This window comes from Poecile atricapillus, chromosome W (assembly GCF_030490865.1).
Source record: "Poecile atricapillus isolate bPoeAtr1 chromosome W, bPoeAtr1.hap1, whole genome shotgun sequence".
NCBI lineage: Eukaryota > Metazoa > Chordata > Aves > Passeriformes > Paridae > Poecile > Poecile atricapillus.
The window spans coordinates 19595655-19656602 of record NC_081288.1 but is presented as its reverse complement, the minus strand read 5'-3'; the positions used below and the strand labels follow the sequence as shown (position 1 = coordinate 19656602).

General features: G+C 40.8%; 1 long non-coding RNA gene across 2 annotated transcripts; it reads left to right on the top strand.

Moving 5' to 3' along the window:
• Nucleotides 1-17603: 17603 nt before the first annotated feature.
• LOC131592034 (uncharacterized) lies at nt 17604-48427 on the top strand. 2 transcript variants are annotated; one of them, XR_009280507.1, is made up of 3 exons: nt 17604-17701; nt 18020-18130; nt 48057-48427. It is a non-coding gene; the product is annotated as an uncharacterized LOC131592034 (long non-coding RNA). The 2 variants fall into 2 exon arrangements; XR_009280506.1 differs by lacking the exon at nt 48057-48427 and adding an exon at nt 18439-19136.
• Nucleotides 48428-60948: the final 12521 nt, after the last annotated feature.

Here is a 60948-nt window from a genome sequence, read left to right as displayed (position 1 = left end):
AAAGGGTATAAAGAAAAAAATATTAGCAGAACTAAAAGAATAATAAGAATCGGAATAAAACTTTCAGAACTCCTCCCCCCTCCCCACAACTTCTTTCCTTTCCAACTGGCAATGTAAAGAGACAAAACTTGGGACTTTCAGTCAGTTTACCACCTCTAGAATAGTCTTCAGTCCACTTAGGGAGAGGAGTCTCTCTTGCCATGCCATGGAGACTTCTCTACAAGGAACAGTTCTCTGGTGGCTTCAATGTCACAGTGAATCAGCCTCCTCAGAGATAGAAACCTGTTTGCCGTGTGAAAGTCCCTTCCCTCGACTGACAGCTTTCCCCACAACTGTTTTTGAGGGCTCTGTCTTTGGCTAATGGGGTACACTTTTAAGGCTGAGCTGCTCACAAGCAAAAGTTCTCTTAATTTATCTCTAAGATCACCTTCATATCTGGGAACAGAAGTTTTTGAGTCTTCTTTCCCTGGGGGCAAAGGGTCTTCATTACTCTTATTCATTACTGTGTTCAAGCTTCTCAATTGGATTCAACATCTGCTTTGCTTCAGCATGGATGCCTCTGCTCATGTCCTACAGCTCGAACACTCCACCCCCCCATGTTTTCCATGAATTCAGAGATATTCGGGTGTATCACAGTCCATCACTGTGGCCTTACCAAAAGAATTTCAGCCCAAGACTAAGGCATCTCCTCAATCTCCTCCCATCTGGGATTTAACTCTTTCTTCACTGACTTTGATATTTTCATGTTGTTATTCTACATGTCTTCACTCTGTCCTTTTCTCTCACTTGAGAGATGATTAATGTTTGTTTGTAAGAGAATTTAAGCTCTGAAAGAGTTAATCTTGCCTGGGCCTTGCATCAGGAATTTACCTCTGCTGTTGTTCCACTGACCTGTGCCAAGCAGTGCTTGGAGCTGTTTATGGTGGAGGATTTTTTGGAGGCCATGCAGGGGGCCAGGCTGCCCTGTTACCTGTTCCCAGGCTGGAAGAAAGAGAGAGGTTCCTGGGCTTGTTCTGTTCCTGTCTTTAAAATGTGTTTCACTTTTTAGAGTGGTTTAACTGGGTATCAATCTTCAAAATGAGTCACTGATTGTTTTTGTCAGGCATGGAGGAAACTCTTAACAGATCCTCTCAGAAAAATCACTTCTGTGGTTGTCTCCTTCCCTCCTCTCCAAAAATCAGTTAATTCAAAGCCAGCACAATGGGGCAGAGCTTTATGTTTGGTGTTTGATAGGCAGAAAGGAGACAGGACAGTCAAATGGTGAGGCAGAGACTGTGTCTCTCCGTGGGAATCACCTGCACCACCCATAGCAGCTGCAAATTAGGGAGGATTTACATTCTGTCCTGCAGCTGTCCTTACCTTTCTTTGCCTCCATGTCCCCCAGTCTCCTCTAGCAGTGACCCAGTGTCTTGCTTCCTCCTGGTATCCAGCTCTGGGGCTGAAGGAACAGCAGGAGCACAGGTGGGCTGGGAGCCAAGCACTGGGTGCCAAGTTTGCGGCTTTGCAGTTTACCTGCGGTGGTTTACTCTGCCTCCCTCTTTACCCAAACACTCTTCTTAAGTTTATTTCTAATTACAACAAATGCCATCTCTCTGTGGTTCCCTGTGGCTTGCTAATTAGTCTGCCGAGGCATTGCTGAATTCCTGGAGAGCAGAGAAGATGTATGTGCCAAAACCTTCCTTCCCCCTGTTGTCTCTCTTTCCCATGGGGACACACACCACCAGAGGAGAAGCAGCTGACCACAAAAGTTAAGTTTGCACAAAAGTTAAACTACAACCCTCAAGACCCCACCCAAGCCTACTGAAGTAATTAGAAAGACGCCCAAAGGACTATTAGTCAGGCTCATAAAGAGCACATACTTTTAAAATGACTTGTCACCACTGTGGCAGGGAAAGGAAAAATGAGTTTTATATAGATTGTGGCTGTGTCAGTCAGAGTCTTCTCAGCACAGTTAAAGCAGGATCCTATGTGGAGCAGCCTCTGACCTGGATTAGCAGATTTCCATGCCTGGATGCTGTTCCCTGGGTTCTGCTTGGGATTCTTCTGGCACCCTCTCTCCTCGCTCTGCGGGGACAGACCAACCCATATGAGTGCAGAAGGACATCTGCAGGCCCTTTCCCAACAGCTCCTGTTCCACTCCCAGCCCCACAAAGGGCAGAATAATTTCCCTGAATTCCCCTGGGAAAGCTCTGCAGCCCATGCCCTGTAAGAGAGATGGAGGTGGGACCATGGGCAGTGCTGGGGAGTGCTGACACCTGGAGCAGACTAACATGGAATCTCACACCCTGGAGCCAAACCAAGCTGATCAGTGCCTGCCGTGTCCTGGCACTCCATGGCCCATCCCAGCTGGTGCCACTGGGATATTCAAGGGTGGGAGGAGAGGAGGAACCCTGCAGTGGCAGAAACAGGCTGTGCAGGAGGAGCAGAAGCTCTCTGTGCACGGGTGCAGCCTCACTAACACCTGGAGAGGAAACACATGGAACGTGCTTCCACCGTCGCCATGGCAGGTCACCTGGGAGACCACAGGAAGAAGTTACACTCTGGTTTGGAGGGCCCTTTTTTAAAATGAGGAAAGTTGTGTTTAGTCATGGAAAAAAGCCCACTACTTCCACCCACACAGAGATTAATTTTCCAGGTTCTCAAACATGGCACAAAAGTTATGAATCTTATTTAAATGAACTGTTTGTCCTTTACAAGGAAGCATTACATAGGTTTTTATTTTTGTTTTTTAATAAGCTGTTTGTGGTGAGAAAATTACACCATTTGGTGTGTGTGCTAGCTAGGAAGGTAGGTTGTTTGTTGCATACTTGTTTCTTTTGGTTTAAATTGTCATGAGAAAATCAATGTCATATTCCTTAAAGCTTAATGACCACTTGCCTGGCCCTGGAGCTATTTTTGTGTTTAAGATGTCTTGTCACACAACTTAATGAAATTTCTTTTTTCCTGAAAGGGAAATTTCAATGTATTACTGATTGCAAGACTAAAATTCTGTCTACAAGTTCAAAGCCCTTCTAACAGGATCTGTAACTATGTGAGGGCTACGTACAGTCAAAAGAGAGAAAATATCTGTTGAGTACAGATCAGTATTTGCAGAACCACTGAAAAAGGTTGAGAAATAAGACATTAATGTATAGGGTGAAAATTTTGTACAACAAACCTCGAATTGTGAGGTGGAAAGGAAATGCTGTAACTCAAGTGAACAAGCACTGTGCTGGGATTGTATCTGTTGTATGCCTCACTATGATGGGTGGCTGCTGCCAAGAGTGGGTGAAGGAATGACACAGGGTGTGAGACTGGGCCCAAATCCTGATGAAATTGAAGAGTTCAATAAGTTGGACATCAAATTTAGAGGTTCAAATTATGAAAGCTGCATTTCTCACTTTCTGATAGCTCCATACTTTCAGACTTCCTTAAATTTTGTTTCAGTTTTTTTACCAAGATTTTTCTAACTTCTTGGAATAGGAGACACAAGTTGTGTTTCTCCTGTTTCAAAGTTTAGGTAAGATTAAAGGCATGAGTTTAAATCCATGAAGGAAAAAAAAATAAAAATGTTATTTTAATTAGTCTTTTGAACATCATCATAAACATTTTTCAAAATGTGATAAAGCTTTTTAAAAAGTATTTCTAAAAAATAACATAATTAAAATGTGAAATTACTCGGTAGCAAGTATTTTCTCTATCATGAAACATGATCCATATGCTGGATACTTTAACCACAAGAAATCTGTTCTGCTTAATTTGCATATTCATGTGATTTATTTTATAAACATTTAAAGGAGACAAGAAATTACTTACATTCCTTGTGGCTGAATAAAAACAGAAAGAAAAATGTAGATTTGGATATAGATGCAATTTGTTAAGGCTTTTGAAGCCTAAATCCATTCTGAAATAAAAGGAAATAATAATCATCAAAAAAATAGCTAAAAAGTAGTTACAAAGATTGAACTCTAAATAACACTAAAGTGCTTCCATTCTTAATTGACTAATATTGCATTTCCAACTGGCTCATGGTGCTTTGCAGTTGGATCACACATACTTATTGCTGGAACATTCCGTGTTTTAGGATGCCCTCCACACATGCCAGGTATGAGATGTACAAAGTATGAGTGTGTGAGCACTGCTGAGCCAGCCCCACAACATCCCTGCTGTGCTCCCCACTGCTCCTGGGACCTCTGCACACATCCTGGCAATCTACTGGATGGCAGGAGAAGGCATTTTTGGCTCAGGCCATCTTCATGCTTGGAATTTAACCATCCTATCAAACATCAAAAGGAACTGTGAAAGTTGTACAAAGTGATCTATGGCAAAGCATCAGTCAGAAGATTGGATCCAACCAATTCCATGTTTGTTCCAATGAGTATCTAATGATGTGGTTGACTTACACATTTGGGAAGCTGTCCCATCTTGGTAAATGATGCAAGTTTATGGTAAATTTGACAAATCTTTTCTAAATTTGCTCCAAAATTCATGGTCCTCATTGTTACAGCTGCTCTACACATCCTCCAGATACCCTGAAGTTCTTGACAAAATGAAGCAGCATTAAAGCATTTGTTCATTGTGAGAGTGGTGAGAGAGTGGAACAGGTTGCCCAGAGAAGCCGTGGATGCCCCATCCCTGAAATTGCTGAAGGCCAGAATGGATTTTGAGAAACCTGGTCTCGTGGCAGGTGTCCATTCCCATGGAGGGAATTGGATAATATTTAAGGTCCCTTCCAAATCAAACCATTCCATGATTCTATGATTCTGAAGATAACAGGAACATATATCTACCTCAAAATCTCTGACTGTACTTAAACTCATACATGCCAAATAGATGTCAGCACGAAAAGGCTTCCAAACTTTCTGGAAAAGAGGAAAATCACAGCATAAAAGGAACTTTCATAGCCCTATGGGTGTTTGAAATGAAAAGGTAAAGAGATCTCCAAGACTCAGAGCACATTTACGTGAGCAAATGGGCACAGGTAAGGTGTCCTTCACAGTAGAACTGTCAAAGAATGTACTCAGTACCACAAAACCTGCTGAGTTCAAAGGAATTCATACTCTGCCTTTGGCTCTTCCACTACATTTGAATAATACCTCACACCAGCTTTGTTTTTATGTCTGTGCAAAGCACACCAGGCTTTAACCACAGTGGCTGCACTTTCAGAAGGTGCAGCTGTGATTAATGTATCTCATAAAACAGTGTCTCATTACCAAGACATCAGTATTTTAATCTGAAGCTACAGGAAAGAACAAAATGATTGAACATTGCACCTTTTTTTTTACAAAAAAAGAGCATTCTCACTTTTTGCTCATTATCTTTAACCCAAGGTTGCCAAGGGTTTCTAGTTAAAAGATGTCTAAATGAAGACTCCTAGGACTGTTCCAGGAAGAAACTGTTATGGGTTTGTCTTAAAGACAAGCTTCTGTAGGCGAGCAAAGGGCTGAATTTGTGTTGATTTATTAGATAATTTAGCTCTCAGGTGTTTTAATGTTTGCTTTGATTGCTGACTCAAATACAGGCAAATTAAACTTAGAAATGGTTCAGCAGAGAAATGGCAGCAAGAATTGCACTTGGTGGCTTTCTGCCTTCCATGTTCATTTGTAAATGTCTTATGTTTAATCTCTCAGGTTCATTAACTCACTTTATGATTGGGCAGTATACTCACAAAGAGCCTGCATTTTCTTTTTACTTACAGCTTTGAAATTGCTAACACCATTGAAGCAGACAGATAATTGAACATATATTTCTGGCAAAGTAAGACTGGTAACTTAATTTTTTGTGCCTCAAGATTGTGCTTCATATCTAGATAAGAATCATGGTGAGGCTGTGTTATTACTGCCTTCAAGGCTCCAAAAACCTTTGTAAGGAGCAGTAAACCCACTTGTGTATGGTTCAATTCTGAGCTAAGAAAAAGGGACATTATATTGATGAGAAAAGCTTTTGTCATGCTGGGCTGAAGACCCAGCCTCAGGTAACTCCATTGTTAGCTCATTTTTCTGGGTGAGTACTGGCAGTCTGACACACTTCCCAGTATAGGGAACATCACTTATGGGCCAAAGAATGGGTGAAGTGACATTTTGAGATCTAGGGACTCTTTGGTTTAACAGCAAGGGAGTTTGTGTCATTATCTAGAGGCTCTTGGAACACTTGGAACACATGGAACACTTGTCTGACATCCCAGTGGAGAATCCTGGTTTGAATCAAGTGGCACACCCAGTGTCTGAGTGGATCCTTTCAAACCACCAGATAACTTCACTTTCTTCCCAAGATGCTTCTTGGTTTTCCTTTTTATGAGACCTACAACAGCAGATGTTTCTTGGTTCCAGCTCCAGTAGTTACACCTGAGATATTTAATGCTTCCTGCATTCCTTGGACTTAACTTTGAAAGTATCCCTGTTTTGAGGAAGAGAATAGAGCAGATGATCTCCCAGACTCCCTTCTGACTGAATATTTCTATGATTCTGTGACCTCATAGAATGGTGTGAAGACACCCAACTTAGAGTGTCTAAACTGTCAGGTTACATGTCCTTTTGTTTTGTTTTTTTTACTTTTTAGTTGTTGATGTAGTTGGCAGAACTTTTGATTGTACAAATACACTGTAATATTACAGAGGAATTGCATGAGCACAAAGCAGAACAAATACATTTCCCAGATAAGTACTCCCTGCATCGGAAATGGCCTTTTATCATTATACACCTCAAACAGCTAGTGAATCACAGCTATCCTTCTGAAATATGGGAAGCATGGATTCTGGAAATATCCCTAACACAGGAAATATCATGAGCTATTTAAAGGCACTCTTCTCATGATGTGCATGATATCATTCATAAACCCAATAGCAAACACAAGAGATTTTAATCATTTTCAACAGGGTAAATCAGTTGCTTTTGATTGCAGTCATTCCTAGGCTAACTGCACTGCATGGAATTATTCTATGGCAGCAAGTCTGCACTATCCTTACCAATCACCCAACAGATGTGCTATTTTATAGCACAAAATGGCCTTGGGTGCTTCATGTCAGGGATGGCTGCTTTTTTAGCAATACCAATAATTGCTGAACACAGGGGTGAAAAGCACTTTCAGAGCTCTCAGACTGTAATAGAACCAGGTCATGATAATGCATTAAGTGTGGACCTTCTTAAGGGGTGTCTCAGATGCTGAAGAACTGGATGGAAATCTGGGATGTTTTTTTCCCTATAATCCTTCTGTGTTCCAAGATTATTTTTGTTGCCTGCCACATACTCTCATGTTGATAGTTGAACATCTCTTTATAGCAATGTAAAAGAAACATCATAAATGCAGAAACAAGGAGAGAATGTTCCCATCACTGCCACAGCTGATAACCTGAGAGTGATTTATTTCCTTTTAAATCAGAGGACTTGCTTGTTTTCATATGAACCTTGAATCACAGAAGGCTTAAGTATTTCCTGCATTGTAACCCCGAGCATAAATTACACAGGAGAAAAAGCTATTTGTCTTTCACTAGTGCAGTGTCTTCTCTAGTTCTCCCTCCTCTCTGTCATATAGTGGAAACCATATTTGATGGGGTAGAATGAAAAAAATAAAAATTAAAAAAAAAAAAAATCTCCCTTTTTTATTTGGCTGCTTTGTTTTGTAAAATACTTCTAAGACTCATCTGTATTCTGGGTCTGTTTCTGCTCCCAGATGGTACATTTCACAGGCATGGTTACTGATCATTTTAAAAAGCCTTTTATTAAGTCAAAATAATAACAGGGGGAAAAAAAAGATTAAGCTATAAAGAGAATAAATAAAAGATTTGTTTTTCCTTAAACAGATGCCATTGAAAGAAAGAATGATGGTGAATATGGTATTAAATGTTTTCGGGAAGAAAGGTCAGTGACAACAATACTAAATTCTCATAAAACTTGCTTCAGTAAATGCAGCAATGAAATGAAAGAAGATATTAATATCTGCTCTGTGCTTTTAAGCATCTGTAAGACCCATTGCAATAATAATATTGGGCACCTCTTGTGATCTTGAAGTGCTTTTGAAAATGTTTATTGTTGTACTTGTCCTCTTCAAACAGCACTGAAAATGAAGGGGGTGTAAAGTTGGAAATAAACCTGTTCTTTATAGGTCCTTAATTTCAAGTTAATTATCCAAACATACCCACAATGCTACTCTCCGATTACCTTTGGACTTTTATACTGGGAAGTTGAATGTGAATCTTTTATGTGAAACCAAATATAACATCTCTATTCTGTGCATGGAAGAGCTGAAGTACTTAGTAATTTATTTTATACGTATAGAAATAATTCACTGAATTAATTGTTACATAAAGTGCTATATTGCTGTATCAGAATCCTTAATGGTTGAGGTTGAAGAGACATCTAGAGATCATCTAGCCCAGCCCTCTTGTTGAAGCAGTTTCCTAGAACATTAAGCACTGCTGATATACAGGCTGGTAATTAAGTTACAAAACCTCATCAAGCAGTGAACCTAAGCACTGTTTAATTGAAGCGCTGTTATTTTGTTTGCTGCATATTCCTGGGTGATCACCCCAACTCAAGCTAAATAATTTCCCGGGCAGGTAACTACAGATCACTGACTCCACCTGTTACAGAGCAAACAAACCCTAAAAGCCCAGTGTCTGAGTAAAAAATGCTGGAACAGAAAAATATTTTTCTTCTTCTCACATCCGGAAAATAATACTTTTAAGCTTCATATGGAAATGGTATTTGATGTTTTATATACTAATAGTTTCTGGGATACCATGAGTGACAGAAATTCTTACTTAAGCACAGCCACCCTCTAAACAGGATAATAGTAGTAGTCAACAGAGTGATGTGTTTTATTTATGAAGGGAAATATATCTACTTTTATGATGATAAACATGGAATAACCTGAGTATGACAATTTTTAATACTGTACATCACTTTTGGCTGATAAGGTTATAAAAGACTGAAAAAGAGAATGTGCCTTAATGGGAGAAGAGAAAGGAATAAGCTGGAAAAATATGGTGCTATAGAAAAGTTCCCTGGAAGCAACTTGGCTGCATAAGTGTGTGTGGATAATTAATTGCAGGATGATAGTCTATTTTCAGGTACCAAACTCCAGCTAGACATCTGCTCTGCAAGTACTCAAATCAGTCCTCAAAAAAAGCCCTGAAGCTGGGGAATCTTCTCGAGAGGGTGTGGAGGGCACAGATGATGCAGTGATCTCTTGTAACCCAAAGGCAGCCTGAAGCAGCTGTGCTCTCCAAAAAGCAGCAAATTGCAAGGCCTGGAGTATCAGCAAAGGATAGGGTCTGGGGAGCCATTTTCCTTCTGAAAAATCTCAGTGCTGTTGGAGGGAAGAGAAATACACTGCTCAGTGTGGACCTCCTTGAGCTGATAGTACAAGGACTGCAATGCACAGACCTCTCAGCAAAAACCAGCTGTGGTCCCTCCCCTGCACACAAGGTCACTTAAGTGAGGTGATGGCTGGGAAGGGTGACCAGGCAGGCCAGAGTCAGCCTGCCCAGTGTCCAGGTTGCAAGGCACTAATCTCTTTAAATCCTGAAACAATAGGCTTGTATTTAAATTGCAAGCTCCTTAGCAGAGGATTATTCTTTGTCACATTTTCCCTTCCTACCGCTGGGACTTCACATGATCACAAAAGCATCCTTCCCACTTGCAGCACAAAAGTGCTGGTCTAAACTGCAGCACCAGCAGAGAAGACCCGAGCTCACTCTGCTCCTCACGAAGCAGCGTTAACAGGATTTGATGTGCCACCTCCAAGGATTGCTGTCCCAAGAGCTCCTCGTTCTGAAGGTGCCACACTTGGTGCCAGCTACCATTGCAGGACAGCAGCTCCACCCTGCCAGGGCAGCACGTAGGGTGACTGTCCCCCCTTCTCCCAGGAACAGCAGCAACAGTAAGGTTTCATTGAGCAGGGCAATAAAGCAGGCAAGGAGCCTGAAACCCCTCTGCCAGGCACGGATTAGGCTGGAAATTAATAGTTGAACTTTACATCTGCTTCCTCTTAAAAACAAAGAACCAAAAAATCCTCAACCCACACGCGTTTCTCAGCAGCTTGCCTTGTGAATGCTCAGTGATAACAAGCTCTTGCTCCTTCCTTACCAAAAACCACCCCAGCTTCCCCTTACTGCTACTAGAGCTCATTGCCAAGTCTGTGTTAGCCTGCAAATAATATGAAATGTCTGGGTTCTCTGAGGCAGGTGTTTCTCGCTCTCCCTGCCTTCTGAGATCAGGACACCAGAGAATGGATGTTAAATGTGAATTACTAACCTGGCCGCAGTTCAAAAAGCAACAACGAAAAGCAGCCCTTAGCAGTAAGTAGGTATTGGCTTATTAACTACTCCAAATAGTATTGTTATAAATAAAGGCAGAAAGATATGAAAATACTTTTAATAAGATTTCCAACAATAGCAGTTGCTCAGTGACACTAAGTCATAAAATAAATAAAAAAACTTCAGCCCCTCAGAAGCTAAATAGAAAACCAATGTATAATTAATTGTAAACCCAATAAAGATACTCTTCATTGTGTCATAAATAAACCCTCAAAATGAGGACTTGAATATTTTTTGAATGCATGTCAAAAAGAAACACTTCTGGGAAGAGTCATGTTTATTGCATATGAGCATTTACTGAGGGACTGGGTTTAAAATCCCATCATGTCCCAGGCAGTGCAGTGACACAGGCAGAGTCATGGCATGTGCCCTTCCTCTCAGGCAGGCACAAAAACCTCGTTCTGGCTCACTCAGACAAATACCAAAGGATGGGAAGAATGATTTGAACCTGCTAAAAAGACCCAGTCCTGGAGCTGGGAACTGAAGACATGTCTCTTCTAAGTGAAGGCTTATATTTTCACACAGGTCCTAAGGCAAATTTGATGAGATATTATTCTTTTATAAAGTAACCTGAAAGATTCAGTCAGGAAATCCTTTTTTTTTTCACTTTACCCCTTTAACTCAGTGGGGGAATAATGTTTCCCACCTTTCTCTAATCCTGGGATAGTTCAGTGAGTCCAAGCCAAATCACACCTACATCAGAAAACCAACCAAACCTCCAGGTGCAGGATGTACCTTAACAACTTTGTGCTGGGAAACTGCTGGAATTTCTTCAAACCAGCAGCAGATTATCAGGCTGTAAGACCTGAAGAAATGTAGGTACTTATCTAAATTTCACTTTACATTTCTATGTCCTTTAACAGTCTTGGACCTTTAAAATCCTGTGTTCTTGTTCCTAAACAAGGGAAGGCTTTTCAAAAATTATTTTTGGTCTTCCCATGGATGTTTACATATCTAAATAAAAGTTCAGCCTGAAGCAGCATAAACAGTTTCAACACTCTTATTGTCATATATTGCACAACTTGTGACTGTCTCAGTCTTTGATCACCCAGTGCATTGGCATTGCAACTGAAATTGGGAGATTGCACACGTGAAAAGGAACATTTATAAGTTCAGGAGACTTGCTTTAGGGTCAAAAGATATAATGTCATCTCTGCATAAACAAAATAATTTTTATTATGGCTTGTGAGGGGAACAAGGGCCATGGAAAGATAAAAGTGAAACTTGAGGGCATCTATTTTCACTGAATGCTGAGACAAAGAGGGAGAGTATTCTACCATCAGCTTTAATCACCCTAGGGGCTTACAGGGGAACAATTACAGCACTGCTGTGCATCCATTTTTGGCTCAAAGAACAACCGTGTGGAAGAAATGGATCCAAATTTTTAAAAGGTCTCATTGGCAGACGAGAAAATTAGTATGGAGTATATCTATTGATGGGAGAACATAAAGGAAACACTATTATCTATAGAGTTTGCAGATGTCTGGGGAACAGCACAGCACAAAGGTTTAAATGTGCATATGTGGAATCATGGAAGTGTTCATATGACACATAAATCCAGCACAGATTTTTTCAGCACAAATCCTACATAACATTCAGTCTTTGGAAATACACCAGCCTGATCTTGCTTGCTTTGCAGAGGGAAATAAATGAAAAGTTTCACTAATCAGGATAACAATATCTGGCAAGACTAAATTCTCAAGACAGTCTGGGAAACGCCAGCCAAGAAAAATTCTGTGGTTTACTTCTTAAAAATGATGTGGTTTAAAGGACACAGACTGAAAAGTGCCTGTGCAATTCATCACTAACACAACCTAGCACCAACTGGATCCAGCTTCAGAAAGCAGATACCATCACCAGTGCAGAATAGGGAGAAGATCTCTTACACAATGTGCTGGGCTTCTTAACTTCTACGAGCTGAAATAAGGTCACCTACTTTTCCTTTCTGGAAGAGAGTAAAAATTATGAAAAATTGCCAGTCAGAGTTTTGGAGTTTGGATTTAAAACCTCAATGGTCTTGGTTCAAACCATATGATAACTTCTTTATCTGCTGGTGGTTACTGGAGAGGGAGATCAGTAAAATACCTTCAGCCACTTTCTGGGACCTTCATTGGCTCTCCCATGCTGTGACCATGGGCTATGAGGCTGTACCCTCACCTCCTCTACCTCAGTGCAGGGCTGTGCAAGGGGGAAAAGAGCCCATCCCATGTGAAATTGCTGCAGTTGGGGTTTTTCTTGTTTGATTTCTTTCGTTTGGTTGGGTTTTTTAAACAACTTGGTTTCTGGTATTGTGGTGTATATATATATATATATCTCTCTTGGTATTCAAGCAGAACTTGTCACTAGGAAGAGTAGAGTTCCTAGAGAGATGGGGCAGGGAGAAGAGATGGTCTGCCTTAGGAGTGAGCCTGTTAAAAATCATATGGCTGGAGATTTTCAAAACTCAGGAGGAAATGAGGCAATAAATTCAGCTGAAAGTCAGAAGAGGTAAGTATCAGTGGACTTATAGGCCAATTCTTTATGGGGTAGACTGAAAAACTAAAGAAAAACAATTGAAATAAAGTAATATGTGGATTTGACAGCAACAATTTGTTTATTCTGAATATTTGAAAGGAGTGATTTTGTTACAAGAAGAAACCCTATAACAAGATGTGAGAGTAAAACCCTACCCCAGGCTTTGGGAGATTAAAATTGGATCAAATTTGGTGGTTTGGCAGTGTCTCAGGTTGAATAGCTTAGACTGGGAAAGGGGCCAGTAGAATGACTATTGCCAGGAGAAACAAAGAGTGAGAGGTACATGATGTAGCCAGTGAACATCAGCTAGTGGCCTATGACAGCTTATGCTAAGGGATGAATTGTGGGTTCTCAACCTGTAAATATTCTTTTTCCTCCAAAGACCTTTCTGTCTGTTCCCCAGCACTTGTCATGGGCTCCCTAAGCTCGGTGAGTGATCACAATGTCCTGTTTTAGTCAGAGACTATAGGAATTAAAAATGTTCCTTAGTCAAAACCCACATGTAGTTATACTTTCAGAAAATTCAAAAAAAGCAGGGAGGAATTTAAAGCAAATATGGAGGAATGTTATTGCAATTTTTTTTAAATCACACTAGTTAGGCTGTACATAAAAAGGAAGCCAAGCAACCAGGATACAATCAAACATCTGTGCTGAATTGACAAAGAGGCCATTCAGCAGTGGGAATATGTAGTTGCTACTGGCCTGATTAGGTCTTTATTCAAATACATTCCGATTTCCTTCAGCAGAGTTGATGCTGTCATCAGAGGAAGCCCCAATTAATGAAGTTAAAAGCCTGAGCCTTCCTAAGTGAAACTCACCAATGCATGATATGTTGAGGACAGGTTTATATAATCCATCTTCACATGCAAAAGAGCCTGCTGCAGCATGGTGATGAAGCTGACTCCTTGCTAATTCTCTCTCTGTCTCGCTCTCTTTCGTCTCAGTATCAGGATCAGATCCCAACTTTGTGGCTCATTTTCTGTTCTGTCTGCTTTAAAAAATCCCTGCTGCACTTTGCTGCAAAGGACTTGGTGCTGGTACAGGCTGACATCCTCCTGCACCAGCAAAACCAGCAGCCTTCATGTTTGCCCTGAGTGTTAAGGCTGCAGGTGCCAAGAGCCTTGTTGCCAAGGCTGGCTCTGCTTTTTCTGCATGCCAGTGGCTAATCCTGCGTGCCACAAGGCAGGGTGCTGGACAACAGCTTTGATCAAATTGAGAGGACAGTGTGATTGATTTTTGTCATCCTCTGCCCTTCCTAGCAACCCCAGGCAAAGGAGAGGCTCTAGAAAAACTCCCAAAACCTTCAGAGCTATGTCTGTCAGAGTCAGCCTGGGGACAGCCAATATTATAGTGGCTACTTAGCACTCTGTCCAGGCTCCCTTCATGGAGTGCTGCCCCAACAAACACATGAGCAGCAGTGTGACACAACCAGGATGGATCAATAGGGGGAAGGATACATTGCTGAGGGCACAAACATACCACTTGCACTTTTACTTTGGACCAGACATCATGCCGCCGTTTCAGCCCAGTCAGCAACTAAGTATCACACAGCTGCTCGTTCCCCTGGGTGGGCTCGGGGAGGGAATTGAAAGAGTAGAGGTGAACGTCCCTGCTCTTCCTTCTGCTTCCCCGTAGCTGATATGCTCAGCATGACAGCATTTGGCCTGAGGCATCCCTTTGGCCAATAGGGATGTGCTGTCCTGGCTGTGTCCCCTCCCAGTTCCTTGTGCACCCCCAGCCCAGTTGCTGATGGGGTGATGAGAGTGGCAGAAAGGCCTTGACTCTGTGCAAGATCTGCTCAGCAATAATCCAAACATCCCTGAGTTATCAGCACTGTTTCCAGCACAAATCCAAACCACAGCCCCATACCAGCTACTGTGAAGAGCATTAACTCTTACCCCAACCCAAACCAGCACAGGTAAGTCTGGTGTCCTGCACACCAAACATCCCCAATGGCAATATGGCCACAGCAAAGTCCTGAATCAATCTGCCAAACTTCAAACATTGACAGGAAATCCTTTACTTTTCTCTCTGGAGCCCTTCCCTCTATACTGACGTCCAGGGAACAGAATGCACTGTATCTCCACCTTAGTTTAAAGTTCAGTGCCTTGAGTCTTGCCCTACTCCATGGACTCTCACTTAAAATAGGTTCTGTCAACATTTTAGACATGTCATGTAAACTTTCTTTTTGTTTTGATGCTTGACCTTACTTTGTGCTGGCCTTATTAGTAATCCAAAAATAACAAACCACACTTAAAATTTTCTCCCTGCCATTGAACCCTCCCTTATATCTCAAGGAACTGTTAATACAAAGGGAGGATTTCCAAGCAGCAAAAAGAGTAAGTTTTCAGACTTCCTTTTTTTGTTGCTTATTAAGACTTCTGACATACTTTTATTTTCATTTTTTTAATATCCTTTTTCCTTCCACTGTCTAGAATCTCTCAGTTGTTTTTATATTTAAAGCATGTGTGTCCCAAATATGATTTGATGGCAACGCATCTTGTCCTGACCTGGGTTCTTGTTTGTTTTCTCCTTCTGCATTCAAGAATTTTCTTCCATACTTTTCCTTATTTAAATGGCTGTGGGAAAGCAGTGCAGCTAATAAGACACATCTGATGCTTTTTCCTGTAAAAGGGTAAGCCCAGCTGTGAAGCTTGAGCAGCTTGGGCTGTTCAGATCTCATTAACCTTTTAGAAGCAGTGTGCTACAATTATTGAGCCAGCTGTGGGTAGAGGAGCTAAGGGGTGGCTTTGAGCTCCCTCCACAACGCCAGGGCCAGGCTCCAACAGTGGGAAAGCACTCCAGAGATTGGAGAAAGAAGGATACAGGACAACCCTCCTCTGCCACAGATTTGTACTGCCTATTCTTTTCTAAGAAAGTGGGCTGCTTTCCCCACCTTCTTTTCTCTGCCTCTATGCCCTGGCCCCACAGATTCAAGTCCCTTTCCTCTTATCTTTTCTGTCTCGTGATGCCTCTAGCAGCAGGATTCCTGAGCAACAGCAGCCCAGTAATATTCATGTCCAAATGAATATTTGAAAAGCATCACTGTTCCAAACTATATAAATAATCCAAGGATTTGCTGTGGAGCGTTTGAACTCTGGCCAAGACATTTGTTGCTATTATCTAGGTTTTATTTTTTACTGCTAATATAACAGGATCCTCTTGGATATGAAGTCTTGGGGGATTGCTCTTTGCCAAGAATCACACAGACTGATGCTCTGATGATACAACTTTTCTTCTGCCTATTCTGACAGTCTTCTTTTCCCTTAATTTTCATGTATGTCTCTTCTGATCAACCTGCATATTCTTTTCTTAAAATGTGCCAAATTAGGATGGTATGAGTTAGCTGGCCTATGCTGGTTTATTTTGGGTAAGAATTAGCCCACTGTGGAAGTTCACAACTGGCTGGGAAAAAATCTGCCAGACTGGCAGTTTTCAGTAATAAATCACTTGGTTGTGTTTGTCTTCCAAGTCTTAGAACAACAAAGCCCACACAAATGTTTAGGTCAGAAAGCTGAATTTGTATTTTGAAGGTTTTGGTACTTCAGTGCTCAGGCTAGGGACTTCCCTTTGCTTGGTGACCTACATATCCTGGGTGATCCTGAATATTCCCTCAAAAATCTGATGATGGAAGCACCTGCCTTTCATTTTGCGTAATGTATATGAAGGTGTCATTTGATATTTTCTACATTTTCCCACAAGATGGCACAATTTTCTCATGAACAGTGCATGCAAAAACATGGAATGCTTTCTGCTCTGACAGTAATACAAGGAATTGACATGCTCTGCAGAAGACAAGTGCTTTATTTTGCTCGGAATTAGTTGATTTACCTCGACTAGTTGCCTTGGAGAATTTTGCTTTCTCCCTCATCTTCTTGTTCTCCTCTCATTGCTTCTTCTTCAAGTCCTAAGAGGACCTATGTCCCTGCCATGACAAGGCAGGCTTTCCACAACATTGTGTAAGTGGCATGAAAATGTCTAAAAGAAATCTCAGACACTGTTATTCCATTTGGAATAGGAGAAAAATAGAATTTTAGAATAGAATAGGATACTGGGTCTTTGACCCTGTTTCGGACAAAGTTGTTAACCAAAGCCACACACACTGGGTAGCCCTGTCGCAGAAAATAAAGAACCCTGCAGTAGCATCAGTACTCAAGAGAGTGAGCTATTACATCTCCCTGCCCCTCTACTCACATTAACAGTTTATTCCACTTTTCCCCTCCTTTAGTCTCAATAAAGAATGATTTTCTCTGTAAAAATAGTAATTTACATCAAGTGAGAGGGAATTATTTTAGGAAGGAGAGAGAAAGAGGGAGTTAATATTTCAGTACCCTACCCAGTGCCTAAGTGTGTTGAGTCAATTTTTTCAGGAGCTGGAGGAGAAGGGCCTGGGAGAAGCAGGCAGCTAATCAGCTGCTCTCCTGTTGTCTGCAAGTTGTTTCTTTTCCCCTCAGACCTAATAACAGGCACTGAAAAGCAGGCTCAGGATTGATGCTTTTGTTTTTTTCTTGTACACCATGAACTTGTCTTCACTTCCTTAAAGTTTGCTGTGGATTGTTTTTGGAACAAAACACATGCTGACCTGCTGCCTCAAGTTTCAGTGTTAGAGGCTCAGCACTGCTCCTCCCGGGGTGGGAATGTCCCGTTCCTGTGCCTCTGTCATGCCAGGACATCCCTTCTCTCAGAGAGAATGGCTGCAGGACATAATCATCTATTCAGAAATATGTTCTACTTGAACCCTTCAAATCCTATTATGTCAGAATTCACATGACTTATTTCTCATGCTCCATTACAGGCCAGATTCCTTTATCCCACCCTGAACTTCCCCTAGGTCACTGCAGCTTCAGCCCAAAGCAAGTGGCAAGCCAGGAGCCTGCAGCACCACTGGCAGAGGTATGCTCATCTTCAATTGACTTCAAATAAAACTCCAACTGAGTTCAGCAAGACAAACATTCTAATTTGGGAACATAAATATTGTTCATTTTAGTAAAAAATGTTAAAACAAAATATGTAAGCTTTCCAGCACTTTATTTGAGAAAATGATAAAATCCCAGCAGCTCCTCTGGAATGGAAATTGTGATTCACAGTCTTGCCTGTCCATAGGCAAAGAGAACCAGTGAGTGAATGAGGTAGAAAAAAGGACCTTTTGAACCAAACCAAGGAAAGGAATTAAAAGAGCTTTGTAAAAGTAAAAGAGCTTTTCTTTTCCAGGCCTTCACGACTGAAGGACAAATCTGGAAGACAGCATCCAAGGAACCAACTCATTGTGCACAATGCCACATGACAAGATGATGGGGACAGTTCAGGTTTTCATAGTCTCTGGTACTTATATGCCACCACTAAACAACTCCCTAAATATTTGTTTGAAGTGAATGATAATGATTGAGCAGCCTGAGAGGGATGCAACATCCCTTGCTCACCCTCCCAAGTCTGCCAATGGAACGGGAAAGTTTTGTCCTTCATTGATTGCTCCACAGAACACTCTAACCCTTGCCCTTGCTAAAATGTCATCTTCTATCTCACTACTTGTATTTTCTCAGGGGTTTATAGACTTTTCCTGTTGGTATTTTAGTCTTAATATTTGGATAACTAAAACTACCTGAGTAACTCCATGTTTCTCTTTGTTCCAGTCCTCTGTTGCAAGGCTTTAGTTACCTTTCTGCTACTACGTGATCTTTCCCAGCAAGCTCTGCAGAAGAGCAGTGGCTGTGGAGAGGATAAGATGCCATCTCTAAGACAGACTTTATGAATTGTTGTTGGGGCTTGATAATTTTTCAGTCACCTTAAACAGTCTTTTTCCTTCCTGCTCTTCTTCATTCTAATCACTCGGGATTTCAATGGATTCAAGTCATGGAGAGATAAAAGAATGAATGTGAATAGCAAGATTTTGTCTCCTGTGTCTCAAGCAGAAGCAAGCTTCCTCCTGAGCAAGGCTGTTCTTTTCAGGGTGGGGAAGGGTAAGATTTTTGTTTTTGTTTTGTTTCACTCAGTATCCAAATGCCAAATAATGAACTTCATGTGATATCAGCTCAGGGATCCCAAGCATAGAGTTATAGGGTTCCATCCCACAGTGCAGTTTCTTGCAGCCATCCCTTAGACGTGTGACACTGGACGCGCTAATTTCCCTGCAGCTGGTGGGAGCCAACCTCCAGATCTCTGTGCTGCTTTTAATAACAGAGTGAGGAAATCTCTTTGTAGATAGAACTTTAGAGACAAAATGCTTAAACACAGAGAGTGATCAGCTTCTTGACCTCAGGCCAGTTTGCAGGGTGGAGAATTAGGTCCATGCTGAGATCTGAAAGTCACTTAATGAAGCAACTAGAAAGGCACTTAGTGAAACAACTAGACTTTGCCAAGCTGGAAAAATAAAGCGGTCCCAAGTGAAGCTGGTGGAGCATGAATGATGCATTGACATTGTGAACTTGGTAGACCATCCAGCATACTAAATTAAATATATTTTAGACAGAAAATGGTAAGAAAATTGATTTCAGAGAGTGCAAAACATCATTTAATGTGGTGGCTAAATTAATGACTTCATTTTACAACTGGGAAGACCCCACTGGATAACCTCATTTTATCTGATTTTTCAAGAGCAGGCACCATTCGCTCAGACAAATTATGTGTAGGCTCACTTGGGCAATGCTGTGGCAAAAGATGAGTGGATGTAGTGGATGGCTGGCCACGTGACAGCACAGAAACCCTGGGAAGAGCTCTGGTTCCACACTGTCACCTCAGAGGCAACCCCAAAGTCACTGCAGCACTGAAATATTGATCCAGGTTTAGAGCACTGTGTTCTATCACTGATAGTTGCTAGTTATTATTAAAATCATGTTTATCTGGAAGGAAAATGTGTTGATATGAAGCTTCAATAGCCTTTTGCAAAAGCCAGTTGGGCTCAACTGAGCTGCCTTAAAGTTGATACCATGTGAAGTTTATTATTTGGCATTTGGATACTGAGTAAAACAAACCACCCAGGTGCCATCTCAATTCTTCCAGTGTGACTCCAACTTTGAGAGGAGGAAGACTAAAGCTGTGTGTAATAATAACAGCGCCATCCTTTTTTGAGATTGTTGTGAATATTAATAACTAAACAACATTATATTGGGCATACAGAACAACACTTTCCAACCCGCAGAGAGAATAGATTGCCTAAAGATTGCAATTCAGTAAGACAAATTTGGATCTCAACTAAAGGGCACCTCAGTAATGTAAATGGTAATGCTTCTCTCTGTGGATTTTACCTTTAAAGAGTACACATTTCCGATTTCTCTGTCCCTCTATAGACTGAGGAATATGCATTAACATACAGATTCTCATTGTTCCCATCATATGCTCACTCTCAGAGCTGCTCTAACTATGATTGTGGTGGACCTAGATTTACATATTTGAGAATATACTCCAGCTGTTGGTTTTTTGTTTGGTCAAGTTTTTTCAAGTTAACTTTCTAGAACCAAGTCATTAAAAAAAAAAAAAAGAATATAAAAATGGGGTTGGTGTAGCAGCAAATCCTTTGCATTGAAACATCCCTAATGTAATAATTTAGACCTCAGCCTCAGTGATAATCCAGGTATGTACTGTCCCAGTGGGGAAACTTTAGCAATATTACAGAAACTTTGGTGAAAATCTTATGAAAGGGAGAATATCTCATGTGCTGAAAAAGGCAAAGTTGCTCTGGGCTTTGAAATTATTGCTCTTTCTGCTTTTTAATATTAGAAATATCCAACACAATGCAGCAATTTATCTCTCTCTGCTGCTGTAAGGTGGGATAGGAAAATCTATCAATGTCCTGTGTGCAGATTTCTCATTTGTGAAACTCACGTCAGTTCTGTGTCCAATAATACCTTTTAAATTTCATTGCTAACAAAGATGAAAAAATACATATTTCTCTGTCATGGTAATTTTGAGCATAAAAACTGCATATAAAAATAAATATGTTCTTGTATTTCCTGTGAAATAAAGGAAATGCCATTTCAATTCCAGAGAAATAAAAATTTTTTTTGTTTGTTTGTTTTGAAATGGAATTAAAGTCAGGTATTGTGCTCCCTTGCAGAGCACTCGAAAGAGCAAAGAGACCAGCTACTGCAGTTTGCCTTTGACATCCTTCTTGAATAGTCAAGGTTTAACCTCCAGGACTTTATTTTTTGTCTCCTGGTCCTTTGATGAGGGCTTTTATCATTTACTTTCCTGTGCCAATACGGTTAAAGATTATTCATGGTGATGTTAACAACAGATAATATGCAGTGCTTGAGTTTAGCTGGGGTTTTCTTGTCTTGGTAAGGATTTTTGCTTCTGAAAATTGTTTTAAATTTGATAATTGTGCATTTCCTAATCCACTTGAAAGCATAAGAGAAGAGCCTGAAATGTTTTTATTTTCTTTTAATTTACATGAACGTGTAGCCCTAGACAAGCCTTTAAAATCAATAAGCTGAAAGAAGGGCAAGTAAGGTAGAAAAGGAAATAATTAAATAATCCAGAGAGATGGATGGCAAGGCATAGTGAAGGCCTTATGTTATAAAGTTACATTTATTTTGGGCAGTTATGACTAACCCTGTCCTGAGTAATAGGATAGGAGGGAAAACAGGATTTCTCCTGGCTCTGTACTGTTGACAGGCAGCACTTGCACGTTCTTGGAGATGTATAACCTGGAACTGAAAGTCTGAATTTTCAAGGATATTCTTAGAACTGAGCACTCAGTCCCAAGGGAAATTCCTGACTCCTCATTGCTTATTATATGCTTGTTCAGCTCCCACCTTTCTTTGTGCCAAGTCAGAGATTTTAATCTCTATTCTAAATGCAATATATCCTTGATTTAATCAGCAAAGATATGGATTATACAAGGACAATAACAATCTTGAAGACACTCAGGATCTGTCAAAAGCATTAAGTGGAGTCTTATCTTCAGCATGGACACAGTTTCCAGGAAACAAGCCTGTTGTTTCTGCACACAAGACATTTGCTCCTTTGGAGTCAGCAGCAGCCTCCAGGGAAGGAAATCTGAAGGAAGAGAGCAGGAAGCAAGCACAGTTCCTGGGAGCACCATATAAAACAGCAGCCACTGTGGGTTCAGTAATTTGGGAGCCCATCTGCCACTAGCCAGTGACCTGATTGCTCTCTAGCATGTACAGCTTGCTGTATGATTTTGGAAGGCATGGGTTATTTTGGCAGTTTCTGACCTGCTTCCCAGAAAGCTTTTTGCAAATCCAGACACTGAGAACAGGCGGGTGCTCTCGATGCTCTCGGGTGCTGGAGGCAGCCTCTGTTGAGACTAGAAACACTCCTACAGGAAAATTTGCTAGGTGGTCTACTTTTGGAAAACCAAAAAAAAAAGTCTGTCATGGATTGAAGTTATTTTTCATCCTTTCAATGACTTGAAATTGCTCAAGAGTGCTGTGAAATGATTCCTCAGAGCAGACCATCTTGGCCTGACAGTAAGGTGCGGCTCTGTGCTGATGGAACCTGCCAAGGGAATACCAGTAGAGGAGCAAGCTGGGCTGAGGGCCTGCAGCAAAGTAACAGTGGGAAGATCAAATGTGAGTTACCTGACATGCTGCTGTTCACAGAGACAAGGATTTCTGACTCTGAGAGTGATGCCTTTCTACAAAGCCACAAGTGAGAATGAATAGCTTCACTGAGGTCTCAGTTGCTGTAGATGAAGAGCATCCCATGTCATAGAGCTGAGATTTTTTGGGTGTCTACTTAGGTTATTAAACTTCTGGAAAGAGAGAAGAAATCACACAAAAGGACTAAAAAGCAAAGGAAGACATTTTCTGTGTGTTTCTGGAGTATTCTGTTGTATAACCTTTATGCTTCTGCTTCCAAAAGGAGATAGGATACAGCCTGGCTCTGTCAGTGAGCTTTAAAAATAATTTGATTTTAATCTCTGCTACTGTCCTGCCTAAAAAATAGACTGACTGACAGAAAAGAAAGAGTCCGCAGGACTTTGAACCGCAGCAATCATTACTGTATCAATATAACAAAAGATGAAACTAGCAGTACTGAGAAACACAGAGAAAATTGTGAATAGGCTGATGTAGGTATGAATTGTGCCACAGATTCCAGTAAGGCTCCTAAAAAAGGCACAACAGATGAGCCACAGACCAAGGCACAGTTACTTAAAGGCAGTAGAATTGAGAACAATTAGCAGATGCAGCCCAGCATATCCAAGGCATTATGGTAATTTCAGAAATTTGCCTTAAGTTAGAAGGGAAAGATACACAAACACGACCCTTTCTTTCTTTTTCTCTTGCTTTTGGGAGGTGAAAGAGCACTGCCTTATTGCAATTGCCATTTCCAAGCCTGGTTAAGTAAGCTCCCTCTAGTACAGAGGGTGAAGACCATGAAGTGATATTTCACTGCTAGCTGCAATACCTGCTCCTTGCAGTCAAGTAGTCAGGAGATGCTAATTCATATCTCAGTCACACATTTCAGTCCAGCAATTTGTCCATCCTGCTCTGCAGTACACAAACCCAGAGTCTGCTGCAGAAAAATCCAGACAACTGTGTGCATGCAGTGAGGCTCTGTGCTAGGCTGTGCTGGAATGCTCTGGATGGTTCTCCTGGGATGAAGCCTCTGGATTTCTGCAGAATTTATCCTGTGAGTTAGATACACAGTGGGAGGCCTCTGCATGTCAAACAGTTTTAAAAGGAGTTCAAAGCTCTGTTATTGTAAAGCTTCTTTCATTTATATTTTTAATTATCACCTCAAGTTTGTAGTGGGGCTCAGGGTCCAACCAAATGCACGTCAGAGCAGTGGGACATGAGGAAAGGAAAGGGAAAAAGAAAGGCAGGGAAAACCTTTCATATGGACATTGGTGGAGGGAAATCTGGAGGGAGAGTCTGGGGAGTAACTTGAAAGTCTTTGGCTCAAAGTCCATAGATTTAAACAGACAAAAAAAAATCCAGGTGACCAGCACTCACTCCAGGAGTTAGGCATGCTGATGACATCCTGCCCTCTTCTCAGCTCTTGCAGAGGCTGAAGGTAAGACTACATCAATTTAGCAGTGAACCACTTGCTGATATGCTGAGATTTCTTCATAACAAAACTTCACCATCCCTCTATAGCTCATTACTCTGCTGTTGGTGACCTTTCAGACCACGTCTGCCCTCTGTCTTCTAGGTGGAACAAAACCAGGGAGACCCTAAGAAACAAGGATCAGAAACTTCTTTCCTATGTGTTCCTAGAGCAGGGCAGAGTGAACTCATAAGCACCTTTAAATTGCTACAAGATGAGCACAGTGGCAGCTTGTTCTCTCCAAAGTTAGCTGTGCTGAGTTGCTCTTTTTTTTCTCTAACAGGAAAAAAAGTGTTGCTCATTGTCAGTGTTGCTCATTGTTACTGGTACAAAAGCTCATCTCAGAGCTCTGGCGGCTTTTGCAACGTTATCACAATTTTTCATGTAACTGGTATTTGGTTGCATAAGGTAGAACTGCAGTAGGAGCAGTGGAGCTTTTAAAGCACAGAGTTCTCTGGTATATGGGCTCTTTCAACCTCCTTTACACAGTGTAGTCTTACCTAATGGAGTTCTTCTGGCTGCTCAAATATGACCATTTTATATTTAAAAAAATAAAGGAAGAACATTTCATTTAGAACTGAATGTGTGGGCTGGTACCCGAGCTGAGAAATAAATCACTGTATTATTGTTGTCATTCTCCTTAGACCCAGGAGATTTAGTGTGCAAGCTGTATTTTAAAAGCTAAGAAATTTTCTTATAGAAGTATAAGTTAAGATGTTTAAACAACTTTAACACAAAGAACTGTAAAGAAGTATTATTCAAAGCATTATTGATGGAAAAATTATCATTGTCCCAGAAACAGCTCCTTGGAAAATATTTTTCCCTACTCTGGAAGCGCGAATATTGAACATCTTTTATCATAATCAGTGTTGTTTTTCACCATTTTGGTGAGGAACAATCACCTTAAATTCTGAATGATCCAGTTCTTGTGCCTGTTTCTCATATCAGTCTGGTATAATTACACTTGCAGAGTGATGAAAACACAGCTTTGTGAGGTTATTGTCTCTGAAGTAATTGCTATTTACCCTGGGATATAAAATTTAAATCACATCCTTTCTGACATAAAAAACCTCACCCACAATAAGAGACTGCAATCACAAGTGAATAAGCAAATCTGATGGTTAGTCAGAGGAACCAAGCCTCCAACTTCAGCTTTGTGTCTCATCTTCATTTCCCAAAACCATTCTAAATACAGAAAAAGGTGTTAAGTTACCAACATGCTGAAAATAGAAGCCCCCGAAGCTCCAAGTCAAAAGAAACTACAAACTCAATCAAGTGCCCTTGTGACTTCCCTTCCAGCCCAGCCCAGCTTGGCCTGGCCCATCCCAAGACAGTGAGAGCTGGGTTTCCTGATACACCAGCTTTTGTGACTGGGACAGTAGCATAAGTTATAAAAACGAGGTAGTTTTTTATGTAGATGTGGTAATGGGAGACAATTTTTTATTGATAAAGTGTTTAATAGGGCCAGCGGAGTGATGGAATTATAGGTGGCACAGTTTCTCACAAGTGTTTACTTTTACAAGCCAAGTGTTTTTGTTAAGACAAATTGTGTCAAGCAGCGTGCTCAGCCCACATACGTGTCTATTCCCTGAGGATACGAGGGCTGCCCTTGATATCCAAATGAGGTCAGAAGAAAATTTCCATCTCTACACCATTTTGCTGCTTTGAAGAAGCGAAGAAGAGAAAAAGGGGCACCACAGAATTCCCAGCAATGTGTGGCTTCCACCTGGGCCAGCAAAGGTGAGGTATGCAGACCTGAAGAGCCCCTGTGCAGCCTGGGATGTCTGGGTAGCGCAGCCGGAGCTGCTGTGCCAGCAGCCTCCCTGGAATCGAGGGACACGCAGCGCGAAATCAAAGACGGCCAGAAGGGACTCGGAGCTTTCAGCAGTAACACGAGATTGCCAAGGACATAGCTCTGGATGACACACCTAGGGTTATTTTAGCAAATGAGTGCTTCCACTGCAATGTGGATGCACACAAAGATGCGGCAGCCTCGGCGTGACTCGACTGTAGCGTTATGGATAAGATAGGTGTTATTGAATTGTATAGCTGCGTGAGTCACAAGGTAAACTATCCCACATTGCTTATAAAACAGCTTCAACTTCATAATCAATGAGAAACACTTTTCCCGTTTCCTATTCTCATTCTAACACAATTTGTGTGGTAATAGAGCACTGATACCTCAATCAGGAAAGCGACCACACTGTACCGAGCGCTGAACAATCCAGGGTTTGTTGCCATGCAATGTTTGTAACAGCTCTTCCCTGAGTACAATTTTATGGGCAGTGAAATGCTACAATTAGGAAATAGAACCTATCAAATAAGACCCAAGTTAGGAAAAAACAGCCTAAATGTGTTTTCATCCAAAGTACAGAAAGTAATAGGCTTCTCTTAAAATTTGCCTCACAAAAAGTAGGCATAAAACTCTTGTCTATGTGATGAAGCTGTCCAACACATTATTTGGCGTAATAAATTAGCACTTCTCAGTGCAAATCATAATATATTCTTATGTGCAATAACACAGGCACAGCTGGACTGAAGAATGGCTCAGACATTTAAGTATTGGCCCTTCCCAGACTCTTCTCTTGTTTTGAAAATCAATTTAGAGACTGATTGATTGATTGATTGATTGAATGAATTTTTTTCCTGGGCTACAAGCAGGTTGCAGGCAGAGAGCTTTCCCTGCTGCTGTTTGTTTGGCTGGTTTTTAATTACATCTTTTTGCCTTTCCTTCCTCTTTCTTCAGCACCTCCAGGGCTGCCTGGGCAGAGGGAGGAAAGCAGCATCCTGAGACATTTCTTAACAAGGAGGGGCCATGTCCTGGAATTTGGGTTGGATGGTTATTACATTCTCTGTGTGTGTGTTGCTATTTTTCTTTCTTTACGATAGCCAGACTGTTTTAATCTTTCCAGTGGTAATGATGTGTGCAAGGAATGATATTCTTTTGTCTGTTGAAGCAGCTGGACCATAATTGCAAGGAGAGGGTAAAGAAAATGGCTTTTTATATAGTTCTTGATATAATTTCAATGGTAATGACACTCAGATTGCTATGCTTGACAAAGAACATATATATATATATATATATTTATATGGGGGGCGGGGTGAAACACAAGCAGAGCAGGAAAGGTGGTTAAGGAGAGTGATGAATTTAAAATGCCAGGCTTAGTCTGAGAGGGTAGGAATAGGTAAGACAGAAATTGCAGGCTTGACTGATTTCTTCCCTGGATACCTGACATGAGAAGCAGCGTTGGCTACAGCCCAGTTGATGGGACCATTTCACAGTTTGACTGCAAGCCAAAAAAGCGTGTTGGGCTTCTGTGCTCTGTTTGGTTTGTTGCCACAAACAGAGAGCACAGCAGCCAGCAAACACCCAGCAATGTTGATCTCCCCTCTGCAGCTGTTTTATGGCTGCATCAGCAGATGGGGCCTTCTTGGTGTAAGTGCAGAGAGCTACTGGAACGATGGAATAGTATTTTCACTGTTTTGTCACAAAAGCATTTTTGGAGGCATATGGGGGACATGGTCTGGTTATTCCTGTGTCTATGATCTATTAATTTATGCAACACCTGCTGAAGGGAGGGGTGAGATTAATTTTGCTTAAGTCTAAATGCCTGCCAGGTATTCCCCCTGGACTCTTTTCGTGCTTGCTGGACAGAATCTGACATTTTTAGTGAGCAGATAGTCTTGATCTCCTTAAGTGTCCCCTTGAGTTTAAATGAATTAGTCAGTGTCTTTTTCTCTCCCTTGACCTCTCTGGGTGGTTAGATAAAGAGCCCAGACATAAGTGTCTATGCTGTAAACAACTTAAATGAGATCCCACAGAAGATGTCTGGATCTGACAGAACCGTGATGCATCCATAAACATCATTCCTGCAGTTAGTGGCAGCCTTGTCTCCCCAGGTGAAATGATTACAAAAAGTACTTTTCAGGAAGACTTTTCCTGGATCATGGCAATAATACCTACCAAAGAAAAAAAGTGGGAGTTTAATGGGCCATGCTTTCTAATTACTAGAATAATGCTAATAATAGTAATACTAATGCTAATAATAATGTGTCTTGACTTGCTGTCTTCTCAGTTTGTTTTTTTTCCTGCAACAAGTCTTTATTTAGATCTTCTGTCACAATGAAGTCAGAATGCCAACATTTTGCTTACAGGACTGAAGACACATTTTAAGGAGAAAAACAAACCCACTAACAGTCAATATAGTTAAACCTCCTGATTCAGCTTGGTTTTATATCTTTTGTGGAGGGTGAATATGGAGAGAGCATCTGTGCTGGACTCACATACAACTTCATGCAAAAAATATTATTTCTCCAGGTTACCACCTAGAAGAGATACTATTCCAGTGTCTTCATTTCCATCTTTAAAGGGACATTTTGTTCCCTTTTGATTGCACACATATTTCAGAGATGTTTCAGCTCTCTTTTCTGCCCTTGTTACTTCCCTAATCACAAAGTCTTGTGGTCTTTTAGGCAGCTGCCAGACATACAGGGCAGGAGCAATGAGATATCTTCATGCTTACTTCAGAATGAATCTCGTATGAATAAAGGAGGATGTCAGAATTCCAGGTTTTATAGGTTGTTCTAAATATCTTTTTCAGAAAGTAAGACTAATTCTGATTATAAGCTTATAATATCTTGAAACTCTGTATCACAAGAGTTTTTTTCATCACCAGCAGTTCCTCATTGCACATCAGGAAGGCTTTGTGTGGCCAATGTGTGACATGTTAGTGTACACTGCTCTTCTGGATTCATCACATCAAACACAACAGGGACAAGTCCTGTATCAGCTAATTTGCAAAAAAGCCCACGTGCAATTTAGGCTTGAAAAAGTGCCTGACAAAATGAAGTCACATAATCCAGAATGTAATTTCATTCTGTTTCCATCTGCAAAGTTTTTTCCCCTTTCCTTGAGGTGAAGAGAAAGATCTGCACAAATGTAACAATCACTTTATTTCTACTTCAGCATTTTGGTTGCTGGGTTTTGTCCACCTTACAAATGGTGTCAAGGAGGTCACCTGTGTTTGATCATTAGAGGGAATGCATGTCCTTATCTGCATCCTACACTTGACTCAAAGTGTAGGCCTCCTCATCAGGCTGGAAGTGATTAATTCAGTAGGAGCATCCTTTTCTTGATGTCAAGGAAAGAAAGGTCAGTGCCAGCAATTGCTGATTAAGTTTAGCAAAGTGAGGAAAGAAGATTAGCAGGATTGAGTTTTGTCACCTCTTGCTTTTTGGTTCAAGTCTTCAATGAATGAAAAATCATCTCTGCCTGATTAGAATTCATGTCTGTCAGAATATATTTCAAAGAGACAGTAACTCTTACATGGCTCAGGCTGAGGTAAGTCTGGAAAATTCACCTCTCTTTACAGATAGTTCAGCAAAGACAAATGAACATTGATGAGACTGGAAGATTATTGGTTCAGAGGAAGTCAACGAGAAACTTTTCCTGGAGTTTAACTGAAGTCAAGGATTCTTAAGGATGCTGTGGATTTTGACTGCCACTTCTCTACTACCTCTCATGAATAGCATATTCAGTGGTACAGAGAAAGCCTTCTTTAACAATAGCTAGAAGTCAGGCTTCTTTTTGTTTAATTTGATTTTGCCATTACCAGGGAGGTAAGCCCTGGATATTTCGTTCAGGAAATAGACACACTTTTTTTGAGGAGTGTGAAAAGTGAACTAGATCCCTTAAAGAAATAAAGTTTACAAAGGAGGATGAGGAGTGGGGAATATCAGCAATATTGAGCCTGCAAAAGTCAAGCTCATTTCTCATGATCAGCTGTATAAGAGTAAATCTCGGCACAATATTTTTAGGGCAAATATGATATACAGGAAGAGTGGGCATAGAAGCCAGCCTACATAAGATAATCTGCCTGGTACTCAATGGATTTATTAGCAAATTGCACAGCACAAGAGACTGCTGCTGTCATGTTACTGCACCTTACTTTTGTTAAGTATTGACTGATTTCAGTGTCAGTTCATTTCCCCTGAAGAACAGAGAAATTGGAAAAGAGAGGCAGCATTCTTCTTTTCTCAAAAGAGATCTCATTTTCTGTCTGTAGGTTCTAGAAATGTGAACAACAAAAGGAAAAGAGAAAATTGAGGAGAGCAAGACAAGATTGTAGTTCAAGTTCCATGTGTAACTCGTTATTTATTTGTACAGTTTTACCTAAGCAATTGTAAAGTGCTGAGAACAAGTCCCAGAGGATAAACTCCAAAGTATTCCTTATGGAATCCTTAATCTGATGTAGCAGGGCTGCAATATCTCACAAGCCATACATGTGAGAGCGAATACCATGTATTAAATGTTGAATGGCAAATAGGTATTTCAGTGACCTGAGACAGTCACTTCTTCCAAGTAAGTCTATAGCCCTGGTGACACCATTGTGGCTTCTCTAATGTAGCCAGCACACCTCTCACAGAGGAGCTGCTGGTGTGAGTCCCTTCCATTAGACAGGAAAAAGTAGTCGTGTGTCCTGAGTGGTGAAGGAAGGAAAGATATTGAGTGCTACTCACATTCATGAAGTGCTGGTTCCCATAAATCTGGAAGGTATGTGCCAGGACTGCTGTTAAGGTTATGATTTTAGCCTGAAGCATTTCCCTGTGCTCCTTGGAAGCGGCAAACAGAGCAGAGGTGGGAGCATCTGGCTGCTTCTGATGACAGTCAAAGCCTGTTTGACCAGCTCTAGGCACAAGTGATGTGACACAAGCAGGAATAACAGAACAATTTCTGAGAAGTTTGGAAACCAGAATCAGACAAAAGAATCTGGGAACTAAAACTCTGGAGAAATAATTCCTTCTGTTTTAGCAATTTCTTTACTCTTTTCCCCTGCCTGAGGCTGTACTGTTGCACTTTACATCAGTTTGTCTTCCCTGTGTGTATAATTCAGCTGTTCAGACACATAACTCAGGTAACCAGGTAGAATGAGTCACTATTCACCACTGGCCATGTGCAAGCGGCTGATTCCATCCGTTATTAAACAACAGCTGTGAACAGGAGAGCTGCATGAACATTACTATAAGGCCTAAAAGGAATTTCTTTCTCTTGGCAACACAAAAAAAGAACTTCATATTGCATTGTAGAAGTTTCTACTTTTGGAAGCTCACAAAGTCAAAGGTACATGCAGATTGCAGAAACAATGAGACAAATTCACAGAAGAATACTCCCATCAGGCTTCCACCATTCCTTCTCCCTGCTCTCTACCTTGGCAGGAACATTGGGCTTCACTCTGAGAAGTCAAAAGACTTCCTTTCAGAGAACAACAGAAAAAGAGCAAGCAATTCTTGTCCTGAATGGCTCCCTACACTCAGCTGTCTGGGAAAGGATGTGCAACCCTTCACAAGATTACAATTACATTACCTTTAGAATTCCTGCTTTTAAAAAGACGCAGCATATTTAAAGCTAAAGCCAAACTTTGGAGCAGTATCTTTGAAAGTAAATCAGCAAATTAACAGTGTAACACTGAGTTTCCCATACTAAAGTTTTGTAATTCTTCAGGTTAATTTTTCCCAAATGACTTCTTTATCTGCTTTGAGCTGAGAACGCGTACAAGACGTAGCAGGGTGGTGGCCTGATGGAAATGCTGATCTCTCTGAGAGCTAACAAGAGTATTTGTATCTGCCTGTCTCCATGACTCATGCACTGATTTTAAGTCATTCTCCTCTGAGGGCCAGAGGCTGCCAGCTCCTGTGTTTTACTGCACCTGGAATCTCACTTGCACCCTCTGGAAAGCTTTCTTACCTAGATAGCTCTGCTGCCAAAGGTTTCAAGGAGTTATTTCATATTTAAGTTCAGTGTTTGCTAAAGCAGGTAGTAAAATGAGGTTTAAAGTGAGAAAGCTTATCCACTCCATCCTGATTTTTTTGTTGATTCCACTCCTCATGCCCCTAGAGATGCTATCTCAGCACTGACACCATATAATTCCCTGCTTTCTTTGGCAGGTCACACAGTCTCTCCAAAGTGTGCAGTTACCAGCATTGCAAAGTGAAAGGGAAGCAGAGCAGAGAGAGACTTCAAACATCAACCATTTCCTCGTTTCTCTAGTCTGGAAACGTCTGGTTTCAGAGACTGCATCTGAAAGGCAGAAAAAGAAGCCGGCACAGAAGGTTGTGGTTGTGGTTGGTTCACCCACAGCAGCAGGAAATACACATCAGCTAACATACCTTAATATCCTTTCTCTGACAGTCTGATAGCATTCTTTTACAGTAAACCCAAAACCAATGCTGAGGAATGTTTTGTCTCTGAAGTCTTCCTGTTCTTGAAAATAGGCCCACTGGGACTGGAAGCTGTACCTGTGGTTTTCATAACCCTTAGGTGATCACTCCTAGACAAGTTTTATTTACCTGGGAGCCGGTCAGGACAGAGGTCATTTTTAGTAACTTTCAGCTCTCCAAAACCTACTTTGTCTGGTCTCAGTTAGTCCTAAGGAAACATTTCCATTGATAAATCCATGTTTCTATGACTTTTTTCCTAGCAGTTCTTTGCTTTTCTAATCCTTTTCTGCAGTGGTAAGAAGCACTTGGTCTGCTACTTATTTTAGGAATTTGGTACATATGCAAAGAGAATAAGATGTAAATCAGTACAGGATGCTGTTTTTCCAGATGAATAGCCCTATGTAAATGCAAATATAAATGTAAGGAATCAATACAATATTTGCTAATCTAGTTTGTGTGGTAAATCATCCTGTACCTTACAATTTTATTTTAAAAACTAAATAAAGTCACTACTTTTAAGATGAATTTTCATTTGATTCCACTTATTTCACAAATAAGTTCCATTTAAAAGAATCTCATGAAAAAGTTTCTAGTTTGAGTCTATCCAGCTGTAGACTCTTTGTCATGCAAAGTTTTAGGTAACAGTAAAACATTATTTTACATTACTGCTACACTTATACCTAGTTTGACTTCCAGTACAAGCTTTAAAGCACATGCCAAGCAACTTATTGGGATAACACAAACAATATAAATTAACCTTAAGTGAGATGTTCTTTATCAGCAGCTAATGACATCTACCCATTTTCATGTCAGAAATTATGTAGGTAAAACATTTCATGTGCTTAAGAAGCTCTTGGTAGGCCTATCCAGCATGTATAAGGAATAAAAACCACGTAAATTTAAAATAGAAGAAAAAATAACATCCTATGAAAACGTAACTTGCTTAAAAGATTTTTTTTTTTTTTCCTTTCCAGTGGTTTTTGCAGTCCACAGACTGTGGAGTTTTTTAAACAGTAAAGGAACAGATTTTCTTGGGCTTTCTGGCAACTCCCTGAAAATGAATTCAAAACATAACTTGAATCTCTGAACACTTCAGTGTTGCCAGCCAGATAAATAAGCATTGCAGCAGGATGCAACACCTGCAGGTGTATTCTCCCAAGTTTGTGGCTGTCTTGCACAGAACAAATGTGAAATTGCTTCTACAGGTGTCCCACAGAATTCCTGCCATCCCAGCTCCCTCCACACCACAGCCCAGGCTCACAGCACTGCTGTGGGCAGGACTGGGGAGGTTTTGTCAGGGTAAAACTGTCAGCCACTACAACCAGCAAGGCAGAAGGAATATTCACCTGCCCACTGTCCCACTCGTTGTCGGGGCACATAACAAGGCTCCAGACATCCAGGACAGCACCAAGGACTTTGATCATTCATGGGCTGGGTGACAAGAGCAGAAACCTCTTCTTTGGGATGGTGAGCAATCACAGAAAAATTAGGGCTGTGAGGGACCTCAGTCTAATAACCAGTTTATTCATCTGCCCTAAAGCAGGATCTACTGCCCCAAAAATGACAGATGTTTATCTAGCTCTAATGTATTATTAAAAGCCATCAGTAACAGGCAGACCACAACAACCAGACAATTTATTCCTATGTTTTGCTGTGCTTTTAGATGCAATTATTACCAATGCATTTTGCTGGAAGCTTTATCATCATCTTTCTCAGTGCAAAGTTAAATTTAAACAGTCTTGTTAAGAAACCCCACTCATTGTCAGGAAATGTAATTTCATTTCCCTTTTATCACTTCTGGGACATTTTAACTCTGTTTCAGCAGGGCATGGAGATACTAGAAGGTTCTGATGGGTTCCTCAATGGTCCTTTTTTTCTTGTTTGGAAAGATATTTTCCATAAAAAGTACCAGAAAAATTAGGCTGCCACTCTATGTTAATAGTCTCAGTTATTTATTGATAAATGTAGGGGATTCATAGGAACAATATTGGAGAATTAAGTCCTTGTTGTTTTCTGTTTTCTGTATATCTTCCACCTGGAGTCCAAAGGGTAGCCACCCTTACTGGGAAGGATGTATTTGTTCAATAATACAAGATTTTTTACCTAAATACTAGAACTGGGGAGAAAATTAAAGTGGTGTTTGGCTTAACCATGAAATGAAGGTGTTTTTAGTGCAATCTCTGACATTTCTGTACTTTATGAGAACCATTCAAATGAATGAATGCCTTAGAGTAATAATCTTAGTTTATACCTGCTTTTATATCATATATATCTTCTATAATTCATTAATTTCTCCCTATAACAAACCTATAATATTTGATTTTATAACTGTAAAATCCTATAAAATGTGGCTTTATAAAAGGGGACAGAAGAAAATAATCAACACAAACCAGAAAATTCCAAGGGGGAGAGTGATTCCACCCTGTGACTGTGGTGCTTTGCAGAGGCAACAGATGAAGCAATGCCCTCCTGCAGGCTGTAATTCAAAAAGAAGTACCAAAACGTGTCTGAGAACAGTGCACTTTGTTTCCCTTCAAATATTTCTTTGCAATGACATCCATTATTATTTTAAGCATCCACCTCTTGCATTGGGAAAGTTGTTGATTCCCCCTGCAGAGGTAAGGAGGAACATGAGGAGATGGGAAATCAAGCAAAAAACGTTACCTGTTGGGATCTTTTATGGCCAATAAAGTAACTAACAGCACAGCTGTTTGCAACTTGTTGGAACTAGTTTGCAGTGACCCCTGCAATCAGAAGTAGAGACAAAGAAGTCAGGAAAGGGAGAGAAACTGGAGGTTTTCAGCTGTCAGAGGAAAATAAATTGGCTGGCTCTACCTCTTCCCACTAAGCTGTCGAGTAGGCACATCTTATGGTTCCCGGCCAGCCATGCAGGCTGCAGGAAAATAATGGTTTGGGGACTTTCCATTTTCCCTCATCAAAATCTTAATCTTCCGAATAACATGTTTGCTGCAGAAGCCTCAAGAAGGGAACAGAGAAAACAGCTGGTTAGAGACCGAGGCTGCTGGAAACCACCTGCTTGAAAACGTGCATGAACACACACACTTCCTCATTTTTTATTCATGTGAAAAAAACATTCCTTGCCACTGGAACTTTCAGCTGACTCATCCTGTGATTAGTCTCCTGGCCTAAAAGGGTAAGGAAGTCAACACGTTCTTTAGTGCTGAACATGGTGATTATATCTTGATTTCTGAGCAGGAAAACTTGGTTGAAACAGTAAAGTTTTAGGGCTATAATCTCAATTAGAGCAATCAAGTGATGGTAACCAGTGAAAACCGCAATTCTTTATGGAAGCCTGGTAAGAACTTTGCTTGAGCTACAATCAAGCCAATTCACCAAGGTGGTGTTTGCCATGCTGTGTGCTGTCTTCCAGGAACTGCCTTGTTCTGGAAGGCAAAGAGCTGATCTCTGGAATCATAGAATTAACAGAAAAGGACTTATTTATAACAGTATAAACACAGAACAACTACAACAGCAGCATCTTGTTCAAGTAAACACTTACACAGATCACTTTTCAGTATGAAAGCAAAGCTTTCCACAGAACAGCAAGAGTTGAGTGGGTTGGGAGAGATCAAAGGTAAGGGTGACAACCAATTGTGACGGCAGGCAATATGAGGCAGTGTGTACATTTTCCTAGGAACTGAACTGGAACTAGCATTTCCTTCAGTGCATCACAGAATGAGCCATAGATTCATTTGTAAAATTGTCTGAGCATTTGGATTTGAGCATCTTTGGCTTCAACAGAAACAGGCCTGAAGAGGAAGAAAACTCCAACAGCAAAGATGTTCGGTCTGCTGGATGAGTTATTTCCACCTTGAGGTTCATACTAATCTTGTTTGTTTTGCTACCCTTTCTACCAATCCTGCTAGATATTAAAAATACCCAACACACTAAAAATCCAGTCCTTTCCACTGCAGACTTTGGAATATGACATTTCCCTCTAGAGACAGCTATGAGATGTGGAATTTCCAACCTTGGCACGTGCCTAGGGAGAGGCAGAGGTATATGTCTGTCCTCTGTGGTGACCAAAAGGAGATGAAAAAAGAGGGGATGCTGACCATGACTTGAAGTGTGGATTTTTTCTGCCCTCCAGAAACAAAAGCCCAAAACTTTTCTTTATTTGTTCTATTATTATTATTATAGTGAAGAAGTAAAAAAAGATGATACAAATGTAAACTGGTAAATAATTCAGAAAAATACTTCTTGTCTAAGAGGTAGAATTTATATAGTTTTAAGAAAAACTAACTAACTAACTAAATAAATTATAATCTGATTCCTACCATCTCTCTCCTCTGTAACAGTTTTTGTTGAAGCTGAAACAAGCTTCAAAAATCCTTACAAAAATCTCCGTGCCTTTGATTTAAATATTTCTGGTTTACAGGGTATCCACTCCAGTCAACAGATAAATCATTCCAATGACCAGCCATTCCCACAGTTAGAGTGCTATTCTCATCAAATTCTGGTTTCTGACATGAAATCCTAATCTATGGCAGTTTGGCAATCTTTGGAGATATTTGCAATACTGTCACAATGGCGCTGGCTGATATTCATTATGCTCCTGACTGGAAGAAATCTAAGAGACAAATGAGTGAGCAAGCAGTTTCTACAAGTTAGTATGAGCCAAAGCTCAAAGAAGTTCCAAAAAAAAAAAAGAGAAAAATGCTGATGATTAACTAACAAATCAAAGTAACATTCCAGTTTAGCTTTATCAGAACAAAATAACTGATGCTGAGAGGCTGCCTGTGACTCTGGGTACCCAGCATCAATCTAAGAAGGAAGGTGCCTACCAGCCTCAGGAACAGCAGCTCAAAGCCAAAGGGTACAAGTCTCCTTGCCCTGAAGTTGGCTGTCCAAGGAATAAGCCCTACTTTCCTTGGCATGCTGAATATCTGGATAGCTGACCACTCACAGCACCTGACCTAGGCTAGAGGGAGTAATGAAATAGTTCCTGTTCTGCTTTCAGAAATGGGTAAAACAAAAGAGCATCTGTCTGTTAGAGTACAAGAAAAGGGCTTTGAGTTACAGTAGAAAGGCTGAAAGGCAATAGAAGTTGGTATATGTTCATCACTTTTCAAGTCATGTAGCCTTGTTGTAAATCTACATAAGCATTTGGGGTCCAAATTTCAGAAGAACTTAAAAAAATCAATATATTGCTAAGTAGGTAATCTAATGGTCATATCGTGAACTGTCTCATAACCATTCCATAAAGGGAACTCTTAATCTTTTTTTTTTAAAAAAAAGGCCATTATATGAAACTTCTGTCTATATTGTGTTAGATTTTGCAGTTCAGGGGAAAAAAAAAGAACAAAAAAACATGGTGAGAGGTTGGAACTAGATGATCTTTAAGATGCCTTCCAGCCTATACCATTCTGTGATTCTGTGATGATTCTATGAAAAACAACAGTTGAAAACACAGTCAAAGTGTATATCAAGCCTCAGAACATTAGAGGACAAAATAAAGCTTCAATTTATTTTTATAGAATATGTGAAAAAAAAAACCCCAAAAAAAACCACAGGGCCCTGACTTGTGCCTGTCAGGGGTGGACACAGCAAACAACACCCCAGAGTGACTGTGTATTTAATGTTTGTGACAGGACATATTGCTAAGCTACAAAAGAACCTCAGAGATTTTCAGAAGCATCTAATGGCCCTAAAAGTATCCATGAATTTCCTACAATGGAGACATCCTTCACCAGGAAGAACTGCCTCAGCTTAATAAATCAATACTGGATGACTTGGAGCAAATTGAGAAACTGAACCAGTGAAAAACTACCCAGATGAGATGATTTTTATTCAGGAGATTAAAGCACTTCAGCTATGGAGCTGCCATGATATGTGATCTGTAGCTTAGCACAGACAAAGTGCTAGCAGAATGAAAGGTGGCACTAGGGCACCAATCTTAAACAAGAGCTCCCTTCCACTGGTGGAAATCACAGGAGAAAGTTCCCCACCAGAGAAGAGAACAAATAATAAATATTATCTATATGATCTATGCATCCCCATTAATTTTGTCCAGCGAAGACAGCCATGTCATCCATCACATGGACACAGTCAATGCTCAAGAGATGAGTTTGCCATCTTCCAAAAAAGTTGGCAACAGTGCTCCTTGTTGAAAGCTCTTCAGCCCTGTCAGTTTGGAAGGAAGGATTTCCTCAAGGACTGATAATGGCTTAAGAAGTAGGAAAGAGATCTAATTAAACACATTGGAAAGGCAGTTATGATGCCCCAGGTTCAGTTCAGCTGGGATCTTTATTCTTTAACATATCAATAACTTACATGAAACAGGCTAAAAAGTCACATTTCCAGATGAAACAACAATTTCTGGATACTGAGATCATGTGTGGCCTTCAGCTCTGGCTACCGTGAACTGCTGCAGAACTGACCAAGCAATAAAATGGTAAATAAAACTCAAGAACAATGACTGTAAAGTAACGCACACGTGGAAAAACTAAAGCAACCCCCCACAACCCCCAAACAGACTTTTTCATAAATTGTAAATGAGATCTTTTCATTCAGGACAGAGCTCTTCCACCCACTGTACATGCTGCTCTGGGAAGACCAACTAGACTTTCCAGTAGGTGTCAAACAGGCAAAAATAGAAAGTTTAGCCAAATAAATGTCTCACTGCTGACACAACTTGGAAGCCTTACTCCCCTTGAGTTCCTCCTTGTTAGTTCTTTCCTTCATTCCTACCCAGCCTTCCCTGCTCTTTCCTCCCACATCCACTGATCCCAAGTGCGTGACCCCTCCGTCTGGCGCTGCGACCTGACGGATCAGGAGGCAAGCCAGCACAACTCGCCACAGACAAAAGCACTTCTTTTTGTTATTATTTAAGTGACCTTTCTGCCACTGCAGTGAATTGGCTTACTGTGTGTCTGGAGGAGCACCAGCAACGCACAGGCAAGCTGGGCTTGATGGAGCCAGGAGCTGGGGGTGTAGAAGCTGAAAAGAAGGGCAGGACCTTTCCCTCTTGGCAGTAGCGAGCTTTTATCTTGGCTTAAGCTGTATTATGAAATCGTAAGCTGGTGCTCATTTCTAAGCATCTGCTCCTGGCCCTGGACAGCAAATTACCTAAATTAATCTTTATTCTAATCCTGCACTGAAATAATTACACTCAATGAATCAGTCTTGGAAAGCAATATGGATAGTTACCTTCAAACAGTGTAGATAATTCTGTGAACAATGACCCAGAAATTCGATAGCCTTCTCCCATTAAGTTGTCATTAAGTTCTCCCAGCACTTCTCCCTGTTTAACAAATTATGAGGAAATTTAACTACAGAAGGCTATTATAAACTTTATATATATGCACAGGTATTTTTGACTCTCACAATTTTTCCTTGGTTTTAGGTGGAATACATCCGTCCTTATTGGATTTTTCTTTTTCTGAGCACAGAAATAAACATGTTGCTGTATTCCCAGCAGAAATGATAGCTGAACTCATACAGGCATTTTGGAAGTGATTTCATCATTATTGTGAAGTCCCATGTGTTGCAAAACTTGTCAAAGAATGAAATGCTTTAGGGATTAATTACAGGCTCTGAGTCACACTTTAATAAAGCTACCGCAAAATGGCATCCAAGGAGTACTCAGAGATGAAACCATTTTAGGTTTTGAAATCTTACAGCCTGAGAAGACTCTACCTGGAGACAGCCTTTATGTCTCTGCCTTGATGTACCAAATCCAAATTTGGAAAGATGGGAGCCAATCACTCAAAAAGATCCTCTGCTTGGGATGAAGACCAGGTCAGCGTATGTCATTCACAAATGTTACCTGCTCTTCCTTCAAGACATACATATGCAGCAAAAAAACTGCATAAACTGGAATGTTTAAATTGAAGAAAGCCCAAGAAATAAAGAGTCTCTGTTCATTTTTCTAAGAATAAGGCATCCTGCACTGCTATGATAATCAGTGAAGCTCAGGGGAGTCTATGTGCATGGCTAAAGAAGCACAAGAAATGTGAACATATCCAACACCAAGACTTTTGAGTGCCTGTTCTCCAAATAAAAATGGAACATTTAGCAGGTGTGCTAGTCCATGTGCTGCTAATCAACATTTGAAAGACAATCCAGTTTGGCCCACAATACAAATATGGCTTTTCTTACAGTTGTTCTTGTAGGGGATTTTTCTTTTGTACCCTTTTTTTTCCTCTGGAATTGCTAAAACCGTACTGATCAAAACACCTAGAAGCTTTATGCGTATTCTTGCTGGTATAGCCTGGCACAGAACTGGTCCAAACCATTTTAAGTTGTGCCACACCTCTCTTCCAGCAGCAGGTCTGTTCCCAGGTTAAGTGCAAATATAGCCAGGCCTATATGCACTCCTTGATTTTTTGTGAGAACAGGAGGCCACTGAAGCCAGGACACCAGCCTGTCCTAGATGGGAAGATGCTGGAATTTAAATGAGAATTACAATCCCCTGTGGTAACCCTTAGGAAAATAGCCATAGGCAGCTAACAGATTGGTTAAACATGCTTCACCTTCCTGGCCTAAGAGAACTATGGGAGTGCATTAATATAAACATTTGCATTTATAATATTATCTCATCCTGGAAGAATGGTCATGAATAAATACAAACCCAAGCACAAATTTTATTCATCTAGTCTACAGTGAGAAAAACACATGATCCTGTATTCTGCTTTTCAAATAGCCTGCGGGAGCCCAGGCAGGCAGCTTGTGAAGCCATGACAAATTGCTGCCACAAAACATGAGGGAGGCAGGGAGGGAGGGAGGGAGGCAGGGAGGGAGGGAGGGAGGGAGGGAGGGAGGGAGGCAGGGAGCTCAGGAACAGCACCTGGTGCACATCCTAGAGCTGAGATGGTGCAGCTCTGCTCTGGCTCCCACCTTCCCTTTGACCCTGGACAAACTGCTGCCTCTCTCCAGCTTCTGTTTCCTCTCCTCATTTCTGTTTCACTTCAGTATGTCAGGAGGCATGTGCAGAAGTTTGGCTGAAAGATTCCCCTGAAAGTCCATTTGGGAATTGAACTAAATGTAACTAAAAAGTAAATTTTAGGTCTGAGATTCACAACCAGACACTAGCTAGGGGAAAATCCATCTTTAAAAAGTCTTGCCAAAGAAAACAGGTTTCCTAGTCATGTAGCACTGCTTAAGAGAGGCAGCTGTTTGAAATCTCACTTTGTAGTTAATTCTCAATTTAATGAGACTTCACAAATTTGAACTTTAAAAAAGGGCATCTTTGTAATCTGGTAGTTCAGCATATGGGTGCTGGGGGAAGGAAAGCTATTTTGCATGTCTATAAAAGCTGATACCAGAAGCTGACAGCTATGAAATGTGTTTCTAAACAGAGTAGAAGCTGTTGGTCTGATGGTAGGTTGTGTGGGGAGCAGGGGGAATATCCAGAAGTGAGTAGGAGGATTCAGCCTGGCTTCAGCACTGAGATAATCACAGCTGATGTGAAGCAGCAGTGATCAAAGGCCAACACCAGACAAGAGCTGCAGAGAAAGTGTTGCCCATTGATATAAAACCCATTTCTTCTTCACTCCCAGCATCTTAAGGGACATACAATAATAACTTTTTTTAATGGCCTGTGGAAGGCTGGGTTGAAAGAATGATCTTCTGCGTGGTTTTTGACAGTAGCATTGTAGCTTTGGTGGCCAGAGAAAGTGAAGCATGGAGCAGAGACAACATCATTTATCAGAGCAGATATAAAATATTTTCAAAGCACTGAGTCACCTGCAGAGTCTCAGGACCTGACAGCATATCTGATTTTTCCAAATAAAGCAGCAAGGCTAGTAAAAAATGTTTGTTGTCTCTCCCTAGAGATCTTGCTTTTCTGAAAATATTGTTCTATACTTTTCTGCTATAACAAGTTACAGCACAGTTAAATTGCACAAAAAATGAGGTCTGGGAAAGTTCTTGTACCAAGACTGAATAGAACAAGGGAAAGAGAATAACCACTGATGGACACATCAAATTTTCACTTTGCAATGAAAATGTTTAAGGGACACAATTTTAGAGTTTTGGTCCCTCATCTATTACTGGATTCAGTAACCCAAGTTAGACAGAAAGAATAGTTACACTTAGTATAAAGCAGACATGAATTTCAGAGGGAAATGCATTCTTAAATGAAATGAGAGGCCCCAGTCATCGCTAAGCAAAGTAACTTTTTGGGTGTCAGTATAGTAATGGCAGTTTGTCATACAAATATGATTCTTCTCATTTCTCCAGACACTACAGAACTGATTCAGGAATACAGTGATTAATACTAGCAGCAGTCATTTAAATTCTTCTATGACAGCAGCCAGACAACATTTACCATGCTGGCTGAATGATTTCCCACTGGGGCAGGGAGCCTGACAACTGAGATCAGAAAGTAAACCCAGGACACTAGAAAGCCAGCAAGGGGAACAAAAAAATCTGAAGGAAAATAAAAAGTAAAAAAGTAAATAATTAGTAAAAACACAATCAAAATTAATTTGTCTGTTTGCCCTTTCTCACTGTTGGAATGCATGCTATGGAGCTGGGTCTGACAAACCACTGAAAAACACTTCCCTAGACAAGGACAATGCGACAAGAAACCAAACTCAGTTCTCCTTTATGACTCATTTTCCCTTAACCTCTGTCATCTTTGAAGGAAACATCAGAGTAGCAAAAGCCACTTGCTAATGTCAAGCACCTTCTGAAGGCAGACTCTAAAACCTGGATTTCCAACATAGTCCTAATCTCTGACAACTGCTTTCAAAAGCTGCAGTAAAACAGCCAGCCATCCATTCTCAGCTCTTGTCACAGTGACTCAGAGAAATGCACAACCATGCTGATGTGTTGAAAGCCAGTCAGATTCCAGACAAGGCCATCTGCATGCAAAACTTGCTCTGTTTTTGCTGTCTCAAGTAAAGTCTACTTCTATTTTCCTAAGTGATTTCTGTGCCCAAGAGTGGCTTGCAATAGGACTTGCTTGAAACAGACACAGAAGAAAAGAGGTCTCAAGCACAAGGCTGGAAAAATATCCCTGAGCACACCCACCCTTTTTGCTCCAAAAGAGAAACTTCTTAACAGCGTGGCCATTGCCAGGAAAAGATCATATTTTAGGACTTGGTATTTTTTGTACCTTAAAATAAAGAGATTTATAAGCTTTTATATCCTGATTTAATCCAGTTTCTGTTCCCTCTCTCCTGGTTGTGCCTTTTCTGCTGCTCTTATGCCTACACCTCCTCCTCCTTTTCATTCCATTTCGTGACTATTTTCCCTGGATCTCTTGAACTATGTCTTCTTCTAAAAGATTCTGAAAATAATTTATTCTGAGAATAATTTATCTAAAATGTTGTGTTCTATGCTTTAAATTAGTTCTTCATGGTGTCACAGAAGATCTCCAAATCCCTGCTTTAAAGACATGGGGTTAAGTGGAAGAGTTGTCCAAAATAATGGCAAAACAATTTTAGTGCTCTGTGTCAGGAAGGAGGCTGCTCCAGAGAAGCAGGAATTGCCATCATTTTAAGGGACAACTCACATTGTATTTTTGGTAAGAAAAGGATCCACAACTGTCATAGCATGACTGCACTAATTTCAAAGCAAGCCAAAAGTTGAATCATTTTAATTTAGTCCCACAAAAAATGCATTTCAGAATCACCCTCACTGTGCACAACCCACATCTACTATGTTCCTTCCCTGAAAAAAAATACAAGTGGTCTATTATTAGTAAAGGGCAGCAGCAGGGCTGGGAGAGGAGCCCTGGCAGGACTGGAGAAGGCAGTGCCTGTAGCTGAACACATCTGCTTGCTCTTCAGTGAGCCTGGCCAGGACTTGCACAGCTTTTGGGACTAGCAGCCCAAAGGGATAGGCTCCACAAAGTTGCAACAACAAAGCTGTTCTGTGCTTATTTAAGCAAAACTCTTCCTCTGAGGCAGAGTCTGAGCGCTCCCCATGGGAAAGTTATTTACATATTTGAGTGATACGTCACTCAGTCATGCCAGCACTTCTCAGGACTGCGAATCCTGTAGATAGTCTAAATCTGTGATCTTGCCATGGTTTCTTAGCTTCTTCCCAGTTACAGGCAGAGAAAAATTCCAACTGATAAACCCTTTTAAAAGTGACTCTTTTTTTGGACTGCTGAAGGAAAAAGAGGAGCAAGATGAGCCTTAAGTTTTCATCCATCTGGTGGTGAAATGTGTGTCTGTTTTTAGTTCTTGGACCACAGACCATAGGCTTTGAAGACTTGCAGGCCCACATAACTCTTTGAAAGTTGAAGGAAAAAAAGAAGTTCTTTCTTCTAGCTAACAAGGCTGTTTTGGGTCATTGAAGCAGAGCAAATCTATTAAGAGAAAAAGCCTAGTTGAGTTAAGGTTTGGGGAATCTACTGGGATACTTTTGAGTGGTATGGAATGGAAAGCCAATGCATCCTTTAAAGCCCAGGACTCAGATGCTACAGGAAGGGTCACTGGACATCTGTGCCACACACACCTTATGTTGCACTGGACTAGGGGACTGCAACAAAAGTATGGGATTTGTGGGAGAGGAGATGCATGGGGTAAGAGAACAGTCATGGGAGTTTAGCAGCAGCGGTATCCTGCAGAAATGCACTTCTAGAAAAAGCACTGGAGACCAAGTTCTTCCCCCCACAGCCTTTGCAGGAGCAGAGTTTTAACAAAATTCTCTCTTTCTTTTGTGACTAAAACAGAAACCTGGGCAGCTGTGGTTCACAAGCTGCCTCGGAGACGTGGCTCACAACCACGAGTGCTGTGGTGCCCAAGAGCGTCTGGCCACAGCAGGAGCAGGCAGTGACACTGCACAGCACCATGAGACCACAGCAGCTGCTGCTCTGTGCACACGAGAGGTTTCCAGGGTACAGCGCTTCTGGTGGAAACCTTCAGTAGCTCTAAACTGCACAAGGAGTTACACAGACACTGCTATGAACCTTGCTGGAAGTGTTTTCCCAAGGAAGCAGATTTCTTCTTGCACTGCAGAGCACAGATGGAGGACAAGGAGCCCTACACAAAGCCATTAGCATTCAGAGCTGGGCCCTAGGCTGCTCTGGAGCTCAGAGGGGAAGGTCACACCTCTCATATTGCTGATGCCTTGTTTTCCACAGGGATGCTGCTCTTGATGGATTACTCAATAGCACTGTCCAAACCCCTAGGCTGTATCTCCCTAGTCTAGGGCTGTTTCTCTCTCCATAATTGTGCAGCCCCTGGGACCCAGGGCTGGGAAGCTGCAGGAACGATCAGATTACTGCAGGCAAGGCAGGGGAGAGCAGGTGGAATTGTAAACAGGAACAGGGAGGAGGCAGAAAGACCTGAGCAAGTAGCTGTTGTGTCCAGCAACTAGCACAGTCAAGTTATTCTGTTCAAGGCCAAAATTACAGCTAAGGCAGAGAGTGTTCCAGGGCATCCATTATTACTGGAGAAAAGAGGAATTGGCACCAGCTACCTGCAAGCACTTCTGTGAGGGAAGTGAGGGCTGGCCGATGACAGACTTCACCTGGGGGCCAGGATGGAGAGAGGGACAGAGAATGCCAGGGACAGTGTGGAGCAGGCCTGAAAAAAAAAAAAAAAAAAGAAAAAAAGAAAAAGGAAAGAATGAAGGAGGCAAATAGACCAGAAGAAAGGGGTGGGAGAATGAGTAAAACCACTTTAAAATCCAAAGTGTCTGTTCATCCAGAACAAGGGTACATTCCCTTCTGTCTGTACATACCCAGCTCTCACCTGAGAGGTGCAGCAAGATAAGGCCCAGCCCTGTCCTTGACAAATCACTTTATTTTGTTGTGTGTCATCTGCTAGCTGGGGATGTCTGCTGGCTGTTCTTTTATCATGGGTCTTGTTTGCCTGATTAGGCTGTAAACTTGGAGGTGCTGATGCACCATGTCTGGCAACAGCCACAGTCCCTGTGCCTCCAGATGAGCCCCCAGGAGCTGCTGTAACACATCAGTGCATGTGTTGAACTGAATGTTCTGGTGCCCTTTAGCTGCAGCAGGTCCAGCAGCATCCAGTGGGATGTTGCTGAGGATGAGGATCCTCTGAAGCTGTTAATACCAAAGCAGGGGAGAAATCATGTTTAGGAACAAGCGAACTTTCATCTTCATGAGCTCTTAGCAGGGAAGGGAGGAATAAGAATGGACAAGTAGATAAACAGCAACTGAGATCTACTGAGGACATGCAGATCTAGGCCCAGAAAACTGGAGTACAAAAGAAATCAGCTTTTTGATGCTCCCAGAGCAGACCTCTGAGGCAGGTGCCCACACTTCTTGCACAGGCCTTGGTGAGCTCAGTAGCTCTCTGTAATTCTTTTCTTTAAGGCACTGTAATGAGGTCAGCATCCTTACTCCCAATTCACAGATGAGCAAGCTGAGGCAGAAGGAGGAGAGGTGGGTGAGCCAAATAGGCAGCCTGATCCAGCTACAAGCTTGCTCAAGCTCCTTTTATTATCTATTGCAAAGACAAGAGAGCATCATGCCATCCAGGAGTACACACAACCCAAAGCTATGTACTTGGCTCATCAGCAGCAAACCCTGCAATGTCATCAGTTACTGCCAAGCTTTTCTGAAAGTTATGGTTTGAAGGGATGGGTAAAATGTTCTCCAAAATCAACAGAGTGCACCAAGGAAGGAAAAAAGAAAATAAGATCTGCCACATACAAATTTCACATCAGAGACAGAACTAATATTTCCATATGAGCTGAGAAGGGGTGGAGCACAATCCTCCTAAGAAGAGGGTGGAGTACAACCCTGCTGAGAGAAAGTCTTGTTATGATATTTAGTGTAACAATTTCAAAGAGAAATGGGAGGTGAGGTTTTTCACTTAATCTGTGGTTTTATTCTGAAGCAATGCTATGGATGTGGCAATTCCCAAGCTTGTTCTGATCTCCCTGCAGAGTTGTGGCTTAGTGATGGAGATCTGAATGATGAAGCACTGCTTTGTGCAAACTGTTTTCTCACCAGATTCTGGGTATTGCTGTTCTCTGGTCCTGGTTGTTTGGTTTCACCAGCCTTTTATCAGAAGAGCACAATTTACTCTGGCAGATTGCATAAACAGGATCAGAGCCTTCAAATACAGCATTTTTTTCCTGGTAGGCAAGCTGAACCATACAGACATGTTTCTGACTTCTAGCACAAGTCAGATGATTCAGAACTGGAGACAGACTTTAACTGGAACATTTAACCTTCAAAACACCATTATATCAATGTCATATTGTTGACCTAGGAAATTTTTCAGAATGCCCTGTGTTTTTGAATATATGTATATATATATATATGCATGTCTATATGTACTTTCTTTTTTCTTAGAAAAGGTTCACTGTCTATACACTGTATGTATGTCAAGAAAAGCATAGTGAAGATGCATATGCTGAAATGTGTTGAAAATCAGGATGTCACTGCTAGGGCTCCAATGCTTAAAGCCGAGCGGCAAGAGAAATAAAATTTGTTTCCATGTGAAGCTACTGGAGCAGTAGAGGGAGTCTTATGTGACAGGACTGTGGGAAGCAGCAGTAGTGGGCAGGGATTTGGAAGGGCAAACTCCTCTAAAACCTCTCACCCTAAACCCAAATTGTTTTGAGGCCTGTGGCAGACCCTGCAGGCAGGACAGGAATGAACAACTTACTCAGTGTTCACATGCTCTGGGGGTGCAAACTGCTCATTTCGAAGTGGTTTGCACCTGAAAACACATAACCTTGAATCAGAATGCTGCAATCCCAACATGACTCTGCAGAGAGATGTCGTGATATTGACATGCTAATTCTGGTGTCCCACGGGGAGCTGCTGAATCCATTTCGTAGGAAAACAAAGGGAGAGGTAATTGCACGATATGCAAAGGCTTTTGTAATTTTCATTAAAGGCTGAAGAATCCCCAGGGTTTTATTTAAGCAGAGACGCAGTGGGAAAAGGCATTTCAAATGCACAGAGGTACCAGTGCAGAATGGGAAATGAACTAGCAGTAGCTATAGGTCAGTGAAGGTTGCAACATAAAAAATAAAAACATAAACAACAACAACAACCAGATAATTATCCTTTCTTTTCTAATTAACCCTTGTTTTCCCTTTCTGCTTAGCTTTCCAGCCCTGAGGGACAATGTGTTTGCAAGACAGATGCCAGGTGATCCAGTTCAAGGTGTCCCATCACTTGTGAAGCAGAAGCAAATTACCTGAACTTGAGAATAAGCTGGCAACTACAACAAAATCCGCTGTCGCTTGTTATTTTTAGATCAAGAAAACGAGATATGTGGCCACAAAGGAAACCCCACCTGCATGCTTCAATTCTAAGGCTGAGGACACGGGTTTTTTTCCTCTTAAAGGGCACCACTCCCCTATGTAAGGCAATTTTGACAGGCTTTCAGAAAGTCAGGCTGCCCTCTGCAAGCCTCTGCAAACTCTAGTGAGTAATAGTGAAGCAAGTTTAGAAGCATCTCTCCCTGGACTTTATAAAAGAACTTGCAGAACTGTGCTTTTCTATGCTTTTTAACTGATCTATATTTTCCTATGAATAGTCATATCTAGCAAGATCACGTTTGTTTGTTTTTTTTTTTTATTTACGTAAAAAAAAAAATTCTTGCTTGACATTCTCTAAAAGAAGAATAAAAAACTTAAAATTTTCTGAAGACAAAGTAACAAGAGAATGTGACTCATAATCTTCCAAATCTATATCAGGGAGAAACCACCTGTCCTGCAGGAAAAGGGGTAGTCATAGGTTGATCCAATCCCCAGTAATTCCAGACAATGCATAAAATCTTCCAGCACCACCAGAGGCAGATTCTGAATCAGGAGAAAGAGGGGTTTGCATGTTGCACGCAGCCCCTGACTTCATAACACGGAAATAATTCTTACATGTCACAGAAGACCATAAAGAATAGCTTGAACAGGACATGAAGCAATTACTGCTACAGAGAGCTCTTTACAGCTCTCTGCTTCTCAATCACTGCTCCCAGCCACAGCCTCCTAGAAAAATTTACATTTCTTTCCCATAGCTCAGACACATATTCTAGAGAGCAGGAAGAATGATGGGAAAATTAAACCCACACATTAGACTAAAGTGCTTCCCTGCTCGAGGGAGATGTGCTACATCCACAGGAGAAGAAGAACAAGCACTTGATCACTGTGTCACCGGAAAGGATGGAACTGCTGAATTAGTATTGAGCTGGAGTGTTCCTTCTCTTAGGAAGCCAAGCTGCATTTCACAGATGTCATTTATAATGGAAGATAAGCTTTGTATTCATCTGCAGGTTAGGTCTATAACGAGATCCACTTCCCTGGCCTCTGAGTCACAGTGAAGTGACTGGAGCTCTCCAGCAGGCAGTGTGTTAGCCCCAGACATCAAACACAGAATGCACAGCAGAGCACCCTCTGTCCCTTATCATCACATATTCACCTGGGGTTTCACACCTCCTGTCACCCACAGAGCCACGGAAAGTGTGACACTGGAGTGTGACCAAAAGGAGCTGCTGCCTGAGGCTCGGTGTCTTTGAAAAGTGCTCTGTTCACCTGAAACCTCCCCTAGAGAAATAAATGGTGCTGCTCAAAGGTACTGCCCAAGGGAAGGCCTTTCCTACCATGAGGCCTTTCTTGTTTGCAAATAAGTTTGTTGCAAAATAAAATGAGTTAAAAAACAAGGGTCAAAACCCCACAACCCTGAACTAGATCATGTGTCTGTGGTTGTAGGACCTAATGTAGGACTTTGTGTTAGAGAGATGTTAGCTCTTTTAATGCTCCAGATGCAGAATTTAGGCAACATTTCAAATTAATGCAATAGGAAGCTTAATCCAAGTTGCATTTTCTCTTTCCTAATTTTTGAACCAGTTGACAATGCTCCTTTAGGGTCTCTGATTGAATATCTAAATGTGATGCCTTTTTGATGAATCCAAGTGCTGTTTCTAACCCTTGCTTAGCTTGCCACCACTTCAGTAGCAGCAGTTGAATAATTCATTGTGCACCTGCACAGAGGCTTTACATGATCTGCTTTGGAGGTGTCACCCAGAGTCACATAGCACAACCCACTCCTTTGCAACAGCCCTGCTGCTGGCCATCAGGAGACAGCAGAGTTGCTTGGCATCGTCCTCTAAAATCAGAAGTTTTCACAGGCTCAGATTCTCAGCAGCTTTACAGGCTTCTCCTCAATCTGTCATACAATCACCAAAGAAGGGAGTAGGACCAGTCAGCCTGGGGCAGAAGAAGAAGCAGAATTATTTGGGTCCTAAAGAAGATTATTTTGAGGTTTCATCATCAAAATCTCTGTCTCTTTCCATTTCAGTCTTTCATGATGTATCCCAAAGCTCCTAGGTGTGACTCACAGATAAGGACAGTCAGGTTACCCAGAATGGTTTGAAACTGGCTTTTAAGTCATTCTCAAATATTTAATATTGCAGCTGATGACAATGACAAATGGCTGCCCTGCAAGGGAATTTGATCCACTAATCCGAGATGCAAAGCGAGGAGACAGCAAAATGAAACTGGTTACTTTTTAATTATTTTTTGTCATAAGTGTTTGTTCCATGGGTGCTTATTGATAGAATTGGCTGAAATAAGGAGTGCTGAAATATATACAAAATAAGCTACACTATTTCTAGCCACACCAAAAATACTTGGAAACCAAAGCTTAGCATGCAACACTCTTCTCACTAAGTTTAGTTGAAGATTGAAGTCAGATTCAGCTTTTGGGAACTCTTGGTGGTTCCCAAATGAAATTTCTAAACTTTATAAGGTTTGTTCACTGTCAGGTATGCTACTCCAACCATGGCAGTGGTGAAACTTTTGGAAAAGATAACCCAGGATTCACCTTGCATGGAATAATGAATAATAAAGAAATGCATAAAGAGTAATAAAGAATACATGGCACTGCAAAAATTACAAAATCCTCTGCAGATCAACACATATTTTAAATATGAAATCACATGGTGTGATTCTTGTGGCTGCCCCATGCAGGGCCAGAGTTGGACTTTGATGAGCCTTGTGTGTCCCTTCCAGCTCAGAGTATTCTGTGATTAATTCTGAAGGTAATTAACAGACCCCACAGGTTTTGTTCCACAAGTCTGTGATGTAACAGACTTGTAGAAAAAAAGTAAGATCTTGAAGCCAGCTTTTGTTTTCCTTATTTTGCTAATGTTGGGTATGAGAACACTCAGACATTTTGGGAAGTAGCCAAGAACCATTTCTTTAATCTACAGAATTTTTTTAAAAATAAATTAATTCTCTCATAGTTAGGGAAATAAATAACAAAACCAACATCTTTTTCCAATATTGCATCTTTCTAAGGTGCAAGAAATCCTAAATCCGTGAGGTTTTCTAATGTTTCCTCAAGTCTTCTCCTCCTCCCCACTTATTTCTTTTTATCTTAGCTACATCAAAAATGGCCATTTTAGCAGGCAGGAAAGTTCACCTTTCCCTAAAGCCGATTAACCAAGTGAACTTTTTATCCTTGAGGTATAGGAGGTCCCTTCTTCAATTTCAGTGTATCTGATGTCTTCTAGTGCCCCCACAGAGGCCTTCTGCAAAGGCAAACTAAAAGTGTCCAAGTCAACAGGAAGCAAAAAACCTGGGATAAAAAAGGTGCCTGCAGTACCTTTGAACATTTCTCTGCGTATTTTTAAGAGAGCTCTCTAAAAATGAAAAGGGAAAATCTCATAATAGCTGAAACAGAGCTTCAGAGCCTGAAGACATTTAATATCTCAGCATTAACTATTCATTATGAGGCCATAATGGATAGGCTCAATAAATGATGAAATAAGTTATTGAGAAACCAAACCGAGAGTACTGGAAATAAACATTCTCTTACCCAGATCAACCACAGACTCACACATTTGCTGTTGAAGACCAAAATGCTCTTAGCTCACTGAAGGCTCTATGTGTACATCTAGAGCCTCATAACCATTTTTCCCAGGTTGTGGGAAACGGCTTTCCCATTTTTCTCTTTTTCATTCCTTTTCCTTTCTCTGATGATCGATCTTCATCTCCTTTGTCAGCCTCAGAATGACAAAATCTGTACTAAAAATGACACTGAGAGCTGGATGATTGAGATTGTTCACTGATGATTCAGATCAAACCATGTGTGGCATGGAACATGTACACGAAAATCCTGCATTTTATCACATCAAGAGATTGCAGTTGTCACAGGTGAGTAGAGTACAGCAGATCATTTTTCTAGGAAGGAATATGTTATAGCAGTGATGCTGTTAGGTGTTGAAACAAGTGTTCCATGTGTTATCAGCTGACAAGCAAGGTGAGAAGATCCTCAAATTTAGGTACAGTTAAAAGCCCAGCAGAGTCAAAGCTTTATATCCCACTTCCAGATATTCTTAGAGCCGTAATTATTTGTCTCATGTAACTTAATAAAAACCTAGTAAGTAGAGAAGAAAAAGCATGGAATGCTTTTAAAAATAGCATGGAAAATTTAGAATTAACTGATATTTCATTGCAAGTACAGTTGACATCACCTTTCTGATTACTTACAGCTCGTCATTTTCTCCCTAATAATGTAGGACTGGCCCAAGGAAGCCACTTTTATGGCTGACATGCTTTTGTGTCTTGGGGTCCTTTGAGGTTATGGTGTTTATTTGCAAGCAGGGCTGCTTTGCAGGTTTTTATATTGCCTCAGATGTGTTTCCTGTAGACCCTGGGGCTGTTGAAGTCTGCTGTGAGGACCAGGATTTGCATCATGAGGCTTCTCCCAGCTACCTGAAGAAGGCCTCACCCGCTTCTGCCTGGTCAGAGAGGCTGCACAGACCCCCAGCACAACACTGCCATGCCTGTCCCAGCTGCTGAGCTGCAACGAGACCTTTGGGGAGAAACTGTACAACCCCTGAGACAAACCTCTGCTCACTCTGCAGGAGCAGGCAGGGGGCTGCTGCCAGTCAGGCCCCTGTGGTTTGCCAAAGCCCCATTCAATGGCTGAGCTATAAAAACAGGCTACACCTGATAAAAACTGCCCATGGGCAGTTGCAAAGTGCTTTTTAAACTCTATGTTAGAGTTGTTTCACCTGTAAAATGGACGACCTGGATCAAACTTGGAAGTGTATGTCTGACTGACTCACTGAGACTTGAAACGTGCCAGCCCATTTGCAAAGGATTGCTTGTCAGCTCTAGCAAGGTTGTTCTTTAAATATCTGATTTTAGCCAGCACTTCACTTGAAAACCTGAAAGTATACCATCCTACAGTTTCAGAAGAAAGAGAAGGATACTGAGGAAAAATCTTAGGAAATACTTCTTTTCCGTGTGTACGAATTCAAACTATAACTGAATGAAACATTGACACTCATGCAAAATGCAACATATAATCTGAATTATGGCATGGTTCTACGGAGCCTTGGGAGATCTAGTCCAACCTCCATGAGAAAGTTTAAACTACAACCCATGCAGATGGAGTTTTGGATCCAGGAGGGATGTGATATCTGTAGACATATTTGGCCACTGAAGCAGATGAAGCAGATCTTGCCATGCCAGACCTTTTGCTGGTTTTGTGTGTTTGTTGTTTTTATAGCTTAGGGTGATGTCTGGACTGATGAAAAGTATGGTTTTCCTGCTGCTGCTGTGTTCACTCCACAAAAAAAGCATTTTTCTAGCATAGCACACTAGTGGTCCTGCTAATGTAGACATGGCCTGCAGCTAAAATGATCATCTGGTCATGCACTTGAAAAGCTCAGAGTTTGTGTGCAGACCACGGTGCTTTCCTTTCATTTGCGTATCATTTGTTACTAATAAAAAGTCAATAATAATGTCAGATTTGTACCTTAAGCACAAATGAATAATAGAAGATAAATGATCCTGAAATATTTTTCAAAACTCAGAGGATAGTTGCCTCATAGCAGAAAAGAAAAAGGCTTTTATAACCCCAAATATGTTTATTAAGGGGCAAAACAATACTCCAGGCCATGTTATTTCAAATTAATGGGGCCTTTTAACATACACATTTCTTGATATATCTTATTTGCATCTGCTGAAGTTATATAGAGCTGTGAAGCATGGCCAGAAGTGGTACTCTGCAGAGAAATCTCTGCTGGAGAAGCAGCAGAATTTTTATAATTTCCATTAACTAAAATGAATGGGGGAATCTCCAAAGCAAGTTGGCAAATGGTTTGTTTTTCATAAATCCCATTTTCCTGTAAATAAAGATCCATTAATCAGCAAATGCTGCAGCATGAAGGAAGCTAAAACCTAATAAAAAACAAACAAAAAATATCCTGTTTAGACATGTAGATCTGTACAACAAGGGAAGCACGACCTTAGCACTGGGGATCCAGCTAAATATGTCATGAATGAAGAGAGGCCAGTGATGGCAGACATCCTATCTGAGTGGGAATGGAAATAAACTTTACAGCTAGAAGCTGTTTTCACACTAGAGAACTAATACAGCCAGTGTGAACACACACACACACACATATGAAGTATTTCATTATGAAATTAATTCATTACACCACATACAGCCTGTGCCTATGTAAGGCATCAGAACTGAACTTTGATCAGTTGAAGAGCTTTGTGTTTTTAACACTGCTCAACATCCAACATGGCTCTCAGGGCCATTTTGGAAATATTTTCAGGTGTTTTGCAATCTGTTTTTCATAGACTGAGCTGTCACAGTGACTCAGTAGGATTCTGCAGAGTAGTCAGTTTTACAATCAATACAAACAGCTGTAGGGGATGTATCCTTGGAAGAAAGAAGAAGAAAAACCAACCCCATCTTCAAGATTTATAATTTTCTTTTTAGAATTCCATGCCTTTTTCACTTTTCTTTTTCCATAAGGTCTACACAGAGGTTGCCTTCAACAAGCACAATATCTGAAAACATCTGAAAGTATCTATAAAGTACACTGAATTACTCAGTTTCAGAGGATACCGAATCCAAAGGCAACCTTTAAAAAGCCCAGAAAGGCAGCTGAACTTATCATTCTCAATATGATTTTAAGATATCATAATCCATATAAATTGCATAAATATGCATCCCTTGTATGCTTTTTTTTTTTTGTCTGGCATCTATTTTAATGCTTTTTTAAAAAGTATATTTAGCTGCATTAAAAATATATCGACCCCTCAAGATGAAACTTCACAAAATTTCTGGCCTGGGAGGAGTTTGGAAAAAGCACATTGTTGTAAAGGTTTACACGAGCAACTCCTTAAAAAATAAAAAAAAAATCCCTCGTATCTGTTATTAAAAACATTTAGTGATGGAAACTCCATAGATTTTCTCAGAAATGTTTCAGAAATTCACTATTTCTTGATACCAGTTTCCTCACTGTAGTTTATATTCACTTTTATCTCATCTGCGACAGTCCTGGAGAAAGACAGCTTCCCTTCCTCTTTGCAAGAGTGTTTTACATATCAGAAGGTCTGTTATTGCCTGTTTTCAGGACCTTTGATCATTCTTGCTGCTTTCCTCTGCGTGAAGAGCACTCAGAGTTTATCCTACTGAAACTGAGGACTTTTGATCTCTCAGAACTATTTGAAGTGGCAGCTGATGTCAAACATTAGCTTGCTATAAGCTGTTTACCTGTGTGCGTTGTATCGCGGAACAGAGACACCAGTATTTGGCCAGGGCTTCTGGACACCACTATAAGGACCTAAACAGATTTAATAGCAGCAAGCCCCAGAGGAACTTGACTGAGAATTTGGAGACTGTGAATTTTCCTTCTATTTCTGTCCTTGACCATGGTGCTTTTATCTCCAAGTATCTGCTTCCTCTGTCAAACCTCCCACATGCAAATGGTGCGTAAGAACCAGGCATTACTAATTTTATTTTTCAGCCATTTGCCCACACTATCATTGTAGTGAGCAACTCTAGCAAAGTTCATACATTTCCATTCAAAGTATTCCTTCAAATTCCAAAGGACTGTATCATGCATTCACAGGCTGATGATAAGTAATTGGAACACAAGACAGTCTGATGGCTTGTTCGAAGTTTCAGCCTGCTGGAAACCTTGGATTTTCAGTTGCAAAGCATTTCTGGAATATACTGCAGAGATACAAGTTCACTCCATTCCAGGGCCTGCAAAATTAATGATCTGTCCAACCTTAGTTTAGATGGAGATGAAGTCATGCATTGAAGTTGCCTTAACAGCCACTGGTAATTTGTTATTCGCTACAAGAGGCAGGGGCAGGGAATCAATTAATTCATTCAGGAAAGGAATCGATTGCTCCCCTAAGCACATGTTTACCCTTGTAAAGAGCAGTTTACAGAGTAGGATGCTTCACAAGGACTTTGGGGAAAAGGAGAACTTTTAATTGCCTGGCCATTTACATGTTTGGGATGCTCACATTCTCTTGCTCCTGTTGACGCCAAGAGGCCAGAGCGCCCAGGGACTGTAAAGTTACAGCATAATTAGTGATTGCTAAGGAAATACACTTTGTAAAATAATTGTTCACATCGTTTCTTCTCTATTGCCCCTCACTCCTGGTAGCCAATGGATTTTAAATAGAGAAATTTCTAGACAGAAAATGTTTAAGTTTTCCAAAGACTTTCGACAAAAAACATCTCCCTTCACAAGAAGCTATTGAAGAAATCTGGCAGTCAGCATGGATAAAAGTTGTGGCAGAGTTTGAAACTGGAGACAGAAAGGACTGGATGTCAGCAGCCATTTCTCACTGTTGACAGAGGTTAATACTGGAGTGACCTAGGGACCAGCCTCCATACTGGACTGAGGACATTCAACCCACAAATTAATGAATTGAAAGGAAAGGTGAACAGCAAGGTGACTATAACCCCTTGATTAGTCTAGATTCTTGTGGCCACTAAGGATTACAAGAAACCTTGGAAAGACAGAGCAAAGACCTGGGGAATGTGACAGATGTAATGAATCCACAGACAGCTAAAATTTTTGTCACTGTGATAAATTAAGAAAGGAAAATTTGCTTCTTCTCCCTAACAGCAGTTAAAATATTGTCTCAGGGCTATCATAATTTTGCTGTTGCTGTTAGGCTGCATTTTCTGCTGTTTCAGCTCTCTTTAGGACCAGGTGAGAAGTAGTGCTAATGCAGGAAAAGAGGTTGGGTCTCAAATCACAATGGTGGGGGAGGCAATTCTGCTTTTTCAGCAGCACATTTTACTTTAACTGTTTCATCAAACTGCAGCACAAATGCTTTGCCTAAAGATCAAACAAAATAACAAGGATATCGGCTCTCCTGAATCCAGAGATGGCCACTTAATCATTTGGAACATCATTCTTCTGAGCAGGGGAAATCACTGAACAGCAATATCCTCCTGGCTGCCCACGGTGTCTTTCTGTCCACTGTGTCCTTCTGTGGAGATCTGTAATTCTCCCACCACTGCTGCAACGACAGCAACATATTTGTAGAAGCCAGGACCACTCATGCTGCTGTATCTCACACCTGCTGCACAAGGATCCTTCACACCAGACCCCAATATGTTACCCTTTAAATGGATTTTCCTCTCCCTTCAATGTGGTTCATCAAAGCTCCTCAACCAAGGCCTGCAAGACCAGAGGCTAAAATCGGTGTTTAGCAGAGCTTAAAGCGACCCTAGAGGTGACAGCTGTGAAAAATGAAGTCATTTGCAGCCACCCCACACAGGCACTCCTGCCACTGCGAGGTAGGAGCAGGGAGCAGCCTCAAGGACAGGAGAACCCCCAGCTTTGTCACAGTGAATTAGCTCACCTTCAGCCAGATAGATTTGTACATCCCAACCTCCAGCAGGATTGCTTATTCCAGCATGGAAAGAGTTTAGTGCTTGTTTATTTGGCTGAAATACACATTTATCTTTGTTATTTCTGTATTAAGGATTACTGGCTTGGGTGAGTGGTTCTCAAACTTTTCTGTATAATCAAACCAGAGGGAAGTTTCACAACTTCAAGCCAGCTGTATATAAATTAATAGAACGTGGTCATTCTCAAAAAGAAGACAGTCTGAAAGTGTGGAAAGCCTGTGAAAAATAGCGCTTGGTAATTATTGTTCTCTTATATACTCTGCCAATTTTAAATACGCTTTTGCTTTTTAGAAGGGCTGCTGTGCTTGCCTGTTTCAGGAAGAAACATTACAACTGCTTTCCTGTGCATTTTGCAATACTATATTTCACAATGCTCTTCCAACTCAGCAGAATATAGTGCTTTTACGGCTCAAGATTAAATATATTATTTAATATATATTTACCACTTAAGAAGCAAATATTGAGCCAAAGAACTTCAAAGCTGCAACATTCACTAATTAAACTTCCATGTATTTAAAATTGTGACTACAATAAAAGAAAAAAGCTAAATGAAAAAGCACAGTTAATTAATTTGAAAATATTATAATTGATATCTCAAGCTTGGGCTTATGTATTTTGCTCTCTCCCAGACTGCAGCACAAAAAGTCCCCTGAACTTCATCAACTTTTTTCTTACTATACTGAGTCAAAGCCCTCTGCAGCATAAACTATTGGACTGTGTAAACATGAAATTTGTTAGTGAATGCATTGCAACAGACACTCATTGCTTTCCTTTCCTGTAGGGTTAAAACGTTTTCTCTTGTCCCAGCCACAATGACAGCTTTGGCTGCAAGAATAATTTTGCCATTTGTATTTTTTGACCAAATTTTTGCAATTCATACTCCGCATTATTTTCCTCTTTACTATGTTACCTGATCATTTTCCGGTTTGCCTAATAACATTAACCCCTTAAGTGTTACCTCTAGACATGTTTTCTGTAGCATCACCTTCCAATGCAATTTCCTCCAAAACTCATCAATTCATAATCCAAAAGAGAGCAAAGGTTTGGACCCAGCTGCTTTGACAGCACAGCCACATGAATTGCACATGACCCTGCACACTTCAGCTTCTTGTTTTGTGTTTATTAAAAAGTCCTCCCACCACTGGCTCCACTTTTTAACCACAATTTATTTTCCAGCCAAGTCTTATTTCTTGACATGCAAGTAGGACAAATTCAGAGTTGTTCAAATTGGCAGTAATACCCTGGGCAGCTGCACTGCACAGGTTAATGGTGCTTAAACTCATGAGCATTTCCTCCTTTTGATCATATCTTTCCAGAGGGAAACAGTGGCAAGGTCAAACCAAATCTTTTCAAGGAGGGACTTGCTAAATTACTGTGAAACTGAGGGAGGCACAGATTTTCTGGGGCCTGAGTTTATTTATATGTTGGAGAACCAGAAATAAACAAAATTCTCTTTTTTCCTCTCTCTACATACTTCTTGTATGAGTCTGAATTCCTTTGCTGCAAAAATAACTTGTTGCAGGAACAACACTCAAAGTTCAGCTTTATCTTTGCAAGAGCTGAACGCTGCAGATTAAAACAGTGAAACTATTTAACACCCTCCCTAATATTTCCCCCTAGTATTTCTCAAGTGAGAGAAGCACTACCTCTCACAGAAGTAGAAAAGATCAAAGTTTTTGAGAAGAGCTGGCCTCCTGTAGACACTTGGCCTGGATATCAATGAAAACACCACCACACAGAAACATTTGCCTCCTGACATGGTGGAAAATAGAGCAGATTGCTAATACACGAACCTTTGAGGCCCAGTATCTCATATTTCTCTGATGCAGTCACACAGCCTTGGGGAAACCAGTTATAAGATGCTACCAGTACTGGCATATGTATCAAAACACCAGTAAGAACTCGAGTACGTGGCAATTTCTCAGGCAGAAACACAAAGTTTCTGTTGGTTGCTTGCTTGCTTTTCTTTTTTTCCTTTTTCTCTTTTTTTTGTAGTTAGGTTTTTTTTGAGAGGGAAGGGTAGGAGGTTGTTTGTTTGTTTTGCATTTGGAAAGGAAGTGGCAGAATACCAAGGTTATTTTCATACCAGCTTTTCATATTTCTTACCAGCTGCCTCTCAAACTCAAGAACAACCATTTAATTCCTCATTACAAAGAAAGTGTGTGGATTAAATAGCCCTAAATTCTTTGATTCTCAAGAGGAAATTCTCATATGGTAGGTACCAATTGTGATAACAATGATGTCTGATGTGATCTGTCTACGTAGAATTCAGCTGTTACAAAAACTTCATCAGTTCTTATTCTTATACTGACCCTGCCAAAGACATAAAGTATCAATTTTTAACCACAAAATTTTATCAAAGTCCAGGAATCAGGGAAATTCCTGCCTCTTACTACCTGGAGATCGATGGTCCATGAGTAAGATGAATTACCCTCCCTCTTTCTTCCTAAAATGAAAGAACAATAATTAAAAGGAAAAAAAAAATCTACTTCGGTGCTAGATGTTACTCTGTCTGTTTACACATACAGAAGTTTTCCTCAGGCAACAAGGGATTATTTTAATCAAAGAACATACACAACATAACTCCCAGCTTTGAAAGAGCTGGAAGACACAGAATAATGAACTCATCTAACATTACAGGTAGATGAATTTTTGAATACAAGGGAAAAACCTGACTGAATTCCTCATTATGACAAAAGAAACCTTGAAAAATAATCCCAACTGCTGATAAAATACTAAAAAATGTCATTTTGTACTATTAACCTGTCAATAAATAGATACAGTATAATTTCAAAGCCTGTGCAAGACAAGTTCTGTATTTCCTCTTAGTCAAATACTTTACGAAGTTGAATCCCTGACTAGGTATTTGCCTTTATCACTGTTGCACTTACATTAAATAAAATTTAGAAAGAAACTCTCAGTGTGCATCCACAGTGATTTCTTAATGGGATTTGCTGGTCACAAAATCACTGAGATGTGACCCATCCATAGGTACATCCTAGCACATGTACATACTACCTGGAAAAGGTCTGAACATTTATTTGGGAGACATTCCAGCAGGATACATTTTTTATCTGCAGAAGTTTTCATCAGACAGGTCAAACTCATGGAAGCTCTTTCAAATCAGTGTTTCCTCACTTTGGTATGCTATCACTAGATAAAAAGAACAACAATCTGGTTAAAAACGTTTTTTTTTAAAGGGTAACAGCTTTCTGCCTACATGGCCATAAAAGTATTGATGGGTTTTCCCAGTCACCAGTGCATTTGGAGGTCCACAATGTGTCACAGCTCTCCAGAGTGAAAAGGGCTTGTG